This window comes from Hyaena hyaena, unplaced genomic scaffold, assembly GCF_003009895.1.
Source record: "Hyaena hyaena isolate Hyena2069 unplaced genomic scaffold, ASM300989v1 scaffold_109, whole genome shotgun sequence".
Taxonomy (NCBI): domain Eukaryota; kingdom Metazoa; phylum Chordata; class Mammalia; order Carnivora; family Hyaenidae; genus Hyaena; species Hyaena hyaena.
Window position 1 is genome coordinate 378,699 of NW_024080740.1, and position 72,089 is coordinate 450,787.

Here is a 72,089-nt window from a genome sequence, read left to right on the forward strand (position 1 = left end):
AGAAGTTGGACGCCCAACTGACTGAGCCACCCAGGCGCCCAGCAATTATTACTCTTAAATAGAATGTTAAACATTACTGTTGAGGAGTAGGGCTCTAGATGTCTCCAATTTTCTCCAGTTTGCTTATCATTTATAATTTGTAATATTTCATTGTATTGTGTAATGGAAATGAGTTTGTCAGAGTTAAGGCAAATTTTTCATTTAAAAATGTAAAGGTTAAAATATACTTTAGCTCTCCTGTCCCACAAATGGTTTTAACATTAATCAACAATAGTCAATGGGGCACCTGGGTGGCTCAGTCGGTTAAGGTCAAGCTTCTGACTTCGGCTCAGGTCATGATCTCACAGTTCATGGGTTCCATCTCACGGTTCACAGGTTTGAGCCCCACATGGGGCTCTGTGCTGACAGCTAGCTCAGAGCCTGGAGCCTGTTTCAGATTCTGTATCTCCCTCTCTCTCTGACCCTCCCCTACTCACGCTCTCTCTCTCAGAAATAAAAAACATTAAAAAAAAAACAAAACCCCCAAGAAAACCAATAGTCACCAACCCAGGCTAACATCATGTTTTATTTCACAAAACATTGCTGGTCCTGAGGCATTGTCCCCTGTCAGTACTGCACACTCTCTATGCAATCAGAAAACAATTCCAAGGACACTTATCAATCCTTCCCCTTAAGTAAATACAGAGCAAGAGCGTCTTGCTCTGTATTTACTCCTGATGCACATGCTTCTGCTGGAGAGTGTTACAGGAGCCGGCAATGCACAGGACTTCTCAGAAATGCTAGAAAGGTGCTCTTGCCTTTGTTATAGGAGTGATGCTGTATTCTCAATCAGTCTCCCATGTTTCTGCCATTATCTTTTGATGACCTTTGTGAGTTTGGGATCTTAATTCTAGTGAGGATCCCACAGATGCATTTATACCTGGGCTCCAAGCAGGGCTTAAATAGTAGTGTGCTGATGTTTTATCCAACAAAGAAATAACCAGTGGAATGCATCTTTAAGACACATTATTATCCTATTTGTAAAACGGAGTCATAGGCATGTATAAACAAAACTTATCCTTTACTTTTTGGATTTCAAAATGTAATTGTTTTCCTCATGAATGGTCTCCTGCCAAGACTGAGCCAAAACCAACAACAAACAAATCAATGTGTAGCGGAGGGGAGAGGAGGGAGGAGTAGAGAACTGAGATTATATTGGAGAAATTTTCCCCCAAGAAAAAGAAACCTGGTTGCTTTATATTTCACCATTTAGCAGCCAAAATAGCTTCACACAGATTTCATCTACTAAAAGAAAAGTTTGCTGGTTTGACAGATATTAACAGAAGAATAACACCCAATTCTCAAGATAATTTTTCTTTTATTTAACGGAAGAGTAACACCCAATCCTCAAGATAATTTTTCTTTTATTTAAAATGTTCACTATCACAATGCAGTATACAATGAAGGGAAGACCTTAGAATCACATTAAAACTTTAAAAACATCTCTATATAGTCACAACACATGAAACATGCTGCAGGGGTACAGTTGGATACCAAATCTTAGTACATTTCCACCGTGAAAACACATGAAGCACAAGCCCGTCTGTGAGTTTCCCTTCCTTTAACGGTGGCTGACGTGACTGCTTCCAAGAAACAAAAATGACTTCTTTCTTTGGAGACCATATTTCACTTTCATTGAACACTGTGCTTTGTTGAGAAATTACCACTGGTTTCTATGGCTGAGGGAGTCCTATTAGAATTCTAACACACGTTCACAACACATATTGGCACAATATGAAAAACAGTGTTTTTGAGTTTTCGACTCAAAACAATTATTATTAAATAATTATTCCTCATAATGCATGTCTCATTTTACCTTTCAATGGCCACTGACACAAATGAAGCTCAATAAATTACATATTAGATGGTTTATTTACGTCTTCTTTCATAATCCTGCATTGCACGCCTTTCGTAAGCCACTGAGAACAAAGAGAAGGTAGAGGGTTTTTTATGAGGATTCACGGAGTTAAATAAACTTCAAGACATAGGGTAATTTATTAAAAACTCATAATGACTTTCCCCCCTCCACGGAAGTATTTCTATAGGAACGTTATTTAAAAGTCCTCCAATCTTGCCTCAGTCTCCATCCTGAATGGAAGTGATCTAACCACCGAATTCTTGGTTTCTTGGCTTATCTGCCACGTACTTTGTGCGCACAAAGCTTATTCCCACAATCTGATGCAGTGTCACTTCCCAACAACTTTCTTAAGTAGTGGCAGACCCCATGGTGATTTACAGAATGGATGAAGCCTGAAGTATAGGCATAGAAATAGTAGCAGGATGAAAGCAAAATGTGAGACTTCTATTCTAGGATAGTCAACAAACTACAGGTCATGGGCCAAATCCAGCCCACCAGCTTTTCTTGAAAATAACATCTTGGGGCACCTGGGTGGCTCAGTTGGTTAAGCGTCTGACTTCAGCTCAGGTCATGATCTCACAGCTGGTGGGTTCAAGCCCTGCTTTGGGCTTGGAGCCTGGAGCCTGCTTCTAATTCTATGTCTCCCTCTCCCTCTGCCCCTCCCCCACTCATAGTCTTGTCTCTCCCTCAAAAATAGACATTAAAACTTTTTTAAATAAAAAAGAAAAGAATGTCTTATTGGAACATGGCCACACCCATTCACTTCTGTCCTGTCTGTGGCTACTTCAGCATCATGACGACAGATCTGAGTAGCTGCTACAGAGACTGCAAGGCTCACAAAACCTGAAGATTTGCTATCTGGCTCTTTACAGAAAAAGTCTGTGGATTCCTGTTACAGAAGCCTGATGGCATGAGGGTCTCCTGTTTTGCGGACGCCGCCTTCCACTGATGAATTGTCCTTGTTCGCGGACAGTAGGTAAGGCAGTTGTGCCACCCGCAGACAACAGTGAGCTTACCTCCTAGCAGCCTAAAGGCCTGTGGAAGATTAATCACTGCTCTAAGGTACTTAACATATAGCTAGCCAAGTAATTCAAGTACTCTATCTGGACTTTTAAAAACATCCAAAATTATATTACATATTATATTATATTATATTATATTATATGCAATTTAAAGGAGGTCTGTAGTTCTGAAAGAAGGAAAAAGTCTTTTCTCATCTTGCATTGTTTGCATAAGGAGGACAAGCCCAAGTTCAGTTCCTGACAAGCTTCAGATGACAGGATTCTGACCCTCAGGGAAGGGAGGTGGATGCTAATGTAAACTAACCAAAGACTCAGTGTCGGCTGGAACAGAATAGCCTCTTTACGGGAAGTAGAGTTTTTTACCTGGTCCTTGAACACTCTGAAACTGTATGGTCAATTTTAGTATTGAGCTAATGAGGGGTTCTCTACCTAGCAGAGCTCTAGATTTCTCAGATTGTCAGAGGGGTCTGTGACCACAAAAGGTTGAGAATCGTATGTCTGTAGAACACAATCACAATGTTGCCTCAACTGATCATATGAAAAGATCTGATTGAGCATAGACTACAGTGGTGCCCATGTTTTCCTGAAATGGAGGAGTCAAGATTTAGTCATAAATTGATTCTGATTCATTCTAGTGCTTCCATTTATCTGTAATTATATTATTACTCTATGTACATTTAAAAGCATTTGATCTGTATAAATTGCACAGTATCTATATTATTTGTAAAGTTAACCATGTTCTGACACCTGTATTAATTCTGGAAATAGATAGTTGGTGACTAATAGGATTATCAAGAAGACCGCAGCTGTATAAGGGCTGGTGTACATTTCTGCCACAAGTAAAGCCAGTGAGATTTAAATTTACATTCCACTTCCAAAGCTGGAGGATAACACATGTTAATAAAATAAAGTTTTTCATTAGGCACACTGGTAACTTCTTTAAAATTTAAACTTGAGCAGCCCCAAAATTACAAGGGTATACAAATGTCGGGTCTAGATTTGGAAGGCAGAGAACCAATAGTAGGGATACATCACTTTCACATACATCTTTCAGATAATTTTGCCAGCACTTCTTAGTTACAGATTTTCTAAAATCTTGAAATATTCTAAATGATTCAGTCACCCGGCTGCTTTCTAATTAATAACTTGATTAGTACTATAATTCTATTTCCTCTGAATATAAAATAGTTCAAATAGCTTTCTTAAGGAAACTAATCACTATAAGGCCTGAATGTGCTTTATAAAAAAAAATCAGTCTCTATGAAAATGATACAGGAATTACTTCACATTCAAAATCGTGTGACGAATGGGCTTTCAGATCTACATATGTGGCATTTTCACAGAAGACAGAAACTAAAGAGAGGCAAGGAAATGTGCAGCCTCTATGTCAAGACTTGTCCAGGATTAAACTGGGTTAAGAGACTTGTGGCACCCCTTCACCCGAAGAGTTTTACAGCCAGAAGGGAACAAAGCCCTGCAGAATGATGTGATCGTGTTCCTTTTTGAAGGCCCTGGGCTGGACTATGTTATTCTTATACTCTCAAACACCCATCAGGATGTTTCAAGTTTGAGTCTTTATAACTTCATAAAGAGCAAGTGATTTGTATAAATCGAGTTGTTTGTTTTGCTTATTTGTTTATCTTGTGCTAAAAGACTGTCAGACGTAATGAAGATCTTGTAAGACTTTCAAATTACCTTGGTAGTAAGTGAAAATTGGGTCTTATTTCCCCACACACCGTTTTCCCCCACTTGGTTGGGTCAAGTCAAATGTGGCTTATGTAACAAGTATCAGGGGAAGAGTACTAGACTAGCCCAAGGATTCAGGTTAAGTAAGGACTACATGGGGCAGATGCTGGGAAGGCCGGTGGCTTGAGAAAGATCGATGTGTCCTGGGTGATATTAGCTTCATCAGCTATACACCCATTCTTGGACTGATTTATTACAATTACATTTTTTTCACCATAAGTACTCATTTTGAATTTATTATTCCTTTTTAGTACTTTGAAAATTAAGCCTTAGAAAGAAAATAATAGGTTTAAGAAATTGTCTATTTTCAGTCATGGTTTTATACATACCAGAATTTAAAGCTCTTTTGCCCATTAGTCCAACAAAGGAATCTGTTTTATGCCCTGGAAAAATACATTTAGGGGTATTTCAATATGTACATCTTTGAGGAAATAAACGGTTAACTTGTACTGAAGAAAAGCAAGCTTTTGAATATATGCCTATTTGATAAATATATAACCATTTCAAGTTTTAGTGAGACTGAAGAAATGAGGATTCCTAATAAGTCTTATAAATGACATTAAAACAATACAAAAGAAAGCATTATTCTTAATTATATCTAAATATTAGCAAGTACACTTTATTCATATTACATTCTAATTGCTTATATGTAATGTTTTAAATATTGTTGCTATTTAAGCTAACTTTGCCTTTTAGGGGATCAATTTCACAAACAGAAATATCCAAGTGGATGTCCTCATGCCCAAGTATGTTATTATTTCTCAGGAGCTGAACAGGAGTTGCTCAGGTCCCTGCACCCGATGATTATAAACTTCTAAAAGGTCACTATGTCTATTTTGTTGCATTTTAAAAAATACTCCTTTTGGAAAAGTGTGTTGATTTTGGCATTAATAGAGTGCATTTATTTTCATTATATAGAATTTTGCTATATACAATTCCCTTGAAAGTCATATCTTTAGAATGTAAATAGAAATAAGATTATTTTCAAAGATGAAGTCTTTGGCAAGGCTTACGGTTTTACCTTTAGTGGCAAAAGATCTCGTGGTTTACACTGTATTATTTGAGAACAGGACTGCTGTATGAACCTGACCTACTCTGCCAACCAGTGAACCCAAGTCCAAGTGGGAGTTTTGAGTGGACCCGGGGTGAGTGAGTAGTATTGAGATGAACCCAGGGGAATTCCTGTCAACTTGAGTTCTATTAACTGGGAAACTGGGACCTAATGAATGTCAAGAGCCACAACTCTGCCATCTCCACCGCCCTATGAAATGTCTCATTGAACTCTGACAGATCAAGTCAATTATGGGATCTAAAAACTGCATTTCTAGCTCTCTTTACCTTTACTATGGATTCTCTACTCATTCTCTCAATCCTCTTAATTGGCTGCTGGATGACCCTAATACATGGTGTCCTCAGGGGACCCAGGAGACTGAAATGTTAGGAGATACCTATCAATGCTTGTTGGTTTTGTTCTTGTTTTTGCAGTGGAAGTGGTGCGGGATGGGAGAGGGTGTGAGGTGTGAAAGGAGAGGACTCTGACCTGGATTTTTACCCCTAGACTGAAATTCTTACCTAAAACTAAGAATTTATACGAGCTAAAGGGCTTTTGTGCCTTTTTTTAGCAGCCTAAAACAACAATAAATATTTATTATCTCAGTTTCTGTGAATAAGGAATTCAGCAACAGGTTAGCTTAAGAGTTAAAGGATTTTTAACATAATGCATTTTAGTAAATAGCTAGGTCTAAAAAAAACAGCTTTGAACAAATCTGCTCTGAATATAATTAACAGTAGTCTCCCCCCTTCTAATATGGTCTTCATTAAAAATATTAAGTCCTAAGTTATTACAGAAAATAAGATATAAAATGAAATTCAGTCTAATTTACATTTGAATTGGTAAATGTCAAAATAATTTGAAACTTACTTTTATGAGAGATCTGGCCATGCCCTAGAAGAAAGAAAGGCCAAGTTAGCAAATGCAACAGATTTGTTTTAAAGATGCTACATTACATTTTTAAAAGAGAATTGTAAAATACGTTGATTTTTTAAAATACGTAACATTTCCCATTCATGTACTATCCTGAGGAATATAACAGAACCATAAATGCTAACCAAATTGTTAATGATAAAAACAAAACAGCAACCAAAAGAAATATTTTTAGGTGCTTTCTATGGGCCAGATTCAAACCCAGGACTATTGGGCCTCTGAAGACTAACATAATAACTGTTCGGCTACACCACCTGTTTTCATATAAGAACCATATCTTCTAGAGGACCAACATTTCACACACAGTAGAGAGGGATACAAGTCTATAGTTTTATAAAATAGGTATGACCAAGAATCTGTATTTCAGCCCATAAAAGACTTTCTTCACTTTTCCTACATGTGCATTCACATCAGTAAAATAAAGATTTATAGAAATGTTTACCATAAAGAGCCTTTAACAGGGCCACTTGTTTTTCAACTGAGGAATCTGACAAAAGATGAATTAACATTAACTATTTAAACTGAATATTTCTATCACATTAAGGCACCTAAATCTGATCTAACCCCAATGGTGTAAAACGGGTTTCCACAGGCACTTAGAACCCCGGGGAGGGCGCCTTTCTCTGTGTCATTTTGGATCTTCAGTCAAGGGAGAGTTCAGCTAAGGCTGGTGGTCCCTGTTTCTGACTTGGGCCTCTCTAATCGTGCGAGGCGCGCGCAAAAGCGCTCTCCCTCCCTCCGCGGACTGGTGCGTGTGTTGGTGGGGTGAAGCGAGAGTCGCTCCTCGGGGATATGTGCATTTTAGGCTGAAAACTTCTACTCAAAGAGCAAGAGAGACTGGGTGCTCTGAGAAGCGGCGAGGGTGGGGAGGGGCGGAGAGGGCGGCTGCTCAGAGAGGGATGGCTGCCCATCTCACCAGCATCCCGTTTGCCCATTAATCCGAAGAACTGCTGAGGCTTGGGTCTCCGGGCGATTCTCTGCAGAAGATGCTCAAAGGGCTCAGGCAGCTCCTCCTGGGGGCGGACGCACAGACAAACGAGCGTGTAGGCAACCAGCGCGAGGCGCCGGGAAACCCGAGTCATTCCAGTGGTGCGCGCCTGCCTCGGGAGAAGCTAGGCTGCGGGCGCTGCCGCCGCCAGGGTGGGGTAGCTCGCCCGCAGGGAGGCCGGGGGAGGCCCCGGCCGGGGGGTGGGGGTGGGGGGACTGGGCTCCCAGACCCGCATCTCCCTCCCTGCGTGCGCCCTTCCCGGCGGAACTCGTGTCTAGCCGCGACCCTGCCCCCCAATCCCGCCCCCGAGGGTGAGCAGGCGGCGCAGCGGCCCCGAGCTCTGCATGTTTTTCCGCTTTTTGCTCCGAGCTTGGGGACCCCCGCTCATCTGTCGCGCAGTCACCCGGCTTTCTCTTGACTCTAGCGCGGGCTCTGGAGACGCCTGGCCGCCCTAAACGCACACAGGTGTGCGTCGGGAGTGGGGAGGGAATGACAGCGCTTTCCCGGAGACCTGCACCGCGCGGTTTTTACTGTTCCCTCGGGGCGCGCCCCCTTGCAGGAAGAGCCTGCGAGGCCGGTGAAGGAAAACTTGGCGGCTCCGTCCTCGAGTCAGCAAACTTAACAGTCAAGGGTGGAAGCTACCTTCCCACCCACCTCGCCCCTCCAAGCCACGAGCAGCTCGCCCACTGCCCCAGCTTCTACCAGCGTCGGGCGCACCCCCTCCTGCCGATGTCCAGCCGTTTCCAGACGCCCGATCCTTGCAGCTAGACTGGAGTCCCGGAAATCGCCGTTACCCCGGGATGAAACATTGTGAGGAGCACCCCCCTCCACGCAGGGAGTTCCCGAGCCCCGACGGTGCAGCCCCCAGGGAATGGCGTTCCTTTACACACACACACACACACACGCGCGCGCGCGCGCGCCTCCACCGCCCTGGACGGTGCAGCCCCCGGGGAATGGCGTTCCTTTACACACACACACACACACACACACCCGCGCGCCTCCACCGCCCTGGTCGCCGTCGCCGTGCACACACACACACACACACACACACACACACACACACACACACACCCGCGCGCCTCCACCGCCCTGGTCGCCGTCGCCGTGCCTTCCAGGCTGACTAGAACGCTACCGCAGGGCGAGTGACGGCCCCGAGGCCCGGGAAAACGGCGCGAGCCGGCTGGGGGCCGGTTCTCACCTTGATCTGGTCGCTGTCGGACCAGTCGGACCAATAATTCAGATCATCGTTAGCTCCGATTTCTTCCGCGAACAGTTGAGTGGAGATGAGAAAAAAGACGGCCAAGGCCACGAGGGTTTTCATGTTGGATTTCTGGGAATTGTGGGGAAGAGACGGAGAAAAATGTATATACTGGGGACGGCTCTCCAAGAGTTGAGGCGGCATGATTTTTGGTCCCAGAGCCAACTCAGGGCTGATTGAACCGAGGGATAAAAAGCCTAAATATAAACGCCTTAGGAAAGAGAATCATGCCCCAAAGCTCCTCAAATCCCCTGCCCCCCGGATCCCGACTCCCTCCGCCCCGGACCCACCGGTCCGTACCTTCAAGCCAGCAGGCTCTGCAGGTGGAAAACAAAGAGGGGCTTTGGCGTTTGGGACACCGGTACCCCCGCGGTCCCCGCGCAGGCCCCCCACGGTCCTCGCCCCGGCGGCCCGTGCAGCGTGGCCGGCCGCCACCTCGGCGCGCGGCGCGGCGCGGGCACTTACGGCGGCGGCGGGCAGGCCCGAGGGTCCCTCCGGCGGCTCTGAGCGCGCGGGGCGCCCGGCGCTCGGGGTCTCGGCGGCGGTGGAGGAAGCGGCGGCGGCGCGCTCTTTTGCCCGCTCGGGGCCGCGCGGTATTTATCCGAGCCTCGACGAGCCTCTCGGCCCACGTGACACGCTCCCCACGCGACTTTCTGCTCAATATTTAATTAACCGCCTCCTCTCCTTTTGCTTGCGTCTGATGGAGAGTTTCCGAGACGGTAACCCGTCGGTGCCCGTTAACATCTGGACCCAATTGGGTTCGAAATGACGCAACTTTGGGAAAATCGAGATCTCGCTATCCAATCGCGAGCGGCCAGTCTTCTTCCGTCTGCAGAGCTGACGCCCCCTCCCCTCTCCTTCGGAACGAGGTTCCATGACACCTGAGATTACTCATCAAAATTGAGCAAAGTGACTCATTCCTTGGACTTCCGCAACTTTTTTGTCCCTTGAGACGTCAGGATAAGTTGCACTTTTAAGGATGGCCGAATAATTTAAGATATTAAGATATTGTCGTCGGAAATTATGCTAAGAAGAGCATTTCAAATGGAGGGAAAAGTCTCCCCCCCCCTTCTATTTCGTCTGCAGAGTGCCTTAAGTGTTTCTGAGATGTAGTATCTTCTATGAGAAGAGCATCTTTCCCCAAATCAGATAAAATACTGGCGTCTCTCCAGCATTACAAAAGGATTCTCAGTCCCATAGCATTTCAGAGGATGGAAAGCAGATGTATTTTACACTTTGGAGAAAGGAGAATTTAAACGTGGCAATACACGTAGAACTTTTATATCAGGGCCATCCTAGGATATCTTTTGTTCCAAGCTAGCAAAATCCTCTTCCTTCACACATCCAGCAGGGGTGGGAAGGGGACGTTTTCTCTTCTCTCCTACCCTTTCTCGCTGAAGACTAAGAAACCGGCAAGACCGTGTACAGGATCCTTACTGGATGTCACCAAGGGACTCCACAGTTCATTCACTGATTTCTCCTGTATATGAAAACAAGTGTAATGAAGATGCTAATTGGATGGTTATTAACAATATGAAACTATTAGACAAATAGCGTCTGTACAGTAATCACAGCTTTCCATGAGTCCATGGTTTCACCTTGCAGACACATTTCTTTCATCTCTAAATGAATTAAATGAGGTATCTTGGGTGCAGCTGTTTTCTGCTCTTTACTAAGTAAGTATTACATTTTTCAATTAATTCTGATGTTTTTAGTATACTGCATAAAGGAAATAACTTTTTTTTGCAATTCACTTAAATCAGTAATTTTTCCTTTAATATTTGCTGTTCTTTCTTAAATAGTCCTGATTTTTTAAATTCCCACATTTCTATCTCATTTCCTTACACTCATCCTCACAGGGTAAGGCATTCTATTTTTGTTTTTATAACTTTTTATGTGGAAAATTATATACAAAAGTAGAAAGAATCATTCACTTGAAACCATTTGCAAGTTTTACCGACAAACCTTTCCGATTTCCCCTCCACTCGGATTATTGTAAAGCAAATCTCAGATATCATTTCAACGGTAAATATTTCAACATGTTTGTAAAAAATAGTAAGGATAAAAAAATAAAAACAGAACCAAGCAATTTTTCCACCTAAAAATAATATTAAATAAGTCCTTATCATGTTAAATATCTGGTTAAGGTTCAAGTATCCCTCATTGTTTCATAAACCCCTCCACCACAGAGTTTAATAGTTGAAATCGGAATTATAATGAAATCCATACACTGCAATTGGTTCATCTATTTCTTTAATGTACCCTAACCAATAGCTCTCCCTCTCCATCACTGCTCCCTTCTTGCAGTTTATGGATAAAACTCGTCAGTAAAGTGTACTACATTCTGAAGTTTACTGATTGCCTCCTGATGGTTTCTTTTATCCCGTTCTTCTGTCCTCTTTCCTGAATGGAAATTGTAGATTCAGTTTTTCTGACAAGACCACATGTGTTATGGCATGCGTGATACATTTCTCCCTTTGAAATGTTAGCAGATGTTGATGATCATTTTGTAGATCCATTAACTCATTAGTACTTTCAAAGTAGTGTTATTCTGATTTTATTTATTCTTTATTCATTAGCTACACTATTTCTTCCCTATAAAGAGAAACTTTTCTCAACAACTATTTAGTTACTGCAAGACATAGCTAATATAGGAAAGATGAGATAAATGCTTGATTACTTCTCTTTGCCAATTTAAAAAATAATGATTTAGGAAGTTAACACGTTCATATATGGCCTCCTCTCCCCAAATTTAGTATTATTAGGACCTCATGGATTTATTTATTTATTTTTAATGCTTTATTTCTGAGAGAGAGAGACAGAGAGGCAGTGTGAGCAGGGGAGGGTCAGAGAGAGAGGGATTTACAGAATCTGAAGCAGGCTCCAGGCTCTGAGCTAGCTGTCAGCACAGAGCCCGACACAGGGCTCCAACCCACGAACTGTGAGATCATGACCTGAGCCGAAGTCGGACGCTTAACCGACTGAGCCACCCAGGCGCCCCATGACCTCATGGATTTAAACACATTTGAAGTATTTTACTCCTTTGAAGGACAGAAGGAAGCCTTCTAACTGATGCTCAGATTATCCAATTCTTGGCCAGCAGGATTTTTCAAAATTGGCACCTAAAACTTCTGATATGCCTTAAATGAGCTTTAATGGCTTTTTGTTTTTTTGTCTGACAAGGTATTTCATGTTTACCTTTATATTTCCTGTCTCAGACCTGCAATTTGCATTTAAGGAGATCTTGTTTCCTTTGAATTAGAAATGATAATTAGAGATTATAATCTGGGCATTATGGGTGCACATCGCCACTGAGTTCTTCATTGTTTCAAGATCTTTTCAATGAATAGAGCTAAAAATGTGTGTGTGTAGGTGTATATAAGATTTAGTGTGTGTGGGTGTATATAAGACTGTGAATGAATGTATGCCGACGCTTTGTATCCAAATCAGAACACTATACAGTCTTCCCTTGCACCTTTTCTTCCGTGCCACAAAATCCCAGTTCCCAGTGGCATCAACATGATTACCCATTTGCTTTATCTCAATACACAATGCCAACATAGCACATTAGGTCTGTTCTGTAAACTTACTGTGTTTTAAAGTCACTTAAAAGTTTTTTCTCTGTATGGTTATGCTATTAGCTTTTATACACGTGGTTCATTTGCTCATTTTGCTTCATTTGAGTTTTAGGGATTGCTTTTTATGTTTAATTTAACTTTAATATTATGTAAAATACATAGTTCCAAATGCAAACATTCAAAACATAGTGTATTCAAAGGAATGTAGTTTCACTCTATTTTCTTCTCTCTAGCCACTATTACTTTTTAGGCTCTTAGTTTATCCTTTTATTATTACTGTTACTGTGGTTATTTTAATATAAGCAAATATGTATTTATATCCCTTTCCAGCTTGCAAAATTCTATACCTAAAATGTGGCATTTTAGGTTGATTTTTTTGTTTGTTTCTTTGTTGCTGATGTGGTATATGAAGTAACAATAAAGACAGGTTTTTTTCAATTTGTTTTTAATGTTTGTTTATTTCTGATAGGCAGAGTACAAATGGGGGAGGGATAGAGACAGAGGGGAACACAGAACCCGAAGCAGGCTCCAGGCTCTGAGCTGTCTGCACGGAGCCCAAAGTGGGGCTTGAACGCACAAACCACGAGATCATGACCTGAGCCAAAGTCAGATGCTTAACCAACTGAGCCACTCAGGCGCCCCAAGACAGTTGTTTCCTTTACAGTTTCTTCACTATTGGCTCTTTCCTAGGATTGAGTAACAAACAATAATGAGATAAAAAATTGGTCAAAGAATTCAGGACTCACTTTTTTCATGTCATTCATTAATTGCTAACTTAGTGTTCCTGCTAAGGTGATGAACTTACTGACATGCTTTCTCCTTGAACGTTGCAGGGTTTGGGATACTTACATTCTTTATTTGTTTCATTTGGGATATATATGCTCTTTATTTGCTTTATTTCCCAGAGCATCAACTTTGTGAAAATGTACATATTAATAAAATACGTGTATGAGAAGTAGAATGGTGGAAAAGTAAATAATCATTATTTATATTTGTAAATTAAAAGCTTACAGAAAAGTACAAAGAAAAAATTGCTATCACTCATTTTATCATAATCCAGAAAAAACCATTGGTAACATCTTTTTTTTTTTAATGTTTTATTTATTTCTAGGAGAGAGAGAGAGAGAGACAGGGTGAGCGGGGGAGGGTCAGAGAGAGAGGGAGACAGACTCTGAAACAGGCTCCAGGCTCTGAGCTGGCAGTCAGCACAGAGCCCGACGCGGGGCTCGAACCCACGAACCGCGAGATCATGACCTAAGCGAAAGTCGGACACTTAACCGACTAAGCCACCCAGGCGCCCCGACCATTGGTAACATCTTGATATACTGGTCACAATTTTTAAAGGGACAAGAGTCACCTATTGATTTTGAAAAAAAAAAAAAAAAAAGACATGGCATACATTCCTTTATAAGGAATAAACCAATGCAGATAAGTTCCATAATATAGTAAAAAATATTACCCTAAACTCAGAAATTACCACCCTAAGCATTAAAAGAACATCATTATGAGTATTGCTCTATGCATATTATATCAATCGAAGAATAGAGCAATAGGTAAGTAAAAGGTATGAAAATAGGATAAGACCCTTAGAAGTATTTTTAATGAAAGATAGTAATTTGTATTTTATTTGTCTTAAGTGGAAGTCAAAACATAAGTGAAAAATGTCTTCGCAAGATTTAAAAAAATTTTTTTAATGTTTTATTTATTTTTGAGAGAGAGAGAGAGAGACAGTGTGAGCAGAGGAGGGTCAGAGAGAGAGGGAATTACAGAATCGGAAGACAGTCTCCAGGCTCTGAGCAAGCTGTCAGCACAGAGCCCGATGCAGGGCTTGAACCATGGGATCATGACCTGAGCCAAAGTTGGACGCTTAACTGACTGAGCCACCCAGGCGCCCCACAAGATATTTTTTCTATAAAAGAATCTATTAATGGTCAAAAACAATATATAGGAATAAACATTAGAGGCTAACACGTAACATGTAAAACAATAGATATTTAGACAGTGTCTATTTATTCTCTGTTTTGAGACATGAAGGCATTAAGTTTCCTCCCATTGCTCCTTTTCCCCACCTCCCAATTTTTGTAGTTATACAATTATTTGAATATTATTGAGGTTTATGACATTCACATTTAGTTATACTACCATACTTTAATTAGTTGTCTACTGTTTTTCTATATTTAAACAAATTAATTGTTCACCATGAGCCTTTTAACCGAGCTATGTCATTTTTGAGTTTATTTTTAATCTCTGATTCAGCTGGTTATCATTGTCAAGCACATTATTTTCCTCAAGAAGAAAGCAGGCACATTGCATTCCTTGAGTTCTTTCATGCTAGAGAATATCTGTCAGGGGCTTCTGAGCTCGAACAACATCTTGATTGGTTATAATATTTTAAAATTACACTTCATTTTCCCAGGACTTAGTGGCTATTGTTCCTCTGTCTTGGGTATCCTGGAAAATTCTGAGGTGGGACTGTTTTTCCCCTTGCTTGTCTGTGTTTTGCTTTTTTGCTTGAATATCTGAGAAATTCTTTCTTTATACTTGACATTCAGTAGTTCAGTTAGGATGTGCCTTGTTGATCATCTACATCTAATTTTCTTGGAATATCATGAACTGTTTTTGTTTTGCAGATTATTCTCTTTCTTATTTTAGGGAAATTCTATTGCATTATGTCTGTGAATATATTACTGAGGTGGAAATTCCACATCAAGAATATTATGGGCAGGTCACCTGGGTGGCTCTGTCTGTTGAAAGTCCGACTCTGGATTTTGACTCAGGTAATGATCTCACCATCCATGGGATAGCACCCCACATTTCTCTGTCTCTCCTGTGTTCACTCACGTGTGCTCTCTCTCTCTCGCTCTCTCTCTCTTAAAGTAAATAAACTTAAAAAAAAAGAATATTATGGTCTCTTTTGGGGATCCTGATATATATTTATTTATATATACTTATGTAATATTTGTAAGATGAATAATATTTCATGTCTCTAATATTCTTCTGATTTGCTTTAATTCTTTGCCCTTTTCATCTGCATTCACTTTGATTTTCTTAACTCTTTCTTCTCTGTGTCAGGAGTTCACTTCTTTCTGTACTGTACCTGCTGTTTCTAATTCACTTATTATTTCCGTAATCATGTTGTATAGTCTCAGTTTCTTCTCAGAGACTAGTAATTTCCTTTTTCATCTCATTCAGTTGCTTTATTATTTTGTTGATAATGTTCTTCCTTTATTGTATTCATGCTCTTAGGAAGATGTTCTTAGTATGAAGTACTTGAGGGAATATCCTTCTGTTTCCTGAGTTATGTTTTCTTCTCGTTCTGTGGTAAAATGCACGAGTTTTGAGCAAGTGCTACCAATTTTAATGCTGGCTTAGCCACTTGCTAGCCATGGGCCTTGGACAAGTTACTGAAGCACTCCCTGCCTCACTTTTCTACTCTGGCAAATAGGATAATAAATAGCACTTATCTCATAAGGTTGCTGTGGAAATTGAATGAGTAAATACATGTGAACTCTAAAGGCCAGTGCCTAGCCCATGCAATGAATGTTAACTATGATCATTACTCTAGGTGGCTCTGTGTGTGTTTATCAATGGTTAATTTTCTGTGTCAACTTTGCTAGGCTATGTTGCTCCATTGTCTGGTCAAACACCACTCTAAATATTGCCATAAAAGTGTTTTTATTTTTATTTTTTTAATTAAAAAAAATTTTATGCCTTTATTTTATTTTGAGAGACAGAGACAGACAAGCGGAGGTGGGGGGTGGGGCAGAGAGAGAGGGAGACACAGAATCTGAAGCAGGCTCCAGGCTCTGAGCTGTCAGCACAGAGCCTGACACGGGGCTCTAACCCACAAACCGTGAGATCATGACCTGAGCCAAAGTCAGACGCTTAACCTTAAGACTGAGCCACCCAGGTGCCCCTGACATGAAAGTGTTCTTAGATGTGATGAATACTTAAATCTATAGCCTTTAGGTAGAGCCACTACAGTGTCCATTATGTGGGTGGGCTTCATTTAAGCAGTTGACGGTTTTAAAGGAAAAAAGCTGAGGCCCTCCAAGGAAGAGGAAATTCCACTTATTTCCAGATTGTCTTTGGACTCAAGACACGAATTTCTTGCTGTATTTCCAGCCTGCCAGGCTACGCTGCGGATTTCAGATTTGCCAGCCCCCGCAGCTGTGTGAGCTAATTCTTTAAAATCCTTAATTGATTCTTTAAAATCAATCTTTCTTTCCTTTTTCACACAGGTGCACACCTTCACCCTCACCCCATACCTCCTGTTGGTTAGGTTTCTCTAGAGAATCTTAATACAATGTATAGTATATTTGCACAGTTTCTGGGACATTCTATCCATCTGGATATTGCTTGGGTGGCTCTGGACAAAGTGAAAGTGGAATGACTATGGAACTCTGTTCCTAAAATATTGGAGGTAGTTTTCCTACTTATGACTGGGAATTTTGTGTTCTGCTCACTCTTCTTAGCCTGAGGGAATGACAAAGGGTGGGGAGCTTGGATGAGGTGGAGTGCAATCTGAATACCTAGACTGCTCTTTCCCCTGAGATTTTGTGCAGTGTCCATGTCAATTCCCTGTTTGGAGGGTCTGTTCCTCCCCCCCCCCCCGCCTTTTTTTTTAATGTTTTTTTGTTTATTTCTGAGAAAGAGAAAGAGAGAGAGTGTGTGAGCAGGGAGGGTCAGAGAGAGAGGAAGACACAATCTGAAACAGGTTCCAGTCTCCAGCCCAACGCTGGGCTCGAATCCATGAATTGTGAGACCATGACCCGAGCCGAAGTCGGAGGCTTAACTGAATGAGGCACCCAGGTGCCCCGGGTCTGTTCCTTTCTTCTGAGGGACCCTCTTGGACTTTAATTTCTTTGTGACTTAGGAACTTCCCTGCCCTCCCCTTGAAGAGTCAGCTCTGTTGTTCTCTTTCCTGGCTTTATGAGCTTCTCTCAGCCACTTGTGTACCTTTCATTTTGGAAGAAAAAAATCACCTACTCAGCTTTCTTCTCTCCATGCATAACATCATTGCGAATTCTCACAATTTTGTCAATATACCAATAAAACTTGTGGAAGGTGATGGTGAGGCAGGGAGGACAGGGGTTCTGTGGAGCCAGTAGTGGTGGGCCTCCCTGATTTGCTCTAGGCTTTTCCATTTTTTTCACTGGCTACAGATTCTTGAAGATTATTGCAATGATTAGATTGTGACTCTTGCTTTGTTTGGCTCCCAATTGTGGATCTTTTTTCTTGGCATTAACGATTTTTCCTTTATTTTGTAGGTGTTAGAGAGAGTCTAGAATAGTACCCTGTTCCTGCTCTCTAACTAGTGTCTGTGGAATTGTTGGCTGTCGTCTACAGGCCAAGTGGATGAATCAGTTCTTTACTGGTTTGTTGCCCCAGACTCTAGTACTTTCGAAAATCCTCTGAAACACAACTGTTGCCGCAGGTGTTACACTGGAAGACTGTGTTGTCTGTGGGCAGAGTCCCTCCTCCCTACACATTCGCTTACTTTTTACATGTTATTTACCTGGGAAATCTTGCTGTTATGATCACTTCTCTTTTCTTGTTGCCTCATCGGAATTCTTACTTGCTTGTTGTATATTTTTATTTGAGCACACTCATGTCAATCACTAAAAACCCTCCCAGCCTACCTTGTTACCAGGCTCTGGGTTATTAAGCATTGGCCACTGGATGAGAAGAGACACCGCGATAGAGGCAAAGGTAGGATTACAAGCTTCTGCACCATCTGAGGTAGGATAGAAGGGATTTTAAGCACTTCTACTCAAAACCAGCTAATACAGTCATGGTTTCATCAGGGATCGCTAATCCCCTGTGTCTGAATCTGTTACTGCCTTCTGTGCTTCATGATGCTGCTTCTTCAAGAATTTAGTCTTTGTGTTGCTGTCCCTTTGTCCAGAAAGCTACTGCTTATGGGAAACTAACCTTAGTTCCTGGAATAGTAAAGTCAAAAGTAGGCATACTATTGGGAAAAGGACACAATATTTCAACCCTCCAACCTTCTTTATATCTCCTAAGGAGGAATAAGTCAATAAACATTTATTTAAAATTTGCTATTTTTCAAACAAATATGATGCTGGGAATACAGAGATGAATGAGTCCATTTTTGCCTCAGCAGGGTTCAAGAAAGTTAGGGCGGAAGGGCATATAATACATGCTGTAACAGAGGAGTGAGCACTGTATTATGAGACATGGAGTGGAATTTTCTCATATTGGAGAGGATGGGTAGAAGGTGTTAGGCAAAAGCAGAAAGTTAAGAATATGCATTGGATATCCGGGGCGCCTGGGTGGCTTAGTCGGTTAAGCGTCTGACTTTCGCTTAGGTCATGATCTCGCGGTTCGTGGGTTCGGGCCCCGCGTCGGGCTCTGTGCTGACTGCCAGCTCGGAGCCTGGAGCCTGTTTCAGTCTGTGGCTCTCTCTCTCTGACCCTCCCCTGCTCATGCTGTCTTTCTCTCTCTCTCTCTCCTAGAAATAAATAAAAACATTAAAAAAAAAAAAAAAAGAATATGCATTGGATATCCATCAAGAAGCCAGAATCAAGGAGGTAAATGTTGGAGGGGGCCGGGGATAGGAAAGGGTAAAACAAGGTGAGGTCAACTGATATCAACTCTTTGTTCAGTCTAAGTATTAGCAAATTCTACTAGCCAGCAAAGATAACTTGCTCTGGAAGAAGTACAAAAGTCACAGCTGTTGTTTTTCATGTAATAAACTCCTAGTCTAGGTTGTTCTAGACTAGCAATAGACTCCTAGTGGTAGGTGGTTCTAGAATCAAAAGATTAGGGGTTGGTGGTTTTTTGAACTACTGACAAATAGTGAAGATAACAAACAGCCTTTAAAAATATTTAATAAACGTGTTTTCCTTCCATTGCTTCTGGGTGACATTAAGAAATTCACATTGTATACACTTGCCAAAAGACTGAAGATAATCTCCTCATTCAACATGACTCTGCACTCTTAAAATAACAAGCCAGACTAAGAAGCCTACTGAAAATACTCCTGATCAAATACCAGTTTGACTACCCTGGATCCTTAAAGTTAAAAAATTCAATTGAAATGAGGTGCAGGCAGCCCAATTGTTTTAGCAAAATGGTAAGTTTGTAACATGTCATAGTTACACTAGCTCAAGATAAGGAAATAAATCATTTTAGACTAGATTCATAATGAAAATATTCACATTTCGATTCATTGGATACTCAGAAACAGGGAAGTATGTTTTTCAAAGTCAAACTGATAAATCCAATTGTGGAGCCATGCCGTACTCATGTCTTCCTCTAGGCAGTAGTTTAATAGTTAATGTAGCAGACAATGGAGTTTAAACACTTTGCCGGTAGAGAGTATAGTCTATACTGGAACTCATCCTTCCTGATTATCCCAGTCCTGAGAACACCTTGTCATTTGGTTTCAGTGCTTCCATTTACGTCTCTGATAAATGGGTGTTGGACTCAGGCTGTCTGGTTCCAGAGTCCATGCCATTAGCTCTTACCCACCATGTTGCCTGTACTGCTGTAGAGCTGATGTCACTAAGGCACTCAGTGTTTGGGAAGGGGGTGTTTAAGGGAACCACTGATCATCTATTCCTATTTTCTAAACTTTATTTCTGAATCAAATCAAGTCACTTTAAAACTCATTATTTGGATTCCATTGCTTCTACTTTCTGTGACAATACCATCACAGGTGTACAGTATAATGTCTTCAATGTTAATTAGGTATTTGGATATAAGACACAAGTTTTTGATATGAAAAATTGCTTATGAGGAGTATAAATATATATGTATTTATTAAATAGCTATTATGGTATAGTTCATTGTAGTTGTTAATATTCCTTATATAAAAGACTAGGAGATATATTTATTTCAGCGTATGATTTTATACACAGTGTATCTCCCCCGGAAAGCTGATATGTCTCCTTATAGCAATTGGAAGCTATATAACCCAACAATTTTCACCTCTTTCCACTTGTTTGTATTCTATTTACCTTAGCTGTCAGAGAACTCAGAGCTAATTTTTGGTCTCAGTTGTACTAACTTCTAGCTTAATTACTCAACATTTCCCTTAAAATTTTGGCTCTTATTTTTGTGATTTAATGTTTAAAAGTATTTTGTATTCAGCGGAGCCTGGGTGGCTCAGTAGGTTGAGCATCCGACTTCAGCTCAGCTCATGATCTCCTGGTTCGTGGGTTTGAGCTCTGTGTTGGGCTCTATGCTAACAACTTAGCGCCTGGAGTCCACTTCAGATTCTGTGTCTCCCTCTCTCTCTGCTTCTCCACTGCTCACACACTCTCTCTCTCAAAAATAAATAAACATTAAAAAAATCTTTTTAAGTATTTTGTATTATTTATATTATATAGTTATTGTGAACAGCCTCAAATTATATATTTTACATATATGGGCTATATTTATTTAAATATAAAAACAAGCAAGCAAGCAAACAAATAAATAAAACTCTCCAACCAAAAGACTTCTTGAGTTTACATTTCTTACCATTTCTAATACTAACAACCCTGGACCGACTCTTTATTATCTTTCTATGAGTTTTCAATAATTTATTAACAATTTTCTCCAACCCCTGACACACTTGTTTCTCTACCCAATGCAACACTGTTTATAGCACAACTCTGGTTATGCTTGTCTGTTCTTCAAAATTCTTCAGTAACTTTCTATTTTTTACTAAGACAAATGAATCTACTTAGCTCATTACTTAGGGTATTTTCTTTTGGAACAACTTCAAGAGAATAGGTGTTAACTCTTGAAATGTTTGGTAGAATTCCCTTGTAAAGCCATCTGGCTCTGGACTCTTGCTTTTTAGGAGCTTTTTGATTAGCAATTTGATTTCTTTACTGGTTATGGGTCTGTTCAAATTTTCTATTTCTTCCTGTTTCACTTTGGTAGTTTATATGTTTCTAGGAATTTGTCCATTTCTTCCAGAATGCCCATTTTATTGGTATATAATTGTCATAATCTCATTATTGTTTGTATTTCTGTAGTGTTGGTTGTGATCTCTCCTCTTTCATTCTTGATTTTATTTATTTGGGTCCTTTACTTTTTCTTTTTGATCAAACTGGCTAGGGGTTTATGAATTTTGTTAATTCTTTCAAAGAACTAGCTCCTGGTTTCATTGATCTGTTCTGTTTTCTTGTTTTTTGGGGTTTTTTTTTTGGGGGGGGTTGGTTTTGATAGCATTGATTTCTGCTCTAATCTTTATTATTTCCTATTTCCTGCCTTCTGCTAGTTTGGGGTTTTATTTGCTGTTCTTTTTCCAGCTCTTTGAGGTATGCAGTTAGGTTGTGAATCTGAGACCTTTCTTCCTTCTTTAGAAAGGCCTGGATTGCTGTATACCTCCCTCTTATGACCACCTTTGCTGCATCCCAGAGGTTTGGGGCTGTGGTGTTTTCATTTTCATTGGCTTCCATGTACTTTTTAATTTCCTCTTTAATTTCTTGGTTAACCCATTCATTCTTTAGTAGGATGTTCTTTAGTGTCGAAGTATTTGTTATTTTTCCAAATTTTTTCTTACAGCTGATTTCGAGTTTCATAGTGTTGTGGTCTGAAAATATGCACGGTATGATCTCTATCTTTTTATACTTGTTGAGGGCTGATTTGTGTCCCAGTGTGTGATCTATTCTGGAGAATGTTCCATGTGCACTTGAGAAGAATGTATATTCTGCTGCTTTAGGATGAAATGTTCTGAATATATCTGTTAAGTCTATCCACTCCAGTGTGTCATTCAAAGCCATTGTATCCTTGTTGATTTTCTGTTTAGATAATCTGTCCATTGCTGTAAGTGGATGTTGAAGTCCCCTACTATTATGGTATTATTATCAGTGAGTTTCTTTATGTTTGTGATTAATTGATTTATATATTTGGATGCTCTCATGTTTGGAGCATAAATGTTTATAATTGTTAGGCCTTCTTGGTGGATAGAACCCTTAATTATGATATAATGCCCTTCTTCATCCTTGTTACAGTGTTTATTTTAAAATCTAGATTGTCTGATAAAAGTATGGCTACTCTGGCTTTCTTTTGGTGACCATTAGCATGATAGATGGTTCTCCATCCCCTTGTTTTCAATCTGAAGGTGTCTTTAGGTCTAAAATGGGTCTCTTGTAAACAGCATATAGATGGATCTTGTTTTATTATCCATTCTGTTACCCTATGTCTTTTGATTGGAGCATTTACATCACTGACATTTAGAGTGAGTACTGAAAGATATGAATTTATTACCATTATGTTGCCTATAGTTGGAGTTTCTGGTAGTGTTCTCTGGTTCTTTCTAGTTTGTGTTGCTTTTGGTCTTTTTTTTTCCCCATCTTTTCTCTCCTCAGAGAGTCTCCCTTAAAATTTCTTGCAGGGCTGGTTTAGTGGTCACAAACGCTTTTAATTTTTGTTTGAGAAACTTTTTATCTTCTTCTATTTTGAATGACAGCCTTGCTGGATAACAAATTCTTGGCTGCATATTTTTCTGATTGAGTACATTGGATATATCTTGCCACTCTTTTCTGGCCTGCCAAGTTTCGGTGGCTAGGTCTGCTGCAAACCTGATGTGTCTTCCCTTGTAGGTTAAGGACTTTTTTTCCCTTGCTGCTTTCAAGATTCTTTCCTTGCCTGAGTATTTTGTGAATTTGACTATGATATGCCTTGTTGATGGTCGATTTTTGTTAAATCTAACAAAAGCCTTTGTGCTTCCTGGATTTTGATGTCTGTGTCTTTCCCCAGGTTAGGAAAGTTTTCTGCTATGATTTGCTCACATAAATTTTTCACCTCTTTCTCTCTCTTCATCTTCTGGGATTCCTGTGATTCTGATGTTATTTCTTCTTAATGAGTCAATGAATTCTCTAATTTTATTTCCTGCTCCTTTGCCTTAGTTTCCCTTTTTTTTTCTGCTTCATTATTCTCCATAGGTTTGTCCTCTATATTGCTGATTCACTGCTCTGCCTCTTCCATCCATGTCGCTGTGGCACCATTCGAGATTACAGCTCAATTTTGGCATTTTTAATTTCATTCTGACTAGCTTTTACTTCTTTTATCTCTGGAGAAAGGGATTCTACTCTATTTTCAACCTCGGTTAGCTAGATATTTTTATTATCATGATTCTAAATTCTGGTTCAGATATCTTGCTTGCAACTGTGTTGGTTAAGTCCCTGGCTGTCATTTCTTCCTGTTCTTTCTTTTGGGGTGACTTCCTTTGTTTCATCATTTTGGAGGAAGAAAAGGAATTAATAAGGTAAAAAATTAAAATTAAAAAAATTAAAAACAACACAAAATCAAATAATGGATGCTAGATCCTAGGTGTGTTTTGGTATGGTTTTTGAAAGAAGCTTCATAGATTAGAGAAAAAAGGGAAAGATAAAAAAAGAAAAGAAAAAAGAAAAAAGGCAAAAGGGGAAAAAAGGAAAAAAACATTTGAAAATTTGAAAAAATGGATATAATAAAATAGAATAAAATAAAATGATGAAAGTAAAATAGAATTGAAAAATTTACAAAAAGAACAAAAAATGTAGTAGAAAAAAATTAAAGAGAAATCTTTTTAATAAAAATGGAAAATAAAAGTAGATTTTTTTCTCTTTCTGTACTCAAGAATAAGAAAAGAAAAAGAAAAAGAAATTGAATGAAAGGACCAGCAAACAAAACGAAGTACGTTTCAAATTACATCTGTTTTCCCGTAGAAGTCAAGCTATGAAGCACTTTATAGTCCATAAGCTAAGTAGGTGAAGAGACTTGTGGTGTTCATCAAGAGCACCATTGACCCCAGTTGGGTGGGGTTTAGTGCGATGGCTCTGTTTTCCACTAGATGGTGCTGCTCAGTTTACAGGGGTGGATTGCTGTGGCGCCTGTAGGCCTGTATGCGCGTGCGTGGGAGGTGTGAAAATGGCGTCACCCAGCTACCCAGTCTCCATTTTAGGAACTCTGTGCTCTCCATGTTTGACAGTCAAGTGCCTCTCCTTTGTCTCTGGCTTCCCTCCACTCCCTGCTGTTACACTGTCTGTGACTAAGCCGTCAGGCTGCCAGGCGGCACCTCCCTCCTGAGTTTTATCTCAAATGGATCTGTGTGTCCCGACCCCTCACTTCTGAGGGACTGCAGCTTTGACCCACTCAGACCTTCTGGGGGAGAGTCTTGCTGAACAATGGATGAGTGCTGGTCCACTCCCAGGAACGTTCGTGAGACCGCACTGCTGCCCGCCTGAGAAAAAGTTTGCATGATCTTGTAGCGGCAGCGTTTCAGGGTTTATGCAAAAACCACAACACACGTCTGGCACCAGGCTTCCTCCTTAACGTCCTTGGTCCAGCACCAGCAGATGTGGTTGTTCTCTGGGGTCCGCTGGGACCTTTGCCTGTGGGGAGGCCACACAGCTTCTACCAAATGTCTTTCCAGCGGGGGAACCGCATCTCCCCGTGGGGCCTGAGGACCATGAGGACCTCGTTCTCTGCTCCTGGGGATCCACCCTTCCCAGCAGAGCACCGCCAGGTATCAAGCTGCAGATTTTCAGACTGTGTGCTCCCCCGTTTATTGAGTCGTAATGGAATTTAAACTCTCTCCTTTCTCCTTTCTCCGCTTTTTGTTCACTCCCTGCAGCTGTTTCCACTTTTCCACTTTCTCTCCAGCTGTTTTTGGGGGCAAGGGTACTTTCCCCATACTTTCGTCCCACCTCGGTCTTCTCTCCACAAACAAAAACAGCTCCCTGCCTTCTGTGGCTTCTCTCTCCCCCAGCTCACCTCTCTGCACCAGGTACCTGCCAAGTTCTGTGGTTCAGATTGTGCAGATTGTTGTGTTAATACTCAAATCAGTTTTCTAGGTGTGCAAGAGTGTTTTAGTGTTGATCTGGCTGCATTTCAGGGACAAGAGATGTAAAAAAAAAACAAAAAAAACAAAACACCCAGCTTCCATGCTGTTCCATCATCTTGGCCACTCCAGCACATTTATTCTTTTTAATGCTGCAATTACTGAGTGATTAGTGTGTACCAGTAGCTGTGCTGGATCCTGGGTAAATGTGTTGTGTACTTCAGGGAGCTTAGAGCTTAGTGACAGATTCTGACAGTAGATTGATGATGTGGTGGTACATTTATGTGTTCACACTGTGTGTTCAGCAAATGCCTTGTCTTAAGATATTTTGTAATATAAGTTAAACTTAACTTGCAATGCTTTTCTCTCTCTAGTCTCCCTCTTTGAAATTTATAATGTAACTCAAGATGACTGCCTATGGTCAATCCAATTGCTCTAGCCATAAAGCTGAGCATCAAACTTAGTTTTCCTCTTTCTTTTTTCATCATGCCCCCACCCCAGTACAATCCATCATTTAGGATCCGCACTTTTCAATGTTTCAGGAGTATAGTCACTTCTTCCTATTTTCATTGCCATCATGTGAGTCCAGGCCATGATGGCATCTTCAGAACTGATTCAATAGTCTTCCAATCCATTCTCCACGTAGAAATTATAATGAGCTTTTAAAACACACACCATGTTACCACCCTGCTAAAACTATAAGTTGCTTAAATAGCATCCAAAGTCCTTACCCTGGCCTCCAAAGCCATGCACGACCTGAGCCCTGCTTACCTGTTAAACTCATTTCATGTCCCTCCCCTCCCACTTACTCTACTTTAGCCGTATCAGTGTTCTGTTGGTTTCTTGAACGCAGCAAAACCTCCCTTGCCCTTGCCCAGGTCACATTTGTGCCTAGAGCAGGAGTTGGCAAATTATAGCCGATAGGCCACACCTGGCCCACAGACTGTTTTTGTCAATAAAGTTTTATTGGAGCACAACCATATCCATTTGTTTAGGTATTGTCAATAGCAGTGTTGAGTAGTTGCAACAGAGAATACATGGCCCTCCAAACATGAAATATTTACTCTTTGTCCCATTACAAAATGTTTGTTGACTGAAGTATCCATACCCCTGCACTTTGCATCACTGATCTTTTCTCATTGTACAATTCTCAAGTTAAGTATCAGGATTTCCTTGTCACCATATCTAAGCAGGTGATCTCCTAAATTTTCTGTCATTGTACCACGTTTGTGATTCCATTTCATTCATCACAGTTGTGTTTATATATTGTTTGTTTACCTGTAACTGTATCTTTAATTGGAATATAAATTTCTTAAGGGCAGAGAATGCATCGGTTTTGTTCTTTACTTTCTATACTTTTGAGAAAGAGAGGGAGAGAGAGCAAGTGTGCATGTGTGAGTGGGGGAGGGACAGTGAGAGAGGGAGAGAGAGAATTCCAAACAGGCTCCACACTCAGCACAGAGCCTGACTCCGGGCTCCATCTCAGGACCCTGAGATCATGACATGAGCCAAAATCAAGAGTTAGATGCTCAACCGACTAAGCCACCCAGGTGTCCCTTGTTCTTTATTTTAAACTCAGTTCCTAGAATAATATGTGATCATAGTAGGTAATAAATGCTAACTGGACAGATGAATGAACATGCCCTATTTCCTACTTCCATTTTTGAAAATCATTTTTCTTTTGCGTAGTGGTTTTTTTTGAGATTTTTAAGTAGCTCCCTTCCCAATTTATCTTTCATTGAAAATATCCTTCCTATATAACTGCCCTATGGTCCCTGTCTTGATTTAATCTAGTCTCATGGGTGAGATCAGACTATAGTCCTTAAATCTCTATTTTGTCATGAGTTGTTCTGACAATGTATTTAACTGCAGAGAAGAAAGTGGAGGTTCTGAAAAACACTTCACTTACTGAATAGTTGTATCAAATTAAAATAAAGTAACTGATGGAAACAGAAAAACTATGAAGAATCTTTAGTCAGAGCTGTAAAAAACATACCTGCTTAGAGATGATTTTCTTATTAAAAAGTATAGAAACATTCAGTCTTTAAAGCAATAAGAAATACATGTATGGTTATAAATTTCCCAATATGTATTATCTATATTATAGTATAGATAGGATACATTACATATTAATATATATCATAAATTTATATTTATACATAGATTCCTTAATAGAGCATGTCCTTAGTAATGAAATTTCATGATCAGAACAATTTCACAGGAAGATTTCAGAGAGATGTTTAATTGTTCAATAGTCCCATGTCCCTATTTACACTGATAGTTTTGATGTTTGAGTACCATGTAGAAGCCTAATTAATTGATTGATTAGTTATAAAATCTTTGAGCCGCCTCCATGATGTCTTTAGTAGATTTGTCTGAAAGGAACCAGGAGCAAGAAATACATGAAGGACCATATTCCAAGCTGCCCTGCTAAACTAACTGATGAAAACTTCGGGAAAAAGGGGAATCGAAAGATAAGGAGATGTTCAAGTTATTAGTGGGAGGGAGTTTTGTGCAGGACCTTGGATATTAGGGGATCTGGTTCATAATGTGGAGGAGAGCCTGGGAGACTTCACCAAACTTGGACAGTGATTTTCATAGGCTTTAACAGGATATGAAGGAAATCATAAACTCTTGTGGTGGGAAGTATTTAGCTCTATATGGTTATGATCTCCTTCAAAATTTGAGGGGAAACATGAAGCCACTAATGGGTCAGCCATGGAGAAGTCTGATACGTCAGCCTAGACATTTATTCTATAAACAGAAAGTAAAAAGGCCTGCAGGCTTGCACTCTGCTTGTTTTATATAGGCCATGAGTCATTGTTAGTGGCACGTAAACATCAGTCATAAAGCTATCCCACTAATAGAGTTATCCTGGATACAATTACCTGGAAGAACACTTGTATATAAAATAATAATTTATTATTATTATTTATTAGCCACAAGGATCAATAGAATTATGGATAAATGAATTTTTAATTACAAGGAAGTAATTTAAGTAGAGATTCAATAATTTCTCTTCCTCTCTCCTAGCCAACTGAATTCAAGAGATTTGGAATTGATTCTTCCAAAATTGGCAAACAGCATTATCAGTAGCTGGGAATTCAGAGAAATATTTAGAAGTTTATTGCCTGTCCCTTTTCCATTTACTTTATTTTGGATTCTCCTATCATCTTTCTAGAGTAAGTTATCAATTAGCAGAAAACTTCATGGAAGAGAAGGAGGTCCAGTTATTTTTGATTTTTACAATTTGTTACAGCAGCAGATTTACTTTGTTCGACTGATGTTTCTTAAGCATGTAGCACTGCTAACCTACAAAGGAGAATCATTTAAACTACCTCATCCATTCTAGTTAAGCCATCCTCTGCCGAGCTATTTTAAAATTTAGAGATACAGAAGTGACTAATACACATATACTTAGAATCCATTAGTTTATAAGAACAGAGATAATGTTTTTTTAATCTGAAAATTTTTTTAAATTATTTTTTAATATTTAGTTTTGAGAGAGAGAGACAGAACATGAGCCGGGGAGGGGCAGAGAGAGAGGGAGACACAGAATCTGAAGCAGGATCCAGGCTCTGAGCTGTCCCCACAGAGCGCGATGCAGGGCTCAAACCCACAAACTGTCAGATCATGACCTGAGCTGAAGTCAGATGCTTAACCAACTGAGCCACCCAGGTACCCCAAGAACATAAATAATGAAGTGAAACACAGGTTTTACAGTAAGGTGGACCTGCCCTGTGGTCTGGTTTTTATCATATACTTGCTGTTTGACTTTAGACATATAATTTAACATCTGATTCTGTGTGTGTGTTTGTGTATGTGTGTGTGTGTGTCTGTGTGTAATATGCCTATGTCATAAGTTGTTTGTGATGAAAACATAAAATCATGGTGGAAAACACATATGTAGTGCCTGGGAAATGGTAGATAGTAAATTACAAATATGATTGTGCCATTATTATTCACTCTTAGTATTCAGGTGTCTTAGGGGAAACAACGCTTCACCGAGGAACACATCTTTTTTTGTTGTTGTTTTAATGCTTTTCATTTATTTCTGACAGAGAGAGACAGCTTGAGCAGGGGAGGGTCAGAGAGAGAGGGAGACACAGAATCTGAAACAGGCTCCAGGCTCTGAGCTAGCTGTCAGCACAGAGCCCGATGCAGGGCTTGAACCCATGAATCGTGAGATCATGACCTGAGTCGAAGTCAGACGCCCAACTGACTGAGCCACTTGGGCGCCCCAGGGACACATCTTGTTATGAGGATTATCTCCAGGGAGCAGATAGCTCTGAGCACCTAAATGAAATTAGCTTACTCAACACTCGCTTTCTGTAAATAAAACGAAATCCAGTGGATCTTTACTTTTCTTATTACATAAAGCTTGCAGCACTGGTCTGTATTTTATGAACACAGGGGTCATGAGATTAGATAACATAATTAAGGCAAAGCTCACTTCAAGCAAACTGGGATTTAAAGGTGACAGAAGCAACTGCTCAAAGAGGCTGGGCCATCTGAAAATATAACTGTGAGAAAAATGATAGTTATTTTTGACTGAGTGCTTACCAAATGCCAGATTTGTGCTACGTGCTTTATTTCATTTAATTATTGCAGTACCCCTATGACAAGAATGCTGTCATTATCTGTGTCCTGTTGACAAGGCAACTGAGGCTTTGAGAGATTAAGCTGACCCAAGCTCACAAAGATGGGAGATGAGGGAGATAGGATCCATTCAGGATTATTTTATGCATCCCCAAGCCACCACCGTCCCAGACTCTACAACTGCAGCAAAACCTGTACCGTAACCTCGTCAGCAGTGATTTATCTTTGCGTCAGTATCAATCCTTTGAAGGATGCTGAAGGGTGAAGTAGTGAATACAGATATGAAACCAGGTTGTTTGACATTTTTTCTTTACATTTTAAACTTTTATTCATTTTTATTTGCATATTTTTAAAAAATGCATTCCACTAGTTAAAATCATTTGAGCAACAGAATGGCAGTCTGATCACATTGCATTTTACAGCCTGCAGGACACCTTGGACCAGCTTGGTTTCTGCCTGAAATTCTCTGCAGTGCCATCGAGCAGCTGCTTCACTGACATTCAAGTATTTCCTTCCCTGCCAGGTCGAAGCGACAGGCCTTCCCTGTCAGTAGTTTCTGATTCTTTGGTGTGAAAAGGAGCAGCACCATCATTTAAAATCTGATCTAACCTCTTTACTTCTTAACCAAGTCAAGCAGCCAGAGGTAGAATAAGAAGGCGGTGCTTGTGGAATGTTCAGTGCGTATTGGCCACAGGCGTCACTCGGGTTCCCGTGTTTGCTTTTCCAGTTGGGCTGTTTCTTTGGAAGGCGGTGCATGTTTCTCTTGCATGTCTGCCTTCAATTTTGGCTTATTGAATTTCTCAGTTTCAGCCAGAACTGGGTTTGTCAGACGTGGTTGCGGAGAAAGTGGAGGAGACAGGTGAGGGGAGCAGAGTCTAGTGTGTGATTCTTGTTTGACTTTTAAGCTCTTGCTGCCCAGCAGAAAAATTAGAGAGAATCGATGTAAATAGTCTTTGACAGTGTAAGACAATGAGCTGTGTTTACTGCCTTCCTTACTGTTAAGTACTGACTTTGACCCTGGTCAAGCATGTATATCTTGTATAATGACCTCAGTTTGTTTTCTTTTTCTTAACAGTTGCACTTCATACTATTCACAGTTGGGGTTTTAGCCCAAATGACACTTCTCAGTCAGCGTCAAGAGCATGTACTCTTTTTCTCAAAGAGCTAGAGGCTGAGCCTGCTGGCAGAAGGGGATGGGGCTGGAGACTACTGCTTACAACTAGCATGACAACATGTATGACTTTGGTAAACAAATATTAAAAGTTTGGGACTCCTGGGTGAGCTTCCTATTCTTGATTTCGACTCAGGTCATCAACTCACAGTTCATGAGTTTGAGCCTCATGTCTGGCTCTGAGCTGACAGTATGGAGCCGGCTTAGGATTCTCTCTCTCCCTCTCCCTCTCTCTCTCTGCCCCTCCTTCATTTGTGCTGTCTCTCAAAATAAATATATAAACTTAAAAAAAAGAGTATTGAGGGGCGCCTGGGTGGCTCAGTCGGTTGGGCATCTGACTTCAGGTCAGGTCACGATCTCATGGCTCGTGGGTTCGAGCCCCACATTGGGCTCTGTGCTAACAGCTCAGAGCCTGGAGCCTGCTTCAGATTCTGTGTCTCCCTCTCTCTCTGTCCCCACCTGGCTCGTACTCTATCTCTCCTTCAAAAATAAACATTAAAAATTTTTTTTTAAAAAGAGTATTGAAAAAGAAAAATATTTTCTAGTTATATTCTTTTAAATCCCCTACACCTGTTTTTGTTTGTTTTGTTATTTTCACTATAAAGGTGCAGTGAGCTCTTCAGCTTTGTACATGTTTCACAGTCTTAGAAAGATAGTGTATGTCTGAGGATAGATCAGAAGAGCAAGGTTGTCATTCTTTTAAATAATTATGTACAAAAAGGACCAGGATAATACCACCCTGACTACAGATAGAGTAACTAGCAACAGCCTGAGGGCCATCATATCTGGGGGTGTTGTGAGGAGGGTAAGGGCAGCTGAGGGTCGGTGGTGTGCAGCCCGCTGGGCGTGGGCCCCGGGAAGGGCACCTCCAGCAGGTGATGGGGATGAGGTGAGTTATTCCTCAGACGATGCAAGTAGGGGCTGATGAGAACCGCTGGCAACTCTCCCCACCCTTCCCCTGCATGGATGCAGCACCTGGAAGCGGCTGTTTTCTGACGGGGGAGGGAGAGAGCCTTGAACTGATGGAGAAAACCTGAAACTTGTTACGTCACTTCTGAATCAGGTGGAATGAGGAGCTGAAACAGATTCAGTTGATTAAAGAAAATTGCATTCCTTCTACTGCTATCTGGTGGGAGGGTTCACACACGTGTATGATGCTGGTCAGTTGGGGAGGCCAGACGGTGTGGCCCCAGAGCACGGCTCATAACCAAACACCACACTACTATACAGGGGAGGACAGAAGGCGATTCACTCAAGAATCGTTAGCGTAGATGGCAGAAAGACGTAAGTACCGGAAGACAGAGGGAGAAGTATTTTGGACATTTTAAGAAACGTGGCATGGATTACTTAATGCTCTGGGAATGGGACAACTTACCTAGAAGAGATGATGGCTGAGCTTGGCCTTGAAGAAATGGTACCATTTAATCCTAGTGTAGGCTTTATTATATATAGAATGGAAGATGGAAGCCCAGCTGACGTGTGCATCCTATTATTAGGATGAAAAAGAAAAATTTAAATTTAGGTACAAGTAGGAATAGTTAGTCATGTTATTAGATAACATGCCGTTACTTCCAAAGAAATTACTAAGATCATCCTTACCAGAAATACTTAAGATTGGAAAGTTGGAAACGTTCATAGCCTATTTACACTGGGAGCTTTTGTGCTTGATGGCAAATCAGAAAACGTATTAATAAGTCTTTGAAGCTTCTAAGTGAAAACAGCAAACTGGAAGTTTGTTTGGACCTCAGAGAGTTCTTAAAATTCATGTTCTGTGAATTTGTGAAAATTCACGTTCCTGTTTGTATCTGTTGTAACATCTGTGTGTGTCGAAGCAGCATTTTCGAGACCAGGAACGACTAATTTCCTTATATTTGGGGGAGGAGAGTGGCTTTTATTCCACCGCTGAGACAAGAAAAGGTACAAATCCTCCTTCTACATTCCATTTGGTACACTATCTTGTAATTCACAAAAGAAAGAAGGGGGAACGTTAATGGAAGCTGGAGAATATGAGAGTTTTCTATACTTTTTCTAGGCAGCTTCTGCTTGAAGTCCCTGGGTAATTTTAACTAATCTTGCAAAATTATGGGCTAATGAAGCCTTTTTTATTTTAGTTCTCAGTGTTAGCCTCTAGTCTAACGTAGTGTATCTAAATTGATGTCTTCTCTGAGGTTGAAGAGAGGCAGGGTCTGTCTGAAACTAAAATTACCAGGTTAAAAAGTGGCAGTACTAACCAAACTAGTATGTCTTTATCTTTCCAGCCTTATTTGTTATTTGGATAACTAATTTAACTTTTCTAAGATACACTCAGATGCAGGTAGGTAGATGCAGCTGTGATTTTGCATAGTTAAAGATTTCTCTCTCAGTGTTTCTTTTCATCCAAGGGATAGTTTGAGCTTCTATAATGTGCTGGGCACTAGGGATGGTGCAGGTGGGGAAACAGACATTGCCATTACTTCGGTGGGGTTTGTATTTTACTGGGGAGTCAGAATATGAACACAAATAGATAAACTAAAGAAACAAAAATGATTACAGACTGTGATAAGGACTTTTTGTTTCAGGAAATAAAAAGTGTTGGTTTGGCTCAATGCTTAAGGAAAGTTTCCTTGAGGGTATTTTGTCTGGCCTGTGGAAGAACAAAAGGAAAATGCGTTGTAAAGAGTTAAATGAAGAGTGTTCTAGAAAGAAAGGTAGCAGGTGCAAAGGCCGTCATCAGGTGAGCTGCTAGTTCATAATAAGCAAGGGAATAGTGGTGCAAGATGTGACTTGAATGGTCAGCAGCTAGATTATGTGGAGTCTTAGGCCATGCCATAGACTTGTGGCATGATTTTAGGCATTGTGAGAGACCTGGAAGAGCCACTGTAACACATGTTTTAGTGCTCTCCCTCCACCCCAAAGGCTTCCTACCCTATGATGTGCTTTCCCCTCTAAGCCGTAATGGTTGTCAAGCTACTGGAGCAACATCTTTGCCCTTATGCGCAGAGAGTCAGAAGGAAGTGCTTCAGCACCTTATCCATCTCCCAGCCCTTGGCCAATGATTGCCAAATGAAGGGCCACTAAGCTCATCTCTTTGCTTTGGGTCTGACTAGGACTCCTCTGAGTCAAAGTACAACTTCTACCCAGAGATCTCCTATGGGATCAGGGAGAGACTCTACTCTTCAGGACTGTCTGAGGCCTTAGCTTCTTGACTCCCTTCTCTTCCCTGCCTGGTCCTCCACTCCCTTATAGGTTGCTCCTAGGAATAATTGCCTAATATACCACTTGTACATAAATCTTGGCATCAGGATCTGCTTCTGAGGGATTCAGTTTTAAGGGCTCTGCCATTATTTAGAGGTTGATTTATGCAGAAATGGTTTAAATCCCACTTTTCATCAGCTGTGTGCCCCTAAACAAATTTCTTGATCTCTCTGTACCTCACTTTCTTCCATACGATCATTCAGTGAATATTTACTGACTGACTACTGTGTTCCAGGCACTGTTCTAACACTAGAAATTCAAGAGAACAAAACACAAAAACCCTGATCCTGCAGAACTTATATTCCAGAGTGCGGGGGATAAAACAGTAAATAAAACCCAAAAAATAAAACGCAACAAGCCTCCAAACAAACGAACAAACAAATAATGTAGTATCTAAGATGATGATAACTGTTAGGTGAAAAAATCAAGTAGAATAAAAAGAACAGGGAATACTGTGGGGATGGAAATGGGTATTGCAATTTTCAAAAGGATGTCTCTTTGGGAAGATGCCATTGGAGCCTATGAAATAGTTAGAGCAAGGACCCTGGGGAGAGAGGTGCCTGTTGTGTTTGAAGATCTGGGCTAAAAGGCCCAGATGGTTGGAGTGAAGCCGGGGAGCAAAAAGTAGTAGGAAGTGAAGTCAGGGAGAGAAGGGAGGGCCAGACCCTGGAGGATCTCAAAGGCCATTGTACATTTTGGCTTCTACTAGCAAAGAGACTGGATATTACTGAGGGGTTTTGAACAGAGCAGTGGCATTGTCTGACTTAGGGTAGTAAAAAGTTACTCTGGTGCTGTGTTGTCCATGGATCGGGGTTGCGTAGAGCAAAGATGGATAGACATTGAAAGTATGATCTGCAGTAAAGAATCAAGAGGATTAAATGCACTATAATATGCAAAGGTTTAAATGATCTTAGCTATTATTCTTCCATAATGCTACCTTCAATAAGAAATAGGACAGTTTTATTGGAAACTCTTTCTGCCTAATGTCACTGCAGTGGACATATCAACACTTACACACTGCTATCCAAAAAAAATTACTCTTTTACTTGGGGCCTGGCAAAGCAAAGGAGATCTCTCCAGGTCCTGATCCTTGGCCTAAGACTACATTCGGGAGAGTGGCTTAGTTTACCTGATCCTGATGGCAATTACTTTTTCTCCTTTGAGATCTCTGGGAAGAAAAAGTAACCCAGAGTCCAGGTTAAAAGGGAAAGGTGAGAAGCATTGTGGGCAAACTTTGCTCATTTCATAATTTCTTAGGGCAAGTTTAGTTTGAATAATTCACTAATTAAGTTAGATCACACTTGGAACAAGGACAGATTACCTTGAACAAGGAAGGATTGAGGACCCTTCACCTTTTCATCTCTGTATTTCCTGTTGTGTTTCAACAAGTTGAGCATTCACTTTCCTTCTAAAACTTGGGCCATGTGTTGGGTAAAATGTAAGTGTGCTATAATACCCTAGTAACCGATTAAAATAGCTCCTGTCTTCAAAGAACAGAGGCTGTCAATATTTGGCCAAGCATCAACATGTGGAGTACAGACTAAACTGTTACAGAAATTCAGAAATCATAGAGGAACCATTGTTAACCTGACCAGGCCTGAACCAAGGTCTGAACCTTGGGTCTATGGGGAGTAGCAATTGAGTTAGACCTTGAAGGGAGAGGTGACATCGGATGTGTGGAGAGGGAGGGATAGCTCACTCCAGAGTCTGGGAGGAACAGGGGAAAGGTTGGGGACGTGGGGCTAGGGGAAACCTCTGTAAGGGGGGACAAAGCACCACATATGAGAGGTGTTTGAATAGAGTACTGGAAACCATCTAAAGCTAGAGGGGAGAATGCTTGTACAGATACCACGTTTATTTTCACTGCTGGAATTTCTGATTAAGGAACCAATGAGCACTCTCCGGCCTTGGATTTTAAGCTTCCCTTAGGAGACAGACATGATCTGGGGATTAAGTTTGTTGAAAGAGGCATAGGAGATTTAAAATCAGTTTGCGACGCAGTGTGGCTAGAAAGCGGTGTGTGAAGGGTTTCAGGACAACCTGAATGTGTGTAAGGCATATTCTTGTTTTTGCTTCTTTATGGTTTTTGGAAGACTCTCAGGTCTGACTTCTTTTGAAGCCTAACATTTACAACATAAAAACCTTCAAGACTGAGACCAGGGGTGCCTGGGTGGCTCAGTCGGTTAAGCGTCCGACTTCAGCTCAGGTCATGATCTCATGGTTCATGGGTTCGAGCCCCGCATCGGGCTCTGTGCTGACAGCTAGCTCAGAGCCTGGAGCCTGTTTCCAATTCTGTGTCTCCCTCTCTCTCTGACCCTCCCCTACTCATGCTGTCTCTCTCTCAGAAATAAATAAAACATTTAAAAAAAAGAAAAAGACTGAGAACAAAGTTTGGTAATTCTTTGTCACCTTTGACATATGAATGATTTGCTTGAGACTGAATAGGAGATGGATCCCCTTTATATATCTTTAAGTTTAATAAATTTTGTTTTCTGAAATTCTGTTCCTTCCCCCCCCCCCATTTTCCATTAAAAGAATGGGTTCTGAAATATTTATGAGGGAGGCAAGTTACAATTAATGGAAGTATACTCTATGACATTAATTTATCACATCCGAGTGACACAAAGTCCAATTAATATCCCTGAGGGGTTCATCAAGTGTCTGCTATATTTTGCCATTTAGTGACAAAACCAAAATACATTATTTCTCATAATCTCTCCTGGAGCAAAAGCAAAATGCTACTATGTAATGAAAAACATATACCCTGTCAACTGTGTTTGCTTTATTCAGTACAGTACTTTCAGGACCTGGCATGTAGAGGCTTTCAATAAATACTCGTGGAATGAGTGAATAGAAGGATACACGGATTAATGGATGAGTGAATAAAAGGATGAATAAATGGATTCCTTGAGAATTAGCCGTCCCCCTACCTCTCGGTAGATAATGTATTTAGAATGTCAAGTTGTATTCATTGCCTTTGAACTACAGAGTTTCCTAACATTTTTTTAAATGTCTCTTTGCAAGTTTTCTGGAATGCTAGATCTCTCTGGACAGAGTGGTGCATCTTCAGTGTTCCTTGATGTACTTAGTGAGCTAAGTAGGAAAGCTGACCACCCTTTCACCATTTCTAAAGCAGGGGGGCTTACCTTCACCACAGGTGCAGATGATATTTTAAAAGTTTGTAGCATTTTTCAGGAAGAATTCAGCCAGTTCAAAAATAATTATTAATAAGACAGACACATGTCTGAAACAGGAATTCTTGCTCCTAGAAATACTTTAAGTGCTTAAACATACTCTAGGGTCTTTTTTCCCTCTTCTTCCTTTTCTCTTCTCCCTCTCCTCCCCCCTCCCCTTCATTCTCTCTCTTCTTTGTACTATTAACTATCTATATCTTGTCATTGGGTCTGGTAGCTTTAATTTTAGAATGTGCATATTTCCTCCAAAGACACATATGTGAATGGAAATAAGCATATCTCTTAATAATGGGATTTTCAAAAATGTAAACAGCATACCTTATTTCCACAGTCTCTTCTGTATAGTAACTTGATACCATATGCCATGCTGTTGGAATCTTGTGGATTGTATTTTCCTGAGTAAGTGACTGACCAGCTCTGTGGGAGTAATTTCTGTTGATATCATTTTTCACAACCAGGAAAACCATGACTCAGTAGCCTGTTGGATATGGTCTTGCTAAACAACATGAATGGTGAGGAATAATTTGGTACTTATTTTATAGTACCTGTTTTCCCACTTTGTCATTTTTAGTAGTTTCCTAGAAATAAAAACTTGCAGAATAGTATCCAACTTCACTCTCTTCCCTGAAATCTTTTGTAAAGAAACTTATTACTTCCTGAGCATTCTCTTCCTTGCTGTCTCCCCATGCATGTCACCCCAACATTGAATAGTCTATCTGCCAGATGGAGAAGAGAAGCTTTGCTGCTTGTGGAGGAAAGAGAGGCAGGGAAGTCCAAATGTCAGTTCCATCCACTGCCTAATTCCAGAATGGGTTTCATGCAAAGCTAGAGTAGGAGGCATCCTGTATAGTGTGACTTGAGGTACCCTGAGAAACCTGCTTCCCCCATCAGGCTTTATTCATAGAGTTGATAAAACTCAATGAGTCATTGCTGGATGTTTGGGGGGATATAAAATTCGTTGTGGCTGCCCTCTCCTGTCTTATAATCTGAGAGTGGAGATTGACATGTTCATAAATTTTATAATGTAACATAGAAAAATGTCACATTTGGGGAGGCTGGGTGGTTCATTCCATTAAGCGTCCGACTTTGGCTCAGGATGTGATCCCGTGGTTCGTGGGTTCGAGCCCCATGCTAGGCTGTGTGCTGACAGCTAGCTCAGAGCCTGGAGCCTGTCTTCAGATTCTGTGTCTCCCTCTCTCTCTGACCTTTCCCTGCTCATGCTGTCTCTCTCTCTCTCTCTCAAAAATAAATAAAACATTAAAAAACTTTTTTTAAAAGAAAAGAAAGATGTCACATTTAAGTGAGATAATAAAGATAATCAATGGAGAAAGGTTACCCAGGGGAATCAGGGAAGACCATATGGAAATTCAGGCATTTCTTTTTAGTATGCAGCTATTCTAGAGAAGTAATTTACCAGAGCATTATTTGCCACTAATAATTTATCTCTCATTAATGTGTTAGTTTACTTACTGTTCTGGAAGAACAGAGAGCAAGGCCCTAAGGGAGTGGTTCTAATGACAGAAGGGGAAGGAATGAGTGTTCCTGGAGACATTGACAAGGGAGCAAGTGAGTCAGGATCAAGGGTGGGGCCATGGAGGAAGGCTCTGGGTAGGTCAAAGGTATCACGTGTGATGGACTTTGGAGAAAGGGAGGCTGTGCGTGGAAGAGAGTGGTAAGGAGCAAGATGTGAAAAGAATTCTTGGCACATCGTGGTTCTGCCGGGGTCATTATTTCTGCATAAGCAGTGTGACTGTGAATGGTAAGTAGCTACCTATAGAGGTGCTCCCCCAACAAAAAAGAAAATGAATCTACATGCCCCTGGCTCCTTGAAATTATTTACGTGGCTCTCGTGTCCATGTTACAGGAGGCAGACTGCCGTACACAGCGATGGAGATGCTTTCAGGCCTTTCACGTGGTGTTTCTCAAGTCACGAAATGCTCTCAGCAACTTGAGTCCTGTTGTCGTGTCTTGATAATCCTTTGAGTTTAAATTCATTAGTGATATTGGAATGAGTGTGAAAACATTTTCTTATAGATATGCTACCTACTTTTTAATGTAGGATCTGTAAAGCTCAAGTGGGTCTGGCAAATTGACCACGTTCTAAGGGAACAGTTACTGCTCCTGTTGAGACGGAGTACCAAGTTGGTTGAACTTTTTATCTGATTCCATAACATTCTTCATGATGCCTTACAATGGAAGATGCATGTTCCCATTTTTGTGTTTTTGGTTTCTCTCTTTGGTTAGTGTGCATATATTTACACCTAACACACCTAAACATTTCAGTTCTTCTGTTGTAGTATGAGTTTTCCCTAATACTTGAGTCACCAGTTGCAAAGATGTGTTAAAACTCTAAGTTGTCTTCTGTGTCTAAAAACTTTAATGTGGGGCTTGTTTCCATTAATAGGAATTTGAGGAGAACATGAACATGTGGATAATATCTTGGAATACATTGCACCCTGAAAAGTCATTTAAACCTAAATTTAAATTTTTTTTAAGTGTTTTTATTTATTTCTAGGAGAGAGAGAGAGACAGCATGAGCAGGGGAGGGTCAGAGAGAGGGGGAGTCACAGACTGAAACAGGCTCCAGGCTCTGAGCTGGCAGTCAGCACAGAGCCCGACGCGGGGCTCGAACCCACGAACCGCGAGATCATGGCCTAAGCGAAAGTCGGACGCTTAACCGACTAAGCCACCCAGGCGCCCCATTTAAACCTAAGTTTAGACCAACATCCTGAGAAGCGTGGAGAAGAGGGAATCACCGTGGGAAACTGAGAGAACCTTTCTTTCTTGTTCAAAAGCATGTGGGTTGATGTATTTTTATATCTTTTTTTTTTTTTTTTGTCTGTGACAGTGTAGGCTTGGTGAATTGGTGAATGTTAATGAAAGAAATAACATACACATATTCCTATGTGTTACTGAAAAGTATGGACAGAAGACTCATTTTGTGAGTTAAGGGCATAAATAAATGTGGATTCTTTACAATAAGATCCAGATACCATATAGAGTACACATTCCCTGCTCTATGTAACTATTGGGAATAATCATTACTGCTGCTGTTTCATGTGTATGTCTACATATGTGCAAGACACAGTGTTATGTGCTCTATAGAAGACATTTGCCATTTTTTCTGGACATTTGTGCCCTTCTTATGTTTGGTGAATTCTCTAACTCCAGCAAGTCTCTACCTCCAACTATAGAAATATTCATCTTTTTCGCATCTTCCATTTCATTAGAGTACAGGGATTTGACCATCTGACTTAGGCTCTACCAATCAGAAGCTAGTGGTGAAAAAAAAAAGTGCCAAATGGAATCCATTCTGCTTGTAGGGCAGTAGATATAGCTGCCTATGCATTTTCCTAAGGAAGTGGTGGCAGGGCCTTCAGTGGTACCACCCAGTGCCCGGGGTGGGGGTGCCATTGCTGTTCCTGCTCGATGGGTGTAGAAGTAGTGACTTCACTTTCAAAGGGCAACATGATGTGGTGATTGAAAGTGTTAGACTTTGGAACCAAATGACTACCTGGGTTGAATCCCAGATGGACTGTTTACCAGCTGTGTTGATCTTGGGCCAGTTACTTAACTGCTCCTGGCTTCAGTTGTATTCTCTGTATATTGGGAGTAATAATAGTCACTACTACCTTAGATTATGAAGATGAACTCGGTTAATATATGTAATAGGCTAAGAACAGTGTCTGGAGGCACCTGGGTAGCTCAGTCTGTTGAGCGTCCAACTTAGGCTCAGGTCACAATCTTATGGTTTGTGGGTTCAAGCCCCGCATTGGGCTCTGTGCTGACAGCTCAAAGCCTGGAGCCTGCTTCTGATTCTGTGTCTCCCTCTCTCTCTGCCCCTTCCCCAATCATGCTGTGTTTCTCTCTCAATAATAAATGAACATTTAAAAAATTTTAAAAAAAGGGGCGCCTGGGTGGCTCAGTCGGTTGAGCATCCGACGTCGGCTCAGGTCATGATCTCGCGGTTCGTGGGTTCGAGCCCCTCATCGGGCTCTGTGCTGACAGCCAGCTCAGAGCCTGGAGCCTGCTTCAGATTCTGTGNTACCTTTCTCATATATCTCCATAGTCCTTCTTTTCCTACATATTTAGACTACATTCTCCTTGGTCGACTCCACGTTTGATAGTGATTTTATAGTATTTTCTATCAAGAATATAAAACAGAAAAATAAAACAATTTGTCCTGCAGAATGGCTCGCCAAAAAATTGGGATCTGGACACCTGGGTGGCTCAGTCGGTTAAGCGTCTGACTTCGACTTAGATCATGATCTCACAGTTCGTGGGTTCAGGCCCCGCATCAGGCTCTGTGCTGACTGCCAGCTCAGAGCCTGGAGTCTATTTGAGATTCTGTGTCTCCCTCTCTCTCTGACCCTCCCCTGCTCACGCTGTCTCTCTCTCTCTCTCAGAAATAAATAAAACATTAAAAAAATTTTTTTTAAAAATTAAAAAAAAAACCTTGTCTGAATCCTAGTAGACTCTATTAATAGGAGAAAATTTCTCCAGGAAGTAAATTTCAAAGTCTCAGTGAGAGAAAATAAGATTGATTAGTATTTACAACCCTGAAACTGGCCAATTTTATGTGCTAGTTATATCCATAGTTCCTAAACTTCATGCCAAGCATAAGCAGAGGTGTGGCAGGATATTTTAAATTTTTGAGGCAAACACAGGTCCTTAAGTTGCTGGAGATCTTAGACAAAGAAAATGATGAGATTGGTGCCTTATATTTACAGGTTAAGGCTTGGGTAGGACCTAGAAATCTTTCTTGACTGCCTTTAAAGTAGTATTTATCTCATGTACCACACAGTCTAGATCCTGTGGATGGCTGAATTACAATAGAAATTGAATTCACAGCCTCAGAAGATATTGCATTTTAAAGCTGGGAACGAGTGGAACCTTAAAGATCAACATGGGGACATCTGGGCTTATTTCAAATTCTTCTGAGCCTCCCTTCCCAGTAGAAACATCCTTTTTCTCTTGCATGATGAAGTTAGTCTTCCCTTACCTGAAGAATCTGTCATAAATTCTCCTCAGATCTTATGGAGAAATGTTAATCCTGCTCAACTTACCTTCCCTATCTCATAGTTTTTAGATCTATAACAGAACTCAAATATAAAAAGGTTCCAAGGAGGCAGGTTTAAAAGATGATCTGAGAGGCATACCAAGAACATTAAAAATTGCAAGATTTTGATAATCTGTATTGGCAGAAGTATAAATAACATGCATGGAAATGAACCTTAACCATGGTATCCCAAGGTCGAAAGAACACTATATTGGTTTAGACTGAATTTATTGATGGATGTGCGCCAACCATAGATTCTGGTATCGGTGTGTTAGGGTAAGCAGTGAAGAGTGTCCTTAACAATTTGTTTGGTTGTTTAACTGAAATGTAGACCTAACAGTTTCACACATCAAATGAAAATGAGATGTCCCAACATTCTTAGTGAATTGTAGAGAAAGGCATGAAAAAGCTTTGGGAGATAGGAATTATTATGTACAGGGGCGCTTGGGTGGCTCAGTTGGTTAAGCGTCCGACTCCAGCTCAGGTCATAATCTCACAGTTCGTGGTTTGAGCCCCACATTGGGCTCTGTGCTGACAGCTAGCTCAGAGCCTGGAGTCTGTTTCAGATTCTGTATCTCCCCCTGTCTCTGACCCTCCCCTGCTCTTGCTGTCTCTCTCTCTCAGAAATAAATAAAACATTAAAAAATTAAAATTATTATGTACAAAACGTTTGGCTACCCCTTAACTGTGACTTCCAGATTGGCCCAGGGAGTATGCCTTCCACCATGGCTTTGAAAATATATCCACATAGGGAAAACCAAGATCCTTGAAGGGCTTTGTAGTAGTAGCTCTACTCAACCACTGTGGGTCACCAGTGAGAGTAGTAACTTATGGAACGCCGGTGATTAAAGATGCCTTGGCTCTCACATGATTCCAGTGAGTTCATAAACCCACCTGTTAGTTAATGTCCCAGGTTCAGAATCCAAAGTTGGAACAGAAATATTTAACAATTAGCAGAATACCCTTATTGGTTTATTGACATATGAAGTGAAAGCTATCATTGTAGGAAAGAGCAAGCAGAAGTCCCTAAAATTACTTCTCCATACCACAATAGTAAACCACTTCACATTTCTGAAAGGACCACATTTCTGAAAGTGCCCTCATCAGTAACTTGCAGGTAGTCAAGCAGTTATTCTACCACATTGCCATTCAGTTCACCTATCTATCCTATACCCAGGACTGGTGGATTTTAAGAATGTGAGTAGATTACTATACACTTAATAAGATAATGATGCTCATTGAAGTTGCTGCTCCAGGTGTAGTTTCTTTATTTGGAGAAAACCAACACAACTCTTAGCTTTTCCTGCTAGTGGACTCACAGGCAAATTATATGTTATAGTAGCAGTAACTGGTTTGGATCATCTAAGGGAAATAGAGCTGCTGTTCATCAGTGAAAGCAGAGAGGAAAGAGTAGAGAATGGATGAAACCAAAGATCTTCCGGAGTGCCTTGAAGTACTTCCACACACAGTGGCACATGTTGATGGATGACTGGAGCAACTTCATTCATTCAGGCTGAAGATCCCTCAGGGAGAGTTTGGTGTCCTCTCATCAGATGAAGACAATAACCAGTTGTGTTGCTGGTTTAAGAACTATATGAACCATATGAACAATATGCAATGTATATTGTAAAAGAAAAATTATAAATTATAACTTTGTGACTTGAAGAAAAATGGACTGATGTGAAAAATATATGTATTTAAGCACACATAATTTTTCATCTTTTAACCCCTGTAATTTTCCTTGTCCCCTGTAATTTTACATAGAGTTACGCTGATGGCAAGTTTTATAATCCATAGGTTACATCTTATTCAAGATAGGACAGTAAAGTAAAGGAGAAATAAACTTAGCCCAGAGATCCTGGCTTAGAGATAGATACAATAATGGATGTATTTGCTTAAAAGTTTATATATAAGGAGGAAGAGTGTATGAGAAAGTTGAGATGCCGAAGGAGTGGACTGTCATGGATATTTTCCATTCCTTTTGCATTCTCTCTCTCTTTTTTTTTTGAATCCTATTTAAATTTAGGGGAATTTCAACCCAGTGAGTAGGCTCCTCATTATGGAAACTAGAAACTTATTTCTCTGACTTCATTGTAGCTAAGTACGGATATGTGACTCTGGTTCTGCCAGTTGGATACACGCATGCCAGTCTTTGAAGATGATTCTGCCAGAAGATATCCTACAAAATCTGTTCTGGTTTGGATGACAGAAGATACATCCAGTTTCTCAGAAGTGGCAGTGACAGAGGTACTAACGACAGCATCCTGTGCCCGGTGATTCTGATGCTGTCAATGCAAATCACTGTGTCCATATGCAGTGGGAATAGCAGTGCTGCCTCCAGCTTTACTACAGTCTGATTTAGAGTCCTGGTTCTGGCCAAATAGCGTCTATGTTTGTTGTTCTGGTTCTCTTGCAGCTGGTGTAGTTACTTAAAAACATTTAATAATTCCTTTTTTTGCTTCAACTAGCTAGAGGTGGCTTCTGTTTCTTTTCCTTTTTTTTTTTTTCAACTAAGAATCTTATGATACAGTTACTTGTCATGCATTAGCTTTGTTTTATAGGTGAGAAGACAGAAATTAAATAACTTGCTCCAGATCACAATGCTTGTTAATGAGACTAAAGATTTGAATGTGTATTTAACTTTTGTAACATATTTATTTTCACTTATTGATTGTATAGTATATTACATACACAAATGTTCACTTACAAATAGTGATAGCATCAATATCTTGGTTTAGTTTTCTAGTTATTTTTACTTATTCAACTTCTGCCTAGTTACGAGTCACAAAAGATAATTACATTTTTAAAATTATATTTAATATCCTTTGTTCTCTAGGGCTTGAAATGTACTCAAAACTTTCTGTAGTATCCTCATGCAAATATTTAATTGGGCAACATCTTTGGGCATTCACTTTTTTTTTTAACCAAGATTTCCTTTGCCTATGTTTTATTTGCATTCCTTTTTTTTCCTTAGACAAAATTACAACATAGCTGTGAAGTTGAACACATTTGGGAACACAGCTGCCTTTGTATAGCAGGAGGCAATAGGAAAGTGTTAAAAATAACATAAAATCAAATGGAATGACAAAACAAGTCTGCAAATGTACTCATACTGAATCAGAACTTGGCAATTTCCTTCATAGTTGGTTAGAATATAGACATGTTTTCAAAATTTTAAATTCTACTTTGTGCTTTCAGTAGTGATGGTAGTCACTTAAATAGGCATAGTGATAGTACTGAATATATTCTCCGAAGGGAAGATAACTTTTAATCAATGGAATTGTTTTTGTATTACTCCATTAATATTTATGTTCACATACCCAATATTGTGATGATTGTAATGCTTAAATACAATGTGACATATTGTGCAGAGAGATACATTTCTGACGAAGGTTTAAGAGAATCAGAATGTTCCTTTTAAAAGCTCAACATATCAGAATTATTATTCACTTGAACAACCTTTCTTATGTCAATCTATCAAATATTCCAATGTTATGGAAAGAAAACTATGTTTGGTATAAAAGGCCTCTTCCTAACACATTGCACCATTGCTGTTTGGAAAAATGGTGTTTGAGAATAAAACGATGACAATAACGATCTTAAATGCTATCTTATTTACCATTCATATGCACTTTTAAAATTCCTGAGATGACTACAAAGACCTGAGAAGCTTCCAATTCATCATTCTTTTAGCATCTTATGTACACAAGGCACTGGGTCAACCATCACCAAGTAAATCATGCAGGATGCAGATGACTCACTGGAGCATCGGAGGCAGGAATCTAGACCTTAATTAAGCAAGAGAAGAGCTAACAACTTCTGCTAGTTTGACGCTAGTGTGGAAGTACCCTCTCTCAGCCAAAAGTCTGTGAAAAGGATTTAGCTTTTGTTTCTGATGTATATTTGGTTGAAGAAATTTAGCAGTGTGTTATGATCCATTCTAAGGCAGACACCAATCACTTGCTTTTGTTTTGATAGAATTTGCACTGACCTGAACTGTGAGCCACCAAGTGATGCATCCTATGAGCCAACACAACCGTCCATGTAAACTTTTATGGAAGCATCGATGAAGGGAATGCTGTTCTTCTCTTGGATTTTCAGTGATTATCCCCAGGGAGATGACTCATAGGTGTGTGTGTGGGTATAATGTTTATTTTTGAGAGAGCGAGCATGAGCAGAGGGGTAGAGAGAGGGAGCCAGAGGACCCAAAGTGGGCTCTGCGTTGTCAGCACAAAGCCAGATGGGGCTCAAACCCATGAACCTGAACCAAAGTCAGATGCTCATCCGACATACTGAGTCCCTCCAGTGCCCCTCCTAGGCTTATATTTTGATCTTTAGTCTCTCTCCTGAGTTTCTTATATGCAGGCAGGGTAGGAATCTCTTTGTTGAGCTGTGTCTTCCTTCTTCAGGAAGCATAACAGTAGTTGGAGGGAATGGAGGTTCGATGTTTAGGGATGGGGTAGGTAGCAACAGGAGGAGAGAGGTTCCTCTTCACATTTCATAACTATTAACCTCCTCTCTTCTTTAATACTATTCAGATCTTTCTGAGCAGTTACACATTCAAAGGATAAAATGTTTTGGTGACAAATATGGAAGGAAGACATTCCCTTCTTACGAACAAACTGGTGAATGGGAGGGGTCACCTGTGTGGCCATGGTTTGAAGAGCTGCATTCCTCCACTGTGAGCAGGAATGTGGTAGAGGATGGGTAGATTGACAAAGCTCTAGGTTGGGGGCGCCTGGATGGCTCAGTTGATTTAGAGTCCTACCTCGGCTCAGGTCATGATGTCCGGGTGTGTGAGTTCGAGCCCCATGTCGGGCTTTGTACTGACAGCTCCTCTCTGCCCCCTGCCCCACTATGCTTTCTCTCTCTCTCTCTCTCAAAAATAAATAAAACACACAAAAAAAAAAATTCAAAAAGCTTCGAGGAGTCAGAGTGCAGTTATGCGATGATAAAGGACTGTTCCCAAATGGAGGAAGTGGGGCATGTCAGCTGTTAATTGTTTTCTCCCCCTTTTACATTCTTGTTCTGTGCTGTATGATACTGCGTATTTGCATTGCCCACAGTGTAAATGTTGAATAGGATGACACTCCTGTGAAGGGGAGAGCACAGTGGTCCTCACTACAGGGTGTTCCTTTCATAAGTGAAGTTCTTGGCTGATCATAATGGATAAGATCTCTCAAAGCAGAAGGGGCTTAAACTCTTAAATGCACAGGGAGGGGGCCACTCATCAAACACTCTCAAGATTTTTCAGCTACTGTGACCAAGATGAGCATCAATTATGTCCTTATTGAATAAGAATTAATGTCTGACATCTCTTATAAACCACATTTATTAACCATGAGAACATCATATTACATGGCTACAGCACGTGATGCAGTTTTCATCAAGTGCCCATGTATAGGTATTTGCAGATGGTTGTCTCCAGGAAACCGGAGAAAGTTAATTCCAGAAAACCTAGTTTCCTTGGCTTCATAACCTCATTTGCAGGAAATTTGGAGCTTAAAACACATTTTAGAACAGCAGTCCTCTATGTCAGAAGGTCTGAAAGCCAAGACCTTAGTATAAATAGCTTTGTTATTCATATACTGTATATGGAGACGTTTAGGTAGAACATATTTGGTAGCCAGAGAACTCTATTTTCTCCCAATACTTAGCAACAAAGGAGTAAAGAACACATAATGCACCTAGGGGGAAAAAAGGAATGATACTTTATTACTACTGAATTCACGAATCTCTTAGGAAAACTCATTTTAATCCTTAGGTTTAATATGTCCTTTTTATCATGAGTGAAACTTTTCTCTGTTTCTACCAGCAGAAAAATGACACCAATTTAGTTCTGTACTTTACCAGCCCCCACCTGTCACATTTTTTCGAATTATCACAGTTGTCCATCAATTGTGTCACGGTGGAATAGAAGATTGGGCTGTGGGATGGGTCCTGTTAAGGATATATATACATTTCCATAAAACATTCATAAGGATGCTGTTCTCATTCTTTTCTGTAGGATGATGATTTTTATTGTTTTGTTTTGTTTTGTGGTTTTTTTAACTTTTACAACAATGTGAACAGTTTCCTAGTCACCAAGACCTTCACAAAGACCTTTTAGAATATTCTTACTTTCTGAGACTTCATGATCATGGAATGAGGCACAGTTCCTCCCACAGCTTAGTTGGTATTCCTTGAACCAAGCTAATTGTCTGAGGTCACAGAACTCTATTGATGGTTTTGCCTGTACAAGTGGATATTGTGAATTCTGCACAGAGTAATGGATCAAAATAGGCAGTTAATTTGAGGTTTAAAAATTAATGTAATCTGCAATTTTAATGGTGCAAAGAAATTTAAAGGTCTCTTAGTTCAACACATTTATTTTGTAGATGAGGAAACAAAGGTCTCTAGAGGTCTTAGGTTTTGCCAAGGGTCACATAGCCAGTTAATGACAGAACTGGTCTCAGAAAAAGAAGTTTTACTTCATAATTCAAAACTTTCTTTTAAATTATGAAATGTGAAGTCATAGTGAAAAGTCCAGAGAATATTATGACCAACAGTTGTGTATCCACCACCCATTTTTGTCAAATCTTATTTTGTTAGGTATACTTTTTTTTTGAAGAAATAACCAGATTCAATAAAACCCCTTGTATAATTTTATTAGACTTCTCATACTGCCTTCTAAATTTGCTATTGTTATGTGAAGATGAATAAACAGTTTCTATCTGTATAAAATATGGCTGTTTTACATGGCTTTGAACAGTATCTAAGTAGAATCAGATTTTATATGTTCTTCTGAAGCTTGTTTTTATTACCCACGATTGTTTTTGAGATTTTCTTAGTGCTGAAGTACATAGCTCTGGTTTATTCATTTTTACTGCTTTCTATATTGTGAACATATTACAACGTGTTTACCCATTTTCCTGTTGGTGGGTATTTAGATTTTTAAAAAAGTGCTATAATAAGCAATGCTTTAAAAATTTTTTTTAAATGTTTTATTTATTTTTGAGAGAGAGAGATAGAGACAGCATGAGCAGGGGAGGGTCAGAGAGAGAGGGAGACACAGAATCTGAAGCAGGCTCCAGGCTCTTTAGCTAGCTGTCAGCACAGAGCCATGGGCTCAAGCCCAGGAACCGTGAGATCATGACCTGAGCCGAAGTCAGACGCTTAACTGACTCAGCCACCCAGGCGCCCCAGCAATGCTTTAATAAACATTCTTTGTAGATGTTTCCTTGTGGACAAATGCATAGATTTCTTGGCTACATATTTGGAGTTGTAATGGTTCAACATTGCACAGTATCAGTATTGTCACTTTACTCTCCACAGTGTTGTGCAGCAGTGTTGTGTAATGCTAATCTGAAGGATAGGAAGTGGTTCATCACTGTGACTTCGTCTGTACTTACCATATTAGTTGTAAAGTTGATTATCATCTATCTATCGATGTATCGATCTATCATCAGTTGGCTATTGCTGAAACAATATTCGTTTATTTTTGTGGGTCTGCTGCCCAACTGGTGTGGCTCTGCTTCAAAATTGTGGCCTGTGGATCCACTTCTGTTTCATGTGTCTCTTATCCTCTTTGGGCCAGTGACCATCTAGTGATTCTCTTGCATCAAAATCAGGAGCACAGGAGTATAAACCCCATTGGTCAAGGATATTTTGTGTTTTGCTTGTGATACTCTGCTTATGTCCCATGGACCAAAGCAAGGCACTTAATGGAATCTGACATCCATAGAGGGGACTACTCCACCCCTATAAGACTATGACAGAGGCGTGTAATTATTGCAGGGGAGAGAAGAATTGTCACCAACACATTTATTGGCCATTTGGTTTCATCTTCGGTGAATTGCTGGTTCATTATCTTTGCTCCTTTTGTCTTGAGTTGCTTCCATTTTACTTATTTTGTAGATATTCTTTATATAAGGTGGATTCTGATTTTTATCAATTATAAGATTATGAAAATCTTTTAGTATGTGGCTTAATTCTTCACTTTATATTTTTCTTGGAGAGAAGTTTAAAATTTCACTGCCGTCTAAATACTTCAGTCTTTTCCTTTATGGTTTGGTCTCATTGTGTTTTGTTCTAGAAAATGATCTATTGTGAGATCATTAATCTATTCTCCAGTGTTATCTTCTAAAATTATTAAAGTTAACTTTTACACCTAGGTCCATGATTTCCTCAGAACTTAAAATTTTTTTCTAATATTTTTCCCTCTAACTTCTCTTACATAGTCTATGTAAATATTCATATCATTTATGAACAATAAAATTTGGGCATTTTCTTTTCTAATTTTTAAATATTTTAATTTTTTCTTATGATACTAACCAGAAATATGTGGAATAAAAGTTGTGCTGCAAGTATCATCCTCTCTCCCTGTTTTTATTTTTTTAAAAATATTTTTAATGTTTCATTTATTTCTGACAGAGCGAGAGAGACAGCATGAGCAGCGGAGGGTCAGAGAGAGATGGAGACACAGAATCTGAAACTGGCTCCAGGCTCTGAGGTGGCTGTCAGCACAGAGCCCGACGTGGGTCTTGAACCCACGAACTGAGAGATGATGACCTGAGATGCAGTCAGATGCTTAACCGACTGAGCCACCCAGGTGTCCCATCTCTCCCTGATTTTAAAGGAAATATATATTTTTTAGTTTTTATTGCCATGCCAGTTAGTTGAGTGTAATATTAACTTCAGCTGTATAATATAGTGACTCAACACTTTCACACAACATCTGGTGCTCATCACAAAAGTATATTCTTTAATCCCCATCACATATTTCACCCGTTTCCCCTACCGCTCTCTTAACTATCAGTTTGTTCTCTGTAATTAAGAGTCTCTTGGGGCACCTGGGTGGTTCAGTCGGTTAAGCAGCAGACTTTGACTCAGGTCATGATCTCGCGGTTTGTGAGTTTGAGCCCCACGTCAGGCTCTGTTCTGACAGATCAGAGCCTGGAGCCTGCTTCAGATTCCGTGTCTCCTTCTTTCTCTGCCCTTCCCTTGCTCACGCTCTGTCTCTCAAAAATAAACAAACATTAAAAAAAAAAAGAGTCTCTTTCTGGGTCTGCTTCTCTAGTAGCAGTATTGCCTAGTAGCACAATTGTCAGATCATTGGATAGCTCTATTTTTAGCTTTTTGAGGAAACTCCATTACTGTTTTCCACATTGGCTGCCCCAGTTTGCATGCCCACCAACAGTGTAGAAGGGTTCCTCTTTTTCCACATTTTTGCCAGCTTCTGCTGTTTCATGTATTGTTGATTTTGGCCATTCTGACAGGTGTTAGGTGATATCTCATTGTCGTTTTGATTTGTATTTCCCTTGTGATGAGTGATGTTGAGCAACTTCTCATGGCCATCTGGATGATGTCCTCTTTGGAGAATGATCTGTTCATGTCTTCTGCCCATTGTCAATCGGATTATTTGTTTTTTGGGGTTTTGAGTTTTATAAGTTATTATATAGTTTGGACATTAACCCTTTATAAGATATGTCATTTGTGAATATCTTCTCCCATTGCATTGGTTGCCTTTTACTTTTGTTGACTGTTTCCTTTGCTGTGCAGAAGCTTTTTATTTTGATGTTTATTTTTGCTTTTGTTTGCTTAAGGAGACATATCTAGAAATAAGTTGCTAAGGCTGATGTCAAAGTGGTTACTGCCTATACTTGCCTCTATGATGTTTATGGTTTCAGGTCTCAGATTTAAGTCTTCAGTCCATTTTGAATTTATTTTCGTGCTTGGTGTTATGAAAGTGTTCAGGTTTCATTTTTTTGCATGTTGTTGTTCAGCTTTCCCAAAGCCATTTGTTGAGACTGTCTTTTTCCCCTTGAATATTGTTTGAATATTTGTCAAAAGATTAATTGACCACATAGTTTACGCTTATTTCTTGGTTTTCTCTTTGGTTTCATTGGTCTGTGTATCTGTTTTTGTACCAGCACCATACAGTTTTGATCACTACAGCTTTGTAATATAACTTGAAGTTCAGAATTGTGATGTCTCCAGGTTTGCTTTTCTTTTTCAAGGTTGTTTTGGCCATTCAAGATCTTTTGTGGTTCCATACACATTTTAGGATTGTTTGTTCTAGTTCTGTGGAAAAAATGTTGTTGGTACTTTTATAAGGATTGCATTAAATGTGTAGATTGCCTTGGGTAGTATAGACATTTGAACAATATTTGTTTTTCCAATCCGTGAACATGGAATACCCTTCCGTGTTTTTGTGTCATCTTCAATTTCTTTCATCAGTGTTAAAGCTAATATTTCGAGTGCTTTACCAGTATGGTAGATTGTTTATAGAAACATCAATCAGAAAACAAATGTCAATCGAAAATTCTATATAAATGTCAAGCTAAATAAAATATTATTATACAATATGGATGACAGATGTATTTCCAGACAAAACTAAACAAAAATCAAAAGCTTTTATCAACTGCATATCTTTATTAAAGGCAAAACTAAAGAAGAAAATAAAATCCCTGAAAGAAGGATTAAAGTGCAACAAGGAATGTTAAGAATATATATTGGGATATCTGTGAGTAAAACAAGCATTGACTGAATAAAATAGCAATAATATTAATGACTAATGATAGGATATCAAACAGAGTAGCACAAAACACTGACCAATAATAATATGGCAAGTAGGCAAACAGATGATCTAAGTTAAAACTCTAAGGTTCTTATATGCTTTTGACTGAGAGTAAAGATACTGATAAAATATAGACTCTAAGCAATTATACATGAGAAAACTTAAGAATATTTACTAAAGAATAAATATAGAACCTATAACATTAACTGGTAGAAAGGGATGAGATAAACACTTGATCAATCTAGAAGAATTTTGGGAAGGTTAAAGAAAAAAGTAAAGGCAAATCATGTTAAACAGAAATCAAACAAAAACCTGTGAAAAGATCCCAAAATATAAGGACAAAGAATTGTGTTTTGTTTTGTTTTTATGAATGAGAAAGAATAAACCAGGGACACAATCACCAGAAAAGGTTGATGTAGTTAATATTAATGTCTGAAAAAAATTAAAACAAAATTAAGATTTAATAAGATAATGACAACAAAAAGGCAATTGAGGAGAACATAAAAGTCAAGAAATAGCATAGCAAAGTGTTGGTTTGTTGAAGGAATAAATAATCATCCAAACTGGAAAAATTAGTCAAGACAAATAAGATTTAAATAAACCTTAGAAAAGAAAAAAATAGGCGCCTGGCTGGCTCAGTCGGTTAAGCGTCCGACTTCAGCTCAGGTCATGATCTCATGGTTCGTGAGTTCACGCCCCGCATAGGGCTCTGTGCTGACAGCTCAGAGCAGAGCCTGCTTGGACTCTATGTCTTCCTCTCTCTCTGCCCCACCCATGCTCATGCTATGTCTCTGTCTCTCAATAATAAACATTAAAAAATATGTTAAAAAAAGAAAAAAGTAAATAGAAATACAGCAGAGGCTGGAAAATAATAAAAGAATACGTTGGAAAACTTTATGCATATAAATTTGAAAATGGAGACAAAATAAACTTTTTCTAAGCAAAATCTACCTGAACAGAACCGACTCTAGAGGTAGAAATAATACATGTGACCATGTATCTGAACGCTCTACCATTCACTAGAATGATTCTCATCCTTGACAGAGTAAGTCGCTTCATCACAATGATGAGCTAATATATATTCTGTGTTTGTAAAAGACAATTCTGCAAACAAAAGCAGTCTTTAGGAGAAAGCATAAAATCAGAGACTTTTAATGGCAGGTAATGAAATTACAAATTATCCTTTTTAATATCCCTTAAATTCTATAACAAGAGTCCTCTCAATAGTTGTTAATGTTAATTTGTACTAGCAGAAAACATTCTATTTAGGTGAATAACCTGAAATGTGTTGTTTTCATGGAAAAACTGAGGGACTATAAAATCTGTATGATGATTAGCACTTCATGTCAAATAATTTAGAATTAATTTTTTAAAAGATACATAGCAGTAATTTGCTGTTTATACTGGCATTTATCAAATTGACTTTCTATTTCAAATAACCATATCTGGGCTTGTTTCTTCCAGGTTATGGCAGAAAGGAACACAGTGGGATAATAGACCCTAATATTATGGTTGTGGTCAGACTGATTGAGAGCATTCCATGGTTATAAGATACCGTAAATAGATAGAAAGTACCCTGTAATAAAAGGGAAATGTTGGGAGCAAAAGAAATAAAATTAAGATCAAGATGTTGGATATCTCAGTCTTCTTCCCTTCCTCTTCACTCCTGAGATAATTCAAATCCCAAACTGAAATCACTCTCCTCTCAATGAAACCACATGTAATTGTTATAAATCTCATCACTATTTTCTCTCTTTTCATTTAGTTCTTTCATAGTTTTATACAAAATGTATTCTTAGCCAGGATTTGGCAGATGTATGAGCTGTGTAACAGCCTAGTTAGGTTGCAGTTTCCTTGAGGGAAGAGAACATCTATTTTATTTCTTCTTTCTCTCCAAGTACTGGGTAGTATTTGAGTACTCATTAAGTCCTTTCATAATTACCTGATGGCTTACTGATAAATTAACTGATTTTATTACTGGTGACTGTAGTTATATTTTTCAGTGCTAATATAGTGATGGACAGAAGTAAAGATAAAGAAAACAAATTGAAGAGGGGGGGAAGGGGAGAAATGGGGTGAGAAAGAAAGTGAATGAATGAATGAATGAATGAATGAATGAATGAATATAGGTAAATTCTGTGAAGTACTTTTCCCTGTGAAGTGAGGCTTACGAGACTGACTTTCTCCCCTAACAAAAATATGGTCAAAATTTGCCAGACATCTCCCAGTTCCTTGACTTCCTCACCTCAATGATCTTTACTTCCAATCTTCTTTAGATCCCCACATCCACAAACACATCCTGAAACTGGTCAATACCAACCTTTCTCTATTTCAACCAGCTTTCACTCCAGTATAACACTCTGTAATAAACTTCCATCTTTCCAGAGCACTCACACCTGTGTTCCCACTGCCCCTTCTTTGACTCCAGGGTGTCTTCTAGAGATTTCATCCTTCAGTTTCCCTCTAATCCATCAGTCCTCTCCTACCCTTGCCAACCTAGTCAGATCCAAGTGCACAGTTCAATACCTTCTCCACTACCTGCTCCCTCAAAAAAAAAAAAAAAGCCTTGCAGCTCCCTCTTCCTCTCTTGCCATCATCCCACCTAACAGAACCTAAATCTGGATTTCTCCTACTATTTACCTTCTCAACTCCCAAGTCTAAGGAGGTGAATCAGCCGCTGGAGAAAATCAGGCAATCCATGCAGTTTGAACAGTTTGAAACTGTAACAATGTTGCAGCCTCCTACCCCACATTCCCCCCCTTCTGCATGTTTTTCTTTTTAAATTTAATTCAGTTTAATTCTTTTTAATTTGAGCACAGTTGACACACAATGTTACATTGGTTTCAGATGTACAATGTAGTGATCCAACTTCTCTGCACTTTATGCTGTGCTCACAACTGTAGCTGCTGTGGGAACAGTACCCATTGACTGTATTTCCAAACCAAGCCTTATCTCTAGTCTAACTCCCTTTAAATGCATGTTTCGCCTCAGAATGATGTTCAGTGCCCAGCACAATGTGACAGAGTATATACTTACAGGCATCTCTGATGACGAGGAAAATATTCCACACTGCTGTGATAATGATTTCTCTAAACAAACATCTCAACATTTTGCTCTTCTGCTTTAAAAAAATAAAAATACTGGCTCTAAATAAAATTTAAATCCTTTAGTATAACATATAAGACACTCTGTACGTGCTTCTTCAGTCTCTCCTATGACCTGCAAAACTCAGACTGTGCTTATGGAAAACAAAGCACTCCTGAGTTCCTCTCCCCTCATCCTTTTTCACAGATGAAGTACCAGTGGGTTTTTTTTTTTTTTCCATGCAATGAATTCCATTTCCAAGTCTGGCTGAATGACCATGAATTAGTCCCATAGCCTCTCTAAATTTGGGGTATAGTTCTTACCTTGTAGCGCAGTTGGGAGCATTGGAATTATATAGAGTAATGCAAACACACTATTTCTTAGGTTTCTTCATATCTTTCTCATTTTACTTAAAAGTGGTATTTCCCTGTTTAGCAGCTAAGGGGTTCCAATAATCCTCATTATAATTTCATGCATTTTTCCCTACTGCTGAGAATGTCCTTTGAAACTTTCCTTTCCTTTTACTCTTTCTTCAAGATTTAATTTAATATTTATCTAATACAGAGAGCCGCCTTTTAATGCCAGACTGGGCTGAATGTCTCTCATATGTTTCTTCAAGGCACTTGGACAACTCATTCACAGCATTTCTCACATTATATTGAAATTAGCCAAGATGTATGTCTGCCTCTCTCACTTGCCTGTAAGCTTCTGCAGCCCAATATATATGCTACTAACATCATATGTGACACACAGCATTTATTCAAGACATTTGCTAGACTAAAATGTACAGCTGGAAAGCAAACAAATGACCCATTTTATTAAAGCATTTAAGGATATGGCACTTTAACATGTAAGGAAAAAAAAATGAAGGTGGAAACACAACTATATATGTCATAATATTCAAATAATCATTGATAAATTGTTTTTAAAAGATTTAGGTTGAGTGGGGCACCTGGGTGGCCCAGTCAGTTGAGTGTTGGACTTCAGCTCAGGTCATAATCTCATGGGTCATGAGTTCGAGCCCCGCACTGGGCTGTGTGCTGACACCTCAGAACTTGGAGCCTGCTTCAGGTTCTGTATCTCTCTCTCTCTCTCTCTCTCTCTGCCCTTCCCTGCTTACTCTCACTCTCTCTCTCAAAAAGAAACATTAAAAAAATTAAAAATAAATAAATAAAAGATTTAGGTTTGGCCTAAAACCTGGGTGGCCAAGGTAGTTAAATGTCTGACTCTTGATTTCAGCCCAGGTGGTGATCTCACTGCCATGAAATCAAGCCCTGTATCCAGCTCCTCACTAAGTGTGGAGCCTGCTTGGGATTCTCACTCTCCCTCTTTCTCTGCCTCTCCCCATCTCATGTGTGTGTGCTCACTCTCTCAATAACAAACAAATAAATAAATAAGATTTTAGGTTTAATGTAGTTTAATGCCATGCAGATTATTTCAAAGCAATCTATACTTCCTATATCTCAAGCTGACTTTTAAACATCAGAAGAAAGTCCACTGGCTGTAGTCTGGAGATCAAATAGCTGAGTAAACCAGGAATATTCAGGAGCCTGCATTTTTTAAAAAAAAAATTAATTTGGGGGAAGGTATTAGGGTTAAATAGAACTGAAACAAAAATATCTTTTCGTGGTGTTTCATTACTTAAAACAGACCAATTCTTTTTGGCCACATTCGTGCCTTGGACCTTCCTGTGTATATTTATGATAATATCTAAACTCCCAAATCAGAAAGGAAAATGCTGAAGAAAGGCTATGGACTATCTTTTTAATGTTGGAACCTGGTGTGAGTTTATTTTCATATTTATATTTTTATTTTTATTTACTACTTATTATCCAGAATTGCAATTGAAAAATGTAGCCCTTTCTTCTATTTTTAATGCAGGCCTCTTTATGACCCAAGCTGTCTGTGATGGGCCACTCCCAGCACTGCCATCAACATGGAGCTAATGACTGCTGAGTTATAATTAGAATGTGCCTGGTTTATTAGGTTATAGACTTCTTTCTGCATCATCTTCAGAATGATGTTTACATCTTGGTTTCCTAGCTAATAATCAATTATGTTAACTGAAATAGTATTTAACGTCTATTTTTTTTAGCACACAGGGGACATATGACGGAGGAGGACCCCATCCTTGGGGAGCATTCTACCTCCTTCTAAGTTTCCATTATAGAATTGCACACAATGACTTAATAACACTATGGTTATGTTATTATGTAAATTCTACTAAGAACTTTCCTTCCTGTTTCTTCTAAGTATTCTTGCCAAGAGTTAAGAGTACAATTTTCTCCAAGTGGCCAATTTATATTACTTCATTGACAGTCTAAGTTAATCTAAGCATATATCTTAGAAAGACAGAGTCCAGTACCAAAATGACTTTCCTAAGCCAAGTATTTTTAGTTAGTAGCCAAAAATTTAAGATGATAGAATTGATAAATGTCTAGTTTGTGGCCTGTTCACCTTGATAAAGACCCTTTCTTCCCATCTTTTTTATTGATATTACATGCATCAGAAGATCAGTGGATATTCTGTTTTGGAAGTGAAGAAAAGTACCAATGTTTTTTAATCACATAAAAACAATCCCACTCCAGAATTCAGCTGCAGAGGACTCAGCAAATAGAAATAGGAGCTTGTGTCAAGAAACAGCTTTCAATGTACTTTAGCACTTTGTTTAATATTTGATAAAGTTTGTGGAATTCTACACTATGAAATGGGTGACTTGGTTATGGAAGACTTTCCAAGCCTTTCTGACTGCATAAAAGAAAGAAAGGCCTTAACAGTGTCCCTGTTTGAGTCATACTATTCTGAACCACAGGTCACACTCTTGTGCCCCATGAGTTATTTGTAAAATGGCATCTCTACATAAGCACGATGATTTGCCTTTTTACATTTTTTAAAAAAAAAAATTTAAATGTTTTTTTAAATGTTTTTATTTATTTCTGAGAGAGAGAGACAGCATGAGCAGGGGAGGGGCAAAGAGAGAGGGAGACACAGAATCTGAAACAGGCTCCAGGCTCTGAGCTAGCTGTCAGCACAGAGCCTGACACGGGGCTTGAACCCACAAACCGTGAGATCATGACCTGAGCCGAAGTCGGACCCTTAACTGACTAAGCCACCCAGGTGCCCCATGATGATTTTGCCTTTGATGTTTGTTGCTCTTACCCAACTGAGTTTGCAAAGTGTCTTTCCGGGGCAGTATTTTCAAACATCTGTTCGAGAGGTAGCTACTTATTTTTAAAATTTCCTGCAGTTAAGTGTTTAGATTCAAAAGACCTTTGTTTGGGAAATCAAAGTAAATAAGATGAACAAAAGTGTCATAAGAATATTTTATAACTTGTTTAATTTTTTTTTTTTGGTCAGTAGAGCTTGAAGACAAAATAAGCTTCAAATAGTCCGTAAAATTTTAATTGAGACCTAAGAGGAGGTATACATAGTGGTTTTTATTTGCAACTAACTAAAGAAATTTCTTTGAACAGAAGACTCCTTTCTTCTTACCATTGTATTGCTTGTTATAAGATTAAGTTTAGGGGTCTTGAATGTTCTAACCATGCTTACTTACACTATGGATTACTGATCTAACATATAGAGTTTTGATTTTTCTGTATTTGGGTAATGAAAACTCTAAAATATGTGGGACTTTAGCACCTAGAAATGGCATAAATTGGGGTGCCTAGATGGCTCAATCGGTTAAGCGTCTGACTTCGGCTCAGGTCATGATCTCACAGTTTGTGGGTTCAAGCCCCGCATCAGGCTCTGTGCTGACAGCTAGCTCAGAGGCTGGAGCCTGCTTTGAATTCTGTTTCTCCCTCTCCCTATGACCCTCCTCTGCTCATGCTCTCTCTCTCTCTTTCTCCGAAATAAATAAAAACATTAAAAAAATATAAAAAAAAGAAATGGCATAAATTGCTGTTTATTGTGAGGAATCTGGGATTCCTGAAGCCCTCTATCAACTGAGGGCAGTACTCAGTTTTTGCAGCCAAGAGTGAGAAAAAGGGAGACTGGCAAGGGGCTGGTGCTAATGAAAACAGTCCAAGTAGCTGTCAGAAGTCACTGTGTGTATAGCCCTCCATTGCCTGAGTGGGGAGGGCAGTAAACGCTTTCATCCTGAGGACAGAAAAAGGACACCTGACCTCTGAATGGATCCCTGGGACTTAGAACTAGCGATGGTATAGGGCGCCTAGGTGGCTCAGTCAGTGAAGTGTCCAGCTCTTGATTTTGGCTCAGGTCATGATCTTGCGTGTGACTTTGAGCCCTGCACCAGGCTCCTCGCTGACAATGTGGAGGACACCCTCTTCCTCTTTTTCAAAATAAATAAAATAAACTTAATAAGAATTTTAAAAAGAACTAGTGATAGCACTTATGGTTCTGTATGTGACATACTTATGGATCCTGAAGTAATAATGGACCCTGTGCAACTCTAGAAAATTCCATGGGGCTCCCAGGCACTGTGGCCCTGAGGGTGTAGAGTTATCTGCATATTAATCCCTCTCAGAGCTTGTATCCGCTTGCTAAGAGTTGGGCCATTGAGACATCATGTGATATGGGCCTACAGATTTTTTTTAAACTTTATTTTTGAGAGAGAGAGAGAGACAGTGTGAGCAGGGAAGGGTCAGAGAGAGAGGGAGACACAGAATCTGTAGCAGGCTCCCGGCTCTGAGCTGTCAGCACACAGCCTGACACGGGGCTCAAACCCACAATCATGAGATCATGACCTGAGCCACCCAGGCGCCCCCAGATTTGACAGCAATACTACTTGGCAACAAGAAAATAGCAGGGAATGTATGAAACACCAGTACTTTCTTCCTAGTATTGGAATTAATTTTAGACAACAAGGTTGTGTAGAAAACCAAGGGAGTGGGGAGCTCCATAAGGCAGATACTGTACTTCCTGCTCATCTGGCAGTGGGAGTTAAAGATCGTTTTAATCTAATACAGAGGAGAAAATGTGACTATATTGGGATCCTGAGTATTTGTAGAGAAATTCATTCTTAATTGTGATGAAAAGATTTGGTTTTGTCCTCTGACTTCCTGTTCTAATTACCTCCTGTTGTGTAACCAAGTATCTCAAAACTTAGTCGCATGTAACAACCGTTTATTAGGCTCACTGGTTCTGTGGGTCAGGATTTGTGCAGGGCACAGCTAGGAAGCTTTGTTTCTGCTCCAAAAAACCTGTGGAATGGGCTGGAAGAGTCAAAGCCTGACGGGGACTCATTAGCTGGAGGCTGGAATCATCTGCAGATTTGTTCACACCTACATGTTTGATAAGGTCCCAGCCACGACTTGTACGTGTGGCTTCTCTGTAGCTTAAACTTGCTCACAGCATCGTGGCTTGTTTTCAGGCCGAGAGTCTCCAGAGAGTACAGGTAGACTTGTATCAACCTTTTCTAAGCTGGCTTTAGAAGTCAGACGTGTCATTTCTACAACATTCCATTTCCTGAGGAACATTGGGTCAGTCGAGTTTAAGGTGATGAGAAATAGGTTTTACTTTTTGATGAGAATGCAGCAAGGCTAGTTGTGAGAATGTGAAATCAGATATATAATTGCAACCATGTTTGGAATGTATAATCTGTCACAACCTCCTCACCCTCATATCAATCAGGCATCTTAACTAAAAATCAACTTCTTTTAATGATCTGTAGTTAAGTAAACCAAATGCTGAAATGTACCAATGACATTAATAAACAATTCGACATGTTCTGCTCTTCTTTTTATCAACTGCAGCTTCTAACTTTGCAAATCAATATTTCTTGATAGAATACTCGGTGGTAAATAAGTAAAATGTTACTAAGCCAGTATTTTTTATAGTAGGTAAAAAATTAGGATGCAGCAGAATAAACGATTCCAGATGTTAATACAAAGTTTTTTTTAATTTCTTTCATGTGACATGGAAAAATTTGATTTTCTTCTTTCACCTTCATATCAATGGAAGTTTAAAAGTCAAGTATCTTCTGTGTAAAGTAACAGTATTTATGTTGTACTAACTTTACGATTCAGACTATATGTTTTTCTCTAGTTATAAATTCCCATTTCTTTGTTATGGCTGAAGAAGTCAGACAAGATAACTCAGATTTCTGGGAAGGATGGCAGCATAAGTACTACCCTAATCCAACCAAAAAAGAATTAAAGTAAGCACTTGTAAGGAAGAAAACTATCTCAGAGCTGAGACTAAAGAGAAATCCAAGTATAGACACAAAACTTTAGGAACATATGTTAGATGCAGCCCAATTTCAGCCAAATATGCAGATATAAGGAATCAGCACATAAGCATGGTAGGAGGGAAGTAGAAATGTTATTGTAACACTGAGTCCTAAATATAGAGGTTAGGGTATAGAATAGGTTGTAGGATATACTGGGGATAATCCAATGTCTAATAGGCATATATAAAATTCTGTACTTCAAAAACCGGAAATAGAGTGTTTCATATATTTCTGAAAGAAGTAAAAAATGAAAAAAAGTAAGCGTAATATATACTTTCACTCAACTATTTCCCTCACTGAATCTTCCCTAAGGAATAACTTGATACATGATCGTTAGATATGCAGAAGAATGTTCATCAGAGTTATCTATAAGAGAAAATATTGGAACTACCCAGAATGTCATTAAGAGATTAGAGATTTGGGGCGCCTGGGTGGCTTAGTCGGTTAAGTGTCCGACTTTTGCTTAGGTCATGATCTCGCGGTTCATGGGTTCGAGCCCCGCGTCGGGCTCTGTGCTGACTGCCTGTTTCAGAGTCTGTCACTCCCTCTCCCTCTGACCCCACCTGCTCACGCTGTCTCTCTCTCTCTCTACTAGAAATAAATAAAACATTAAAAAAAATTAAAAAGAGATTAGAAATTTATCTTAATTTCTCTCCAGTCACAGTGAATCTCATGAGATAATGTATCTTTATTTAGTGAAATGCAATGCGTCCATATCGTAGAATATTGATATTTATAAGAAAGTTTGAACTAATTTTTTACATACACCTTATTTTTGTTAATGTTAAATGGTAATAGTTACAAATGTGAATATTAGCCATTGTTTCTCTGAGAGGTTGGTGGTTTTACCATCATTTTTTCTTCTACAGATGTTTTAATAACCACATTTTACTTTTGTCATTAGAAAAGAAGCTTTTTATTTTATTCTTATTTTTTTATTTTATTTTTAAAAAATATTTATTTATTTTTGAAAGAGAGAGAGAGAGAGAGAGCGAGCGAGCATGTGAGTACGCAAGCAGGGGAGGGGCAGAGAGAGAGGGAGACACAGAATCTGAAGCCGGTTCCAGGCTCTAAGCTGTCAGCACAGAGCCTGACATGGGGTTCAAACTCACAAACTAAGATGGTGACCTGAGCTGAAGTTCGCCACTTAACCGATGGAGCCACCCAGGCACCCCAGAAGCTTTTTACTTTCTAAGTTTTCTTAACTTATTTATTTACCTGACAAAATATGGGGATACTGATGTTATTAGATTCTGTCAACCCACTGTGTATATATTAGAAAGTTTATTGGTGGTACGATTAATTTCACTTTCCTTCTTATGTTCCTGTTCTTTCTTAAATTAGTCTATACAAGTAGATTTTGTTTGTTTTAAGTAATCTCTGTACCAACATGGGGCTCAAACTCACATCCCTGAGATCAAGAGTCATATGATTTACTGACTGAGCCAGACAGATGCTCCAGAAAGTAGACTTTAGGAGTGCCTGGGTGGCTCAGTCGGTTAAGTGTCTGACTTCAGCTCAGGTCATGATCTCATAGTTTGTGGGTTTGAGCCCCGCATTGGCCTCTGTGCTGATGGCTCAGAGTCTGGAGCCTGTTTCAGATTCTGTGTCTCCCTTTCTTTCTACCATCTCCCACTCAAGTTCTGTCTCTCTATCTCTCTCTCTCTCTCAAAAATAAAATAAACATTAAAAAAACCCACAAAACCCCTCCCCCCAAAAAGTAGACTTTAGCTTTGGTTTGTATCTAGCCACAGGACTTACTCTACCTTACATGATACCTAGAGAATGAGTATACAGGGATGTTTTATGTCACAGTAAAACCGTAATTTGTCTAGACCAAAAATGACATGTAACAAAAACCAGAATGCGCAAATTCCTCTCATGAAAAAGATATAAATAACAGATCAACTGTTGGAAGGGGCTTATTTTCCTCCAGGAAATAAGATGTGGATACACATCTAGCCCCAGGTTCTAATCCTCTTTTATATATGGCAGCTCACCTGAGTCATTAAAACAGGTATTTCCAATAAAATATCTTTGGTCATCAAGGGTTGTTATCCCCAGTGTGTTCTCTTTATTATAGTAAGAAAATGCCTAGTGCATTATGCAAATAAAAGTAAATAAACTAGAACAAACTACTTTGTGAGCATTGTGTTTAACAGCTTCCTTTTTTGCTTGTTAGGCATATATCATTCAGAAATGTGAATGACTCACTCTCATTATTATATGTATCCTCCACCTGAGGAGCCTGAAATTAAGTCCTCCATTAAGAGCAACCTCGGGCTGCACGTAGCCCCAGTTCCAGGAAAAGCTTAGGCTGAAGCCACCCTCGGACCTCCCTCGGATCAGTCAATCAAAAGAAATGTGTAACATTCCTGTGGTCTGAGTCAGGGCTGGGAACTGCAAGTAGTTACTCTGTACAAACTAGCCAATCACTCACCGCTTGCCTAAACCCCACGTAGGCCCTTTGAGCCCACCTCATAATTGGTCATTTTCAAAGGATTCTCAAAGGTCATGATTGGGTCCCGCCAAAAGTAACGAACACCTCACAGATACTGAATGGTCGAAACTGTTACCACGGGTGCTGTACAATTATGATTGGTGCTTATGTGATGATTCAATACGTACAACGTGTGCACTGTAACAGCCCCATCCCTTACCCCATAAAAACCCTGCTTGCTCTTGTTTGAGGCTTCACCCTGCTGCCGCTGAGCCGGTAGACTGGTGAGCCCTTGCTTGGGCTTGTAATAAAGACCCTTATGTATTTGCATTGGTGTCGGCTCCTTGGAGGTCTCTGGGGACTCGTGATTCAGGCACAACACAACCATCTCAGAAATGTTTCCAGCCATTGAAATTAAGGGACAGGCTCAGCATCTTATCATAGGGTAAAACGAAAAAGGTCATTTTGCTGAATAATAATAGCAACATCTTATTTATTTAAGATCTCTACGTAGCAATTTTCACTATCTAGAAAGACTAAAAACAAAGCAACAGAATCCTTACAGACCAAAGTTTGTGCCACAAAGTTCTTATCTCACAAAAAGTTCACACTCCCTAAGTGCCTGCTGTTTATTCACAGGTGAGTCACTCAATTTCAGTGACTAGTTCTGTTACTTCATCCAGGATTCTAACCAATTTGGTGGTAGAGCTCTTTCACATAACACAAATTAGAGGCTGCAAAATATCCGTTGGGTGGAAAAAGGATGTATTTTTAAAGACATGAGTTCTGATGGGCACAAGATGAGATATTAGCTTGACAGTAAGTAGGAGAAAGGAACACTTTGAAAGTCAGACTCAAGGCTGCAAAAACATCCAGCTTGTTCACTTATCCATCCCTTTGAAGCATTACTAGATTAGAGCTTGATATAGATTTTAGGTTTAAAAAGCAAGGTTTTATTGGTTAAGGGTAAGTGACAGGGTAAGCTATCTTAAGGGTAAGCTACCGGGAAAACTAATTCCACAATAATGTTGGATAATCCAGCTGTTGCTGCCCTTTATTTGGCCATGGCTCTGTACCTATGAAAACTTCAAAAGATCTTATTTTATTTTTCTGTTATTTTATTATGTGGCTTTGAAAGTCAGTAATTTGGCTGCAATGGATATTTCCTAGAAGGGAGAAAAATAAGTGAATTTTGATACAGATTATTCTAGTCAGGCCTTTTTCAATGATAGGAAACAGACCTATACTAAAATTATCTCAAGCAAAAAGAAGGTTTTAATTTTCTGTTTCTTGGTTTGTTTTGTTTTGTTTTCTTGAATTGTGACAGAGTGAGCTGAGAATCTCCAAGCTTTCCAGACCAATGTAAGGAGAGAAATCTAGCAACATAGATTAAAAGAAAACGTGGACAGATGTGTCTATAATTCCGGGCAGAAAAGCAGTGAATACTTTTAGCAGAATAAGAGAAGGGTTTTACTTTGCAAAAACTAGAGCCAGATATGTTAATAGGAAGAAGATACATTTCTCATGTGCACCATCTGGAGATAAGCGAGAACTGATTCTGTCTCATGATGGTAAATTTTGTTTCCTTTAATGCTCCGTTAGCACAGAACTAGCCCTTGTCTAGACTGTAACACTCCCCACACCATCCTCACATCCCTATAGCCAGAGTTCTCGCCTCCTTTCCATCTCCCATGGAGAGACAGTAGACCTTGAGAAAGAGCAATAGTGATCAAGCAGGAGAGAGGAAAAAAACAAAACAAAACAAAACAGTGACATAGAGGGCTCCAAAGGGTATGAAATGATCCAACCTTAAGTAACAGAGATAATTCAGTAGAAGGGGGGAAATCCAAAGGACACAAAGTGGGGCTGGGATGCAACAAAGAGAATGTATTAAGGAAGAGAGTTTTGAGAATAAGGGACAAAGAGTTGAAGGGGAGCAGAATTGTCATCCCTAAGATGTCCCTTTGGTGTAAGGATTATGGTGTGCTGGTTATTTTTTAAGAAACAGAAACAGGAAAAGCCCTGAAAATGAAGTGGAAGTTAGGAACGTTTACACTTATAGGGGAAATCTCCATTTGTAAGGATGTCTCCCTTTCTGCCTCTGAAAGAGAAGGCTGACTCCAAATCTCTCAAAGCTCTTATCAATGGAGAAGGCAGTGACTTAAATCTGCGCAACAAATGTCCTCTTGTTTATTGTGATTTCCAAGACTGTCCCTACCCTCCCACCCTACCTCTTTCTTTTGTCTTTAATTGGAGATGTTATTTCAGGTGATCTTGAGCCATTTTGGAGTTACTCAGTTTTCCTGGGTCTTTCCCTTGTGCAGGAGGTATACAAGTAAACTTCTGTTTATTTTTCTCCTGTTAATCTATATTTTATTACATGGGGGGGGGGTGGGGGAGGGAAGTCTCAGCCAAGAACTTAGAAAGGTAGAAGGAAATGTGTTTTTTTCCTCCCCTACAGCATCAATGGATCAGGGGAAAGAAGTAAGTTCTTTATCCTTCATTTCCTTTCTCCCCTGCCTGCCCACCCCCCATCATATGTCCTGTTACTTACATTTCTTCAGCAAAAGCATGAAAGATGGTATCTAAGGACTGGCCATCCTTTCCATGGACAATGGATGTTGGCAGCACCTCACTGGTGGGCACGGACTGTCTACTCGCTGAGGATTATCCAGGTAAAGAAACAACGAGGTGAATTTATCTGTCAGTCTAACTCTTCTCTCCTTTGTAGGGACCAAGGGCAAGCTGCCCCAAGATGGGCCACTTTGGCATGAAGATTATTCTGAGCTGAAGGCACTTGAGACCGCATGGGCTCAAGACAGATTTATTCTCTTCCCTTAACTATCCAGAAGAACTTAAATTGGGGGTCTTTCCCAGACTAAGTGTTTATTAGCAAAGATAAATTTTATCTGGATGAGCCAAACATTAAATGTTGGTAGAGCAAACAGATATTTAATTACCAAATATCTGCTCTTATCTCCCTGTGAAGTACATTCCCTTCTTCTGAAGTCCCAGCAGTATGAGAATTACCTCACAAACTGAATTTTGGTAGAGGCTACAGCTGTGCAAAGATGCTGAATAGTTTCCCCCTAGAATATTTGACTCTAACCTGGTTAACGTTTTTAACATAATCGAAGAAAGAACACAACCTTAGAACGCAACCCAAAGGCATGTGGTCATACAAAAAGGAGGAGCAGGAAGGCAGACTTTGACCTTGCACATTCTGGTCCTGTCTAGAGGAGAAGGGGTCCTGTCAGGACTACAGGAATGTGCAGTCATTCTGAAGCACGTCTCTATTGTGTACAGGCTGGACACGTCAAGTTATCAGACACTTTGTGAAAACATGATTATATTACCAGCTGACCTTTTCTGACTTCTCGTATCCCAAGCACGTTTCTCACATATAAGGCTTGCCATTTAGCTTGTCCAGGCAGAGAGATGTGTACTGTTTGGTGACAAGAACATCTGCTCTTCGTAGCAGTTATGATTCTTACTGCAAATTTATAAATTGGCATTTTGATTTATGTTCTTTAGACTCTTGAGAGTTGGTGAGTGTGAGTCATCGTCTGAATCTGATCAACTCCCGGGCATTGATGAAATCAAATTCTCAAGCTTACAAGGGTGAAGGGCTGACCCTAGACCAGTGTGAATTAATCATGGTAAAGGCTGTTTGCCAGGAGAGGCCTCAGGCAACTCCACAGCATGCTGTTTATACCCTTGGTTAGCACTTTAATGTTATTTTGTGTGATATCAGTTGTTTATATCTCTTTATTCCTTTCCTGTTAGACTATATAGTCTATAAAGGCAGAGATTGTATTGTCTCTATATTTGCAAGAATACAAGTACAAGGTCATTACTCTAAAGGTGTGCAATAAACAAATGTTTGCTGTTGTTTTTGAGTTATATTTTGAGATGAAACATAGTATTTTTTTTCCCCTCCTAACATTGATAGCAGGTATCATGGTATTATAGAATAGGATCTTATGGCAACTTTGGATAAAAGTCTTTTCAGAGGCAATATTATTCCTTTAGGCTTTTCCTCAAAGTATTAGTAAACTTGTCAAATTTCATAGATGTCTTTGAATTGCCTCAATTAGGTTGTAACAGTTCAAGTAGGGGAATTGAAGGAGGAACTATTTCCATGTGTTTTGCTTTGGGTTCAAAACTCGTTTTATAAAATATTGAGTAGAGGCAAAATATTCCTTATAAATAAAGATTAGTCATACAGTGAATTTCCATGTACCCAGTACCCAGTGTAAGAAATAGTACGTCATCGTTATCTTTGAAACCTCCGTGTGCCTCTCTATTATTCTCTCCCCTTCTTGCTATTACAAGGGACTCAGTATCCTGAATCACATTGTCATTGAATTAAAAAGCCAAAATAAAAACAAAACCCAAACACTTTTGACACTTATGATCATTTTGGGGCAACCTTAGAAGTTGAAGTTGATTGGGACGTCTGGGTGGCTCAGTCATTTGAGTGTCTGCCTTCAGCTCAGGTCATAATCACACGGTTGGTGGGTTCGAGCCCTGCTATGGGCTCTGTGCTGACAGCTAGCTCAGAGCCTGGAGCCTGCTTCCGATTCTGTATCTCCTCTCTCTGACCCTCCCCTGCTCATGCTGTCTCTCTCTCCCTCTCTCGCTTTCTCTCTCAGAAATAAATAAAATATTAAAAACAATTTAGAAGTTGAAATTGATTTAGGTTTGTGATTTATAATTATTAGTGTATATTTTGAGGAAAACAATTAGAAATCCTAATTTCATGGGATTTTTAAAGGATTCATCCCCAAACATGGTGACTGAAAGGGACCCCAGTGTGTCTAGAGGTGATCCGTGATCTGAGGTAGGAGACAGTATGTCCGTGGAATAAAGGAAATATTTGGCACATGACAGGTCCTAGGATGTACTCTGTAGATTTACAGTAAGTAATTAATGAGGTGCATGTTTCCTAAATAGGGAAATAACTATCAGGACACAAAATAAGGATATAGTTTCCCTGAGGCGATGTCTATCTTGGTGACATTCTCGTTGACATCCTGTAAGGCTATAGACGAGTGGAGAAAATCGGAAAAAAATTGGCTCTGGTCCTGGCTGGGTTTTTTGATACCCTGTCCTAGGAAATCTGAAAAAACTTCCCTCTAAAACCTAATGTATAGTAATTGGTTATTTTATTGTAAGGCATAAGACTATTTTATGTCTTTTTAAAACATATATAGCATTAATGCTTTTCCTTTAAAAAGGAAGATTAACTCATTAATTCAGTCAGAATTTTTAATGCATTATTTGTGTGCGCATGCAGTAATCTTAAATCCTGGCCCAAGGGATAGCAATCTATACCAGGAGCATGGTAGAGCAAAACACATTAGAGTAATGGGTTTCGGTAACCTGCTTCAAAAGGGGGCACTTTAATGGCTCTGTGGGCCATCACAGTGTTATTTTCAAAGTACGATAATGGAAATACGTGGCACTAAAGGGCTGTGGTTGGATACATTAGGCTCCTTGCAAAGGGCTGCTAGTCAGTAAAAAAGCGCCTCAGTCAGAGTGTGCTTCCTTCTGTTTTATGCCCCAGAAATTAAATAAAATTGGTTTAAGACTTTGAAGCAGCAAAGTCTGTTGCACTTCAAACAAGGCTTTGTTGGGGGGGAATTGTTGGCTTGTTACTAATGCATTTACACAGCACCTAGGGAACTTGAAAGAACATTGAAACCTAGATTTGGAGGGAAAAGGTCTCAGAATTACATGCTGGGTGAAGTGGTGCCTGGGATCAGAATTACGCTCTCTAGAGCTGCCCTTAGTTAGCTCAGAAACTGGAGATGATGAATTGGTGACATTTTAAGCAAATTGAATTTCATAACTTATGGATTCGTAGACTTGCTTCAGGGGTTTTATCTGTGTAATTCCTTTGATTTGTAAGAACTCTGGACTATAATTGTCCTTTACCCTGCAATTATTCATTATTAAAAACGATTTGTGCCTGTAGCAATAAAATGGACTGGACAATGAAAAGTGACATTTAGAAAATAATGCTTGTATTAAATTTAGCTTCCTAAAGTCCAGAAGTATCCTACCCATGGAAAATGACATCTGCCTGCTATTTTCTTCAAGACATGTGTGGCAAGTTCAGATTTGTACACTTGATCATATTCTCAGCTTCCTTTCCTTGGCCAGATGATAGGCACCAGGGATGGAAAAAAAAAAAAAGACTGATGCCTGCAACTGTAAAACTGTAACTGAAATTTGAGTCTTTTGTGGCAGTGCTCCCTCCAAAACTCCAAGACGATGTGACTTTCCCTGTAAAATATAGTCTCCACTGCTCAGCATTTTAGAGCTGTAAGAAATAGCTTATGGTTTCTGGCTCTTGTACTGCTCACTTCAGTGGTACAACCTATTTATCATCTCTCAAAGGAACTCACGGGAACAAACGCCTGACTGGTTTTTGAGTTAGCAGAAAACCTGTATCGGTGAGTTTTTTGTTTTTGTTTTTAATTTTTTTTTTCGGTTTTGTTTATTTAATTTTGAGACAGAGAGAGAGACAGAGCACGAGCGGGGAAGGGGCAGAGAGAGAGGGAGACACAGAATCTGAAACAGGCTCCTGGCTCTGAGCTGTCTGCACAGAACCCAGTCTGGGGCTCGAACTCGTGAACCACGAGATCATGACCTGAATCAAAGTTGGACGCTTAACCGACTGAGCCACCCAGCTGCTCCTATCAGTGAGTTTTAAAAGGAGAGTTTGTTTGTCTCTTTCCTGTTGAACATGCTTCACTGGCTTCCTATGGTCATTAGGAGAAGATGTGGATTCCTAAGTGTGCCTCTTAGCCTGGACCGTATGTGGCACTTGCCAGTCTCTCCAGCCTCATCAGCCACTGGACACACTGACCTTTCCATGTCCTAGAAAGCCAACTCTGTCTTACCCAGAGGCTTTCACATATGCCATTTGTTGAGAGGCATAGACCAGAAGCGTTTTGGAAAAAGGAAATGCAGGCTGTGTTCACTGAACTCATGGGACACACCAGAAAAAAATAGCTGAAATGAAGAAGAGGAGACTCTAGAATATTAACATTTTGGCAACTACCACAGTGAAATGAGCCAGGACTACATGTGGTGCTCAATCCAGTGGTGCAGAGAGGCAGGTTTGATGACCACTTCTGCTTTCCTCAGTTGGTGCCCTCTCCTTATGCTAGTGATATGATAACTAGAAAAGTATTAGGCAAATCAGGAAATCGGCATTTGAACAATAAACTTATTAGTCTGAGATATAATTTCAAAACTGTAGGATCTTTTACTGACGTGGTAGTAA

General features: G+C 39.7%; 1 protein-coding gene and 1 long non-coding RNA gene across 8 annotated transcripts; one reads left to right on the forward strand and one right to left on the reverse strand.

Annotated features, from left to right (window-relative positions):
- Nucleotides 1-1,384: 1,384 nt before the first annotated feature.
- TAC1 (tachykinin precursor 1) lies at nucleotides 1,385-9,579 on the reverse strand. 5 transcript variants are annotated; one of them, XM_039236258.1, is made up of 7 exons: nucleotides 9,361-9,574; nucleotides 8,836-8,967; nucleotides 7,566-7,662; nucleotides 7,092-7,136; nucleotides 6,587-6,610; nucleotides 4,995-5,048; nucleotides 1,385-1,958 (listed from the first exon to the last, which is right to left on the reverse strand). In XM_039236258.1, the coding sequence occupies exons 2-7, from the start codon at nucleotides 8,956-8,958 to the stop codon at nucleotides 1,909-1,911; spliced, it is 393 nt and encodes a 130-aa protein (XP_039092189.1). In that variant the 5' UTR covers nucleotides 8,959-8,967; nucleotides 9,361-9,574; the 3' UTR covers nucleotides 1,385-1,908. The 5 variants fall into 5 exon arrangements, with proteins under 5 accessions (XP_039092189.1, XP_039092190.1, XP_039092192.1 ...); XM_039236259.1 differs by lacking the exon at nucleotides 9,361-9,574 and adding an exon at nucleotides 9,196-9,244; XM_039236261.1 differs by lacking the exon at nucleotides 4,995-5,048 and having other exon boundaries at nucleotides 9,361-9,579.
- LOC120234416 lies at nucleotides 2,731-31,085 on the forward strand. 3 transcript variants are annotated; one of them, XR_005529086.1, is made up of 4 exons: nucleotides 2,731-2,959; nucleotides 5,736-5,810; nucleotides 30,282-30,363; nucleotides 30,935-31,085. It is a non-coding gene; the product is annotated as an uncharacterized LOC120234416 (long non-coding RNA). The 3 variants fall into 3 exon arrangements; XR_005529085.1 differs by lacking the exons at nucleotides 5,736-5,810; nucleotides 30,282-30,363; nucleotides 30,935-31,085 and adding an exon at nucleotides 4,175-4,529; XR_005529087.1 differs by lacking the exons at nucleotides 5,736-5,810; nucleotides 30,282-30,363; nucleotides 30,935-31,085 and adding an exon at nucleotides 4,195-4,529.
- The last annotated feature ends 41,004 nt before the right edge of the window (nucleotides 31,086-72,089 follow it).

Excerpts from the sequence above, each read along its gene's own strand:
- TAC1 (XM_039236258.1), bottom strand. The coding sequence starts at position 8,958 with ATGAAAACCCTCGTGGCCTTGGCCGTCTTTTTTCTCATCTCCACTCAA. Across the intron at positions 7,663-8,835 it reads CCGACAGCGACCAGATCAAG|GAGGAGCTGCCTGAGCCCTT; the intron begins GTGAGAACCGGC and ends GTCCGCCCCCAG. Across the intron at positions 7,137-7,565 it reads AATGGGCAAACGGGATGCTG|ATTCCTCAGTTGAAAAACAA; the intron begins GTGAGATGGGCA and ends ATCTTTTGTCAG.